The 72,089-nt window shown below is 37.0% G+C and overlaps 2 protein-coding genes and 1 long non-coding RNA gene across 7 annotated transcripts; all 3 read left to right on the plus strand.

Moving 5' to 3' along the window:
• Positions 1-445: 445 nt before the first annotated feature.
• Positions 446-20,642, plus strand: LOC149816901 (pyruvate kinase 1, cytosolic-like). The gene is made up of 16 exons (XM_089987587.1): positions 446-820; positions 1,204-1,300; positions 1,411-1,508; positions 2,050-2,205; positions 2,963-3,040; positions 3,118-3,249; positions 11,621-11,701; positions 11,891-11,962; positions 12,120-12,209; positions 15,591-15,735; positions 15,882-15,970; positions 16,507-16,602; positions 16,741-16,808; positions 16,964-17,063; positions 18,833-18,892; positions 20,322-20,642. Exons 1-16 carry the CDS (start codon positions 752-754, stop codon positions 20,472-20,474), a joined length of 1,584 nt encoding a protein of 527 aa, XP_089843713.1. The 5' UTR covers positions 446-751; the 3' UTR covers positions 20,475-20,642.
• A 5,090-nt stretch (positions 20,643-25,732) lies between these two features.
• On the plus strand, positions 25,733-26,470 carry LOC149816902 (uncharacterized). Its single transcript, XR_016427702.1, has 2 exons — positions 25,733-25,937; positions 26,098-26,470. It is a non-coding gene; the product is annotated as an uncharacterized LOC149816902 (long non-coding RNA).
• Positions 26,471-30,403: 3,933 nt separating this feature from the next.
• LOC149816903 (protein ROS1A-like) lies at positions 30,404-54,359 on the plus strand. 5 transcript variants are annotated; one of them, XM_089987541.1, is made up of 20 exons: positions 30,404-30,542; positions 30,885-31,771; positions 31,864-34,191; positions 34,650-34,740; positions 35,092-35,779; positions 36,777-37,322; positions 38,179-38,258; positions 38,336-38,420; positions 38,511-38,602; positions 38,706-38,774; positions 39,043-39,079; positions 39,158-39,240; positions 41,293-41,754; positions 41,841-41,877; positions 41,980-42,037; positions 42,132-42,271; positions 42,429-42,494; positions 43,616-43,730; positions 43,840-43,878; positions 53,879-54,359. In XM_089987541.1, exons 2-20 carry the CDS (start codon positions 31,177-31,179, stop codon positions 54,034-54,036), a joined length of 5,769 nt encoding a protein of 1,922 aa, XP_089843667.1. In that variant the 5' UTR covers positions 30,404-30,542; positions 30,885-31,176; the 3' UTR covers positions 54,037-54,359. The 5 variants fall into 5 exon arrangements, 4 of the variants coding, with proteins under 4 accessions (XP_089843667.1, XP_089843668.1, XP_089843669.1 ...); XR_016427664.1 differs by having other exon boundaries at positions 30,883-31,771; positions 43,616-43,878; positions 53,879-53,988; XM_089987542.1 differs by lacking the exon at positions 42,429-42,494 and having other exon boundaries at positions 30,883-31,771.
• Positions 54,360-72,089: the final 17,730 nt, after the last annotated feature.

Below are 72,089 nucleotides of genomic sequence, written 5' to 3' on the forward strand. Positions count from 1 at the left end.
TTTACATTTCTTGGCCACGTCTGTCCCTGCCTGAATGTTTTGCGTTAGAGGTAGTAGAGGTGCAAACCGTCGTCAAGAGAGGCGTTTGTATTAAAAAAACAAAAAAACGAAAAAAAAGTATTTTGTCTTGTCAATACCGGTTTCAAATGTGATTCAGAAAATCGGCAATTCAGACTCGAACTGGAATGGAGCTGAAACTGTCGAACTTTTACTTTCTTTTTAATTTAAAAGACAATCATTAAAATAAAGGCCGATTCAACCCCTGACTTAGTTTGAGTCCGACCGACTTCTGCCCCTTTATAGAATCGATTTAGGGCTGGTTCGATGCGAATCGGCCGATTTGCTTCGATACTAACAACATTCCATTCCGCACCTGGACTGGAACCCTTTTTTGTTTGACTGTAAATAGGTCCCATCTTTTTCCAAGAAGCAGCAGCAAAACTGTGGGTTGGTTGTGGGACGTCAGTCTCTCCCTGTCTCTCGGTCCTCAAACAGGGGTTGCGTAGTGGCGAGTGCGCGTCACATCGAAAGCCGAGCGTCAAAGTTTGCATCATTTATTTTTTATGCAAACTATAAGACGCGCGCCGGGTCTCTTGCCGTTTTATTCGTCTCCGTTGTTCGATCTTTCCCCTCGGGTCTTTTCCTTTTCAACACTGTTTTTAGATCCGAAGGGAGGAGAAGCCAGCCAGCTATCGGCGGTAAGGAGGAGGTAGGGCAGGAACAGAAACAGGAACAAGAACAAGAACAGAAGATGCAGGCCACACATCTGTTGCTGGAAGAACCTATCAGGATGGCTTCCATCCTCGAGCCATCCAGACCGGTAACCCTTTTTGCTGTGGATTCTCCATCTGTTCAAGTCTTCCGCTAGCTTGTTTTCTGCACGCACTGCACTTGCAGTCAATTAGTTATTTATTTATTTGCTTTGTTTTTTTTTCTAGTTCTCAAAATCACTTGGGAACCGCGCGATCTAACATTCTTTTGCTATGAGTTTACTTTATCAAAACTTCAATCTGTGATCAATTCCCTCTTCATTAGTTGTTGCGGGAATGTCTTTCGATCATGTTTGTGGAAAGCTTTGATCCTTGAGGGAGTGATTGAAGTTAGGAGCGCAATCCTGATGGGGCCATTTCATTTTCTATTTTTTTTTGTTTCCCGTCTTTGGATGCTAGAAGCAGTTGTGTCTGACGGATACTTGATGTGCAGAGTTTCTTCCCAGCCATGACGAAGATCGTTGGGACGCTCGGGCCCAAGTCGCGAACGGTCGAAGTGATCTCGGGTTGCCTCAAGGCTGGGATGTCGGGTATCTAATGGAATCCCTCTCTTCTCTCTCTCTCCTGTCCATGCAGTAGGTTTCGTTCTTTTGTCAATCATCAAGCAACCTCTCTCTCTCTCTCTCGTGTATGAATGCAGCTGCGCGTTTTGATTTCTCGTGGGGCGACGCCGACTATCACCAAGAAACTCTCGAGAACTTGAAGAAGGCAGTCAAATCCACTAAGAAGCTTTGCGCGGTAAGCACGCTCGGCACCGTCAAATTCATTCATACATGACTTGCCTGCTCATCCTCTCGCTCATTTCGTGCTCACCTGTAACAAATGCTTCTTCGGCCACCCACCCGGTGGGGATGGGATAAGTGCTAAAAATAGACGATTGCCTAGCAGAATCCTGCGCTGTGATTATTGCTTCCCACGGGGGCATTTGCTGCATACTTGCCTTTCTTTCCGTTCATCATTTTCAAGCTTTCACCTCGCACAACTTCATCTTAGTTAACAGCTCCTCTGGTTCAGAGATCTGCTTCTCTAGGATTTCCTCAAGTGACATGCATCTGGTGCTTTTGTACCATTGCCGTTGATGGGTCTCCCCGTAACGTGTTTACGTCCCTTTCACAAAAGAGAAAGCATCGTTTAAGAGGGTTGTCGCACACAGTTTTTGAAACGGCTGGGTCATTGCGCACCACTTGCGGTGTTTTGTTTCTAGTTGCCAATCTCGTGCGATCTGTCTTTGGTTTAGCTAACCTCCTCTTTTATTTTCGGGGTAATGTTTCATTTACAGGTTATGTTGGACACAGAGGGTCCGGAGCTTCAAGTGGTCAACAAAAGTGAGAAGGAGATCGTACTACAAGCGGGTGCTTCAGTTGTTCTAACACCAGAGCAGGACAAAGAAGCAACATCTGAACTATTGCCTATAAATTTTTCTGGCCTTTCAAAGGTGTGTCACGTTTTTCACCTTTTCACAACTTCGCTGTTACCCGTTTTCAGCTTTTATGAGTTGTGGAACTAGTAACTCTCGATTCTGTCTTCCTCGTCCTTTTCTCGTTCATTTTCGCACTATTTCTGCCACCTCTTAGTTTTCATTTTTCAATCCTCTTTGCTTGAAAATTTCACCCAATGCTATTGTTTTCCACTCCAACTGATGCCTTTTCAATTAGCTAAATCCTGCATGCTAATAGTTGTTTTTTTTTTCTATTGTTGTGTGTTTGTTTTTGTTCTTTCTAATCTGTTCGGAGTTTTTCCGACATCTACATTCTCATAAGCCGTGTTTGGAAGCAGGAAAAAACTCATAGGCAAAGAAAAGTTTTCATATGCGAGCTTCTCTTTGCGTTAGAAAAATGTTAGTGTTTCTATTAGGGTGAGGGCTGACCTCAAAACTATTTTTTTTTCTAGGAGAATTTCTCCATCTATGAAGCTGGAGTAGTTTTTGCCGTTAAAATCAGGGCAAAAGGGAATTTTTGTAGTGTTTGGAAAGAATAGAAAAGTTGCCACTCTTCATTTCCAACTTGCATGCTGATCCCTTTTTACTAGCTCAGCTTGTTTATTTTCTGTCTCACCGATGCTGATTGCTCTGTCAACTCATTAGTGTGCCTTTTTGGTTGGAACTTGTTAGTAGGTGTGTGTGTGTTTCAGCTGCATCAAAAGCACATAAATACCTCAGCTGCAGAGTGACTTTATTTTTCTGTGTCTTGCAGGCTGTAAAGAAAGGTGACGCAATATCTATTAGCCAGTACCTTTTCACAGGAAGTGAAACTACTACTGTTTCGCTGGAGGTAGGTCTAGCAGAAACATTGAACTGTATAATCTTATTGTAGATTTGATCCTTTTCCCTCCAAACCAACAATTGCAGGTGTCTGATTCAAAAGGGGAAGATGTGATGTGCGTGATAAAAAACAGTGCAACCCTGAATGGGTCTTTGTTTACACTACACGTTGCTCATATTCGTATCGATATGCCTACCCTGACTGATGCAGATAAGGAGGTAAGCTGCTGGTGATTGACTAATGTCTTTTCTTGTTTTTTGCTTGGATATGCTGCTCACTTTGTTTCGAAGTCACCTTTTTGATGCTCCAGTTGATGTGAGAGCACTACAAACTGTCATTTGATTTTTTTCCTATGGTTGTTTCTATGCTCAGCCTTTTAAGTACGAGATTGTGTGCTGATCTTTTTTTATACTTCGTGCAATAATTTCAAAGCTTTGATTCTTTTAGAGATTTTATTAGCATGATTGGACTTTCTAATTCTGTTTTGTGGACTTCTCTGCACATTGTTCAGAAAACCTGTGACTCTTGACTCGGTCGGGTCAATCCATTTCCATTAATGTTGTTTTGCTAACTTTTAGTTGTATATGAAGATAGTATGAATATTACATATAGGAAATGTTTTATGGAATGACCAGATTTTAACATGATATTAAAATGTTGACATTACAAGTAGCAGTTAGGTAACACATATAGTGTCATCACATATGAATTTTAGAAATGAAGTTAATTAATTTTGTTATTCAGCAAACTAGTATATCATACATAATAAATCAACTAATTGTTATCATGTATAAACTATCCAATTCAATAATTCCTATTGAAACCAAGAAATATCGGCCTGCCTGCCATCCACACCAAAATAGATAGAGTTTTCCGAAAAAAACTGCTAATGGAGGAATACCCCCTAGGGATAGGAGACATAGGGCTGAAGAGAGAGCCGAAAAAGGATCTTTCGTGTATAATCCTGCATAATCCCGAATGTTATCAGTTCCAATACGTAGACCAAATAATACAATGCAACCCAAAGTTCTTAGATTCATGGAGATATAGAACAACATATAAGTTATCATGCTTGCATATCCATCACTCTCATAAAGAGAGGTAAGTTGTGAAAGTGTGATTTTGATAGTAAGATTTCAATATAAAACAATGCAAAATTGAAAATAATAAATAATAATATAATATAAATGAGAATAGCAAGAATACTTCATTTTAATGAAAATTAATATGAAAATAGGCTGTGCAAATAAAACATAAACTCCATCTCTATCACCGTAAGTCATATAATCATGTGTATATAACTCCTAAAATATTAAAAATATGAAATCAGTTGCTTGCGGAAAGGTCCCAATATAAGGATTGACACCCGTCTCTAGGATAACCTTCCAGATTGTTAAGTTTTCAATTTTCTCTTTATATGTTGATGATATACTTCTATCTAACAATGATAATGATGGATAAAATCAGTTGTTTTGAAATCCAATGACTTGTGACTTGACAAAAGTTATGGGGAGCTTTTTAGATAGGTGGGAAGCTTGCTTGTCAGAAACTTGCTTCAGAAGTGCGCTACTTCTCGCTTTTGAAACTTGATGAGAACCTTGATTCCCCCACACTTCTCTTATGCTTTTCACACGCCTCATCTATTCTACTTATATGTTCTCTTACTCAACTTTTCATGTTTTTTATGTGTTTTCTCTCCTTTCTCACTCACTTTCATGTGTTTCTCTAAAATTGTTTGTCATCATTTTTAGATTTTGTTAAAAAATTAATTTATGCTAAAAAGTCATGAAATTTAATATTAGTCACTTTTATTTTAGTTTTTATTTGTGTTTCATTTTGATTCTCATTCAATTCCTATATATATATATATTTATTCCTTGCTTTTTGGTTCCTATAAATTTTAAAATGCTTCTGCTTTCCATATCGTTTCTCGCTTCCGCTTCCTTAGTCTGGCAACCTTGGACTTGACTCGTCCAGGGTTGATTCAGTGACTTGTCTTGGTCATGACAACATGAATTTTATATTTTACATGATATGTAAATATGTATAATATGGTTGTTACATGTTATCTTGTCAATATATGCATATAACTTTTATATATAATATGTGAAACATGAGTGGTTGTGTGTGTCTATATTGATGTAGTACTGTCACATGTTTTCCTAAGACACAATGCTCATAGTTACAACTTGCATAGCACTTGCTTGTAGGCTCTCTCCAAAGTAGTCGATCCTCAGTGACAAGTTATCATCAAATATACAACATAAGAATGGCTGAATCATACGACATGAACCATATAGATAAGAGAGGTATTTCTCCGATGGCTATCGGAGAGCCGGGCAGTCCAAAGGTCTCACGCACTTGTTAGTCGCCCATAATCTTCAACATTGTCCCTTACTATCCCAACAACTCATGCCACCAACAAATGTTTCATTATTTGCCCAACATTGGTGCTATGAATTAGGCCTTACACTATCATGAAGCAATTATTCGGAATGAGAGCTACAAGAATTTTACTCGACCGTGAACAACTCGTCCCTAGAGGAAGGAGGGTTGAACCAACCGGCTCAAATTGAAGCCATAAAACAAGTGGCCACATCTTGTATAATAGGAATCGAACCCCCTCCATTGCTGGGGGGCGGATAATTTCCTATTTCGTTTGATGCATACCCTGCTGGGTGTAATGAATAGAGAACCGGCTGTGTCTCAGGAACCTCTTCACTATGGTCCAAATTATTAGTTCCCGTTCATAGTTCTGCTATAGATGATACACAAGACGAAGCAAGATCCTTTATCTAAGGAAGGTTAGTCTCCTTCCAGACAGTGGAACAAATGATTTACTGGAGCTCCTGAACAAGACTTACATCCAGAGAGTGGAACGAATGATCTACTCAAGTTGACAACATCTTTCGCTTTGTCCACTCAAGAAAAAAGTAGAAAAAAGCATGAAAAGCACTAAGTGTTCTTTATAGTAGCAAGCACAAACAAGAGGCAAGGTTGTTTAAGTTTATAAAGACTTTCAGCTCCAACACATGTAATAAAAAAAGACTTTCTTTTCGGGGTCATAGATCAGATCAGAGAATTCCCTCTTTCAAGCTTCCTTATAGGCAGAGTGACAAAGGTAGATGGAGATAACCTGCCATCCATCCATCCTTCCGTCCGTCTAATTCTAGTTCAAAAGGTAGAGCTAGCAGTCCCATAGGTAAAAAAGTGTGGGTTAGCTCTAAAGGTAAGTTCAAGTTGGAACGAAAAGCGAGTCATTCAATTAGCGAGTTTCATTAAATTCTTCTTGGAGGAATGGATAAATTCCAGCCTGGATCTATCTACAAACCTACTATCCAAAGACCATAAATATCTTTCTATAGTTGATTGTAACTATCTAATATAATAATAGAAAGTTACTTTGCTTGTATAGCGAAAGGGGATGTTGGTTCATTCTTTCTTCAATATGCCATTGCTCCTCATCATTCCGATACCGGTTCTGGATGGGGCTCCATCTGCTATTTTTTCTATTTTCTATCCAATTCCCAGTCCCATCTATGTGAATGATTCCTGGTAATATCATCTTTCTTGCCGTTAGGTCCTAGGTTGCAAATCAGCTGCTCTCTCTCTTTCTTTGAATTCGTTGTCTTAAGCAACATGTAGCAAAGATCGATTTGAGATGCCATGTGGGAAGAGGATCTAGGGATGTCCAAATACCAGATTGGTTATAGTTCCTCCTGTAATACTCCAACCTGTATTATGTATTCAGACTAGGGATGGCAGTGGGGCGGGGCGGGGCGGGGCGGGGGACAAGGTTTCCACCCCCGCCCCGCCTCAAAATTTTATCCTCCACCCCCGCCCCGCCTCCGCGGCGGGGATGGATTTTATCCTCCACCCCCGCCTTCATCCCCGTTTCATGTCCTCCACCCCCGCCCCGTCCCCGTCCCTGTTTGTCAAATTGCATTCCTACTTAGAAATCATTCACGTTAATATTTCAGTTAATGATAAATGAATTCATCCACATGGAAAACAGGATCTCCCCGCCTTCATAGCTCAGACAAAAATTAGATTTTACTTGTGCCTAGTAAACTAATACATAACATCCATGGATCATGCTCTAGAAGATATTGAATGGACTCAGTTCCTCATCCTCCAATTTTTTCTGAACTGGAGAATATTATTTAATAATTAGAAAAATGAATATGCAAATAAGTTGATCTGAAATGTTAAAAAAAATCAAGCCAAATCAAACAACCACTATAAATGAAAAAATTAACCTATTGAAACCTGCTTTATAATCACAGAAAAATGTGTCCACTATATGAGAAGATTTGACAGCACAAGCAAAACCACAGAGTGCAACACAAATTTAAAACATGAAGGTCCAGAAAGAAAGCAGGATGGAAATATTGCCCTTATGCTTCTTCAGAATGTCAAGCAAAACCCTAGTCCAGTAGCCACGATAACTTAGATTACCAAGATCGGAGAGTGGTCTCTCAGGTGTCCCAACCTTACCTTCTTTTTTTGATAGTTCATACGCTGACAAACAAACAATGCATCAGCCATGTCAAAAGTTGTTTTTAAGATCTCAGAAGATGTCAAACAATGCATCAGCCATGGAAGGAGGGAGAGATCGTGTCGGCCAACGGTGGTCGGTGTCGGCAAACGGTGGTCGGCGTCGGCCAACGGTGGTCGGCGACGGCCCAGCTCCAATGATAATGCGGATGGGGAAGGGGAAGAGGCGACGGCCCGGCTCGGCGGCTCCAGGGTTAGGAAATTAGGGAAGGGAGTTAGGGTTAGTAAACATGTAGAAAAATATAAAGGGTTGGGGGCGGGGATGGGGCGGGGCCGGGACGGGGATGGGCCGGGGGCGGGGCGGGGATGGGCCGGGGTGGGGATGGGGCGGGGCGGGACGGGGCGGGACGGGGGAACGTGCCAGTCCATCCCCAGGGAAGATAGTGGAGTGGTTATAACTTCTTTTTCTTCATATAAAGTAAATTGCCCAATGTTTTCGAATTGGTCCACGTACTCTATAGCTAAAACTCATATTCATAAGTTTTATTTCCATCAATTTCACCCTATAAGTGCAGTTACTAGGGAGTTCCCTTTTAGTCAAGCAGTTTCGATGTAAAAACATGATTTTCTCAATTGTGAAATTTCTAAGCATTGTGCACTGTTGAATTTGCCTTTGAAAGATTTGCTTATATGATGTGCCTAGATGATTCAAAACATGTTTTTGGCTAAACAAAGATCCACAAAAATAAAATCAAGAGAATGTAAGATATAGCATGCTTAATAAGTGATGTGCACCTAATAACTAAGTTAGGTAGGCAAGACTTAGCCAAGAGCATAAGTTCAATAGCAGGGTAAAAGTAATTAGTCCCATATTGAGAGAAGGACCCCTCATGTTATTTAGAGACCTCCACTATTTACTTTTTGCATTGGAGTGGATGAGCGCAGGGGTTGCCATGAAGGCACCCCTTTTCAAAACCTTTTTTTTGTTTTAGTTTTTTTTTTTGGCCTTGGGAATACAGCTTGCTGCTGAAGAAAAGGTTGCCAGGTGGGCACCTTTTCTAAAGTCTTTTTGGGTTGAAGGGATTTGAATGAGGGCAAAGGTACGGAACTGCCTTTCATAATTTTTTCCCTGCATTTAATATTGCGAGATTTTAAAAAATACCAAGATTTTGAAAATCCTGAGAGAATATCAGGAAAAATATGTTTTTTTTATCGTGAAAATATTGCGAGATTTTCAAAATCTCAGCGATATTTGTGACTATGCTCCCAAATCCAGAATTTCAAGTAGCACTGGGGGTAAGTTGCTGCTACAATGAATCCTCATCTCCCCTCTCATCTCCCACTCCCAAACAAAGCCTTTGTTACATCCAATGTTTTAAAGCTCAGCAAGTTAACTCGTTGACTTATCCAACTCAGCCTACATCATCCATTTACTGGGTAGTCCAAGAATGGACTTCAAAACTATCAAAACCAGATTATATATATTATTATCCTCATGGATAACAAACCCCCTAGTTGGAACTCATAGGAGAGGTTGTGTTCAGCATGGTCAAAATAGTAGGTACCGTATATTGTAAGCCATTGATTTTTCAACCCCCGGAAAATTACCACATAGAAGTTGGCAAAACATGACATAGGGGCCTATTTCTACTAAAACAAAAGTGTAGATCACATATGGAGGGTTCGAATGTGCAAAAAAAAAATATTACAGTTTTTCACTATTCGATTCCTTACACATGAGGGTAGCAAACAATATATATATATATATATATATATATATATATATATATATAACTAAACCTAAAGTGTAGATCACATCTGGAGGGGTCAGATGTGCAAAAAAAATATATTACAGTTTTTCACTATGCGATTCCTTACACACGACGGTAGCAAACAATCTCTCTCTCTCTCTCTATATATATATATATTGATTAACCTCGAGTGTACCATTAAATTTACTTTACTTCCTCTAAAAAAACATAATATTTTCTTATTATTATTATATATGTATTTATAGTATATTATAATAAACTGAGATTTTCTTGAAAAATATAAATTTTTTAAAATCTCCTGCTATGTAGTCAAAAGCCTCGATTAGGCACCAACTAGTCACCTAGTCGGTCAGACCTAAGTAAAACACTTAGGCTTTCCAATTCCTAGGTGGGTACCTTAAAGGGTACTAATTTTGCTGACTAGCCACCGACTAAGGTGCCTAGGCAAAAGGGCAGTTTAGCCATTTATTATTCTTATATATATTGTTATTTTTTGTATATATAATTATATGTGCGTGCGTGCGTGCGTGCGTGCGTGTGTGTGTGTGTGTGTGTGTGTGTGTGTGTGTGTGTGTGATTTGTTCTGTGAAAACATGCTTAGTGCTACTTTGCTTTTGGGATTTTTTCTGTGAAACATTGAAAGCATGCACAGTTAATTTTAATTGATTATGTTTTTTATATGTGTGTTTGTTTCTGATGAATTTTTCTATAAAATCCTGAAAACATGTTTATTTTTATGAATTATGTAATATGTTATTTATATATGTATGTGTTATTCTGCATCTGTGAAAGGTTGAAAGCATATTTTGTTGAGTATACTGAGTATGTTATGAATAATTGAAATATATATATTTGTCTGTGTACAATTATATATATATATATATATATATGTATATTCTGGTTATGTACATTAATATATTTTGTGAAAGCATGTGTAATTTTGTACTTGTAATGAAAACATCTTATTAGTAAAAGAATTAAACATATTTTTATGTATATTTTGTTTATATTTTAATTGGGGTATCGACTAGTCCGACTAGTCTTTTTAGGGGTCTACCGACTAGGCACCGCTTAGCGCTTTTGACAACATAGATCTCCTGAGATGTTCACATGCTGAGAAATTTCCTAGAATGATATTTGTGACTATGTTTGGAAAACATGAGAGTGGAGATCGGAGTGGAGATGGCTTCCCATCTCCTAATTTCACCTACATTCTTATGGGATGTAGTTCACAACTCCAACCTCATCAGTTGTTTTAGTTTCCATTCCCATCACTCTCATGCTCTCCAACACCGGCTCCCAAACCGAGCCTAATCATAGTTGGATTTCGGTTTCAGATCAAAGATGTGGGAGACATCCAACAACTGTAGGAATAACATTACATGACCTGTGTGGTTAAATATCGTGTCTGTGTGGGTGGGATAAATACAAAATCTTTACTTATAATGTGTACAAAACCTATAATCCTTGTCTGATACAGTTGTACTATTTTTAGATTTCTCCTTTTGTATACTTTCTGCAGATTTTTTATTTTGGGTTTCTAGGTGATGCCTAGCATCTCACCTATTGCTTTTGCCTAATTGGGTTGGAAAACTAGTTGGTTACATTCTTTGAAAGAAGGCTCTTGAGGTTGCCCACAAGGGCTCCGCTCATCTGGTAGGTGGTAACTTGTGAATGTCACCAAGTTGACGGGACGACACAAGTTCGAAACCCACGGATGGTGTCCCTTGCCACAAGGTGTGCTCTCTCTGGTGGGCAGGGCAGACATCAAGGGTTTTACCAACCAGAGCCAAGCCAATGTGTGGTCGGTGACTGGGGTGGTAGTGTGGTTTCCTTTGGATTATCCAATAAAAAAAAGGGGTAAGACTTAGGTTTGTCTGCTGATCAATCTCTGTGAAATCAAGTTTGGGGAAAAATCTATAAAGAGTTCTCCAAATGTGCCTGCGCAGCTGGTCAATCTGTGGCTTGGGTTCCCGTCTCTCGCTTGAGAAAAAATAAGAAAATCCCTTCACCCATGGGCTTAAACTTTTGAAGATATGGGGAATTGAATGCAAGTATTTGACCTACATGTCAATACTTCTCCTGTAGGTTCTGTTATCAAACCTGACAAAGGCTTATCTCAAAGTGATATGGATGCTTATTTACAGCCAACTGATTATTTTAGCCTTGTCAATCTATTAAGCCTTCTTCGTTGAATCTAATATTTGGTTTAAATCGGGTAGATTTAGACTAGTTATTTTGTAGCCTAATACCGTACATGCTTGTTGATGGCATTGATGCCATATTGTAGATTCATTTAAAAGTTTTTTGGTTGTTTCAGGTCATAAGCACATGGGGTGTGCGAAACAATATTGACTTCCTCTCACTATCTTATACACGTCATGTAGAAGATATCCACCATGTAAGAAGCATTTATGACACATACTTTTCTGGGGCTTATTGTTTCTGTTTGAGGTTCTGTATTTTAATTTTTATTTCTATCTACTTAACTGGTGACTAAATCCACATGGAGGTGTTTTTCATAAGCCATTGCAATTTGGTTTTAACATTTGGTCCCCCCTATCTTGATCATTGAGTCTCTATTGTGCAGGCTCGTGATTTCCTTTCTAAGTTGGGTGATCTTCGTCAGACACAGATTTTTGCAAAGATTGAGAACATAGAGGTGACTGGACAGAGTTTCTACAAGATTTTTAATGTTGACAGTTCTTTTCTCTTTCCCCTTTTTCAAGCTCTCAAGGGTTTAGTTCTGGCATTTCTGGTTCTTCATGATTATTTCTATATAGTTTATGTGGTAATCTTTTCATTGTGAATTTATCCAGGGTTTAACCCATTTTGATGAGATTTTACAAGAAGCTGATGGTGTTATTGTTTCTCGGGGAAGTCTTGGTCTAGATCTTCCACCTGAGAAGGTGGGTTTCCATTCACATTTTTAGTGCAAGCTTGATGTATAAGTTACTCTTTCTTCACACTAGTTCCCATTGTAGATGTCCCTTTTTCCTTTCCATTTCCCTGAAAACATGTCTACTGTCATTAAGATTTTTTTCTTGCTGATGCAAAATCATAATGAACATTATATCCTGAACGTTATGACTTCGAGGTCTGATAAATCCTACTGTTTACTCTGAAGAATCTGAACATCAGAAAACAATTTTTCCCATTACCTGTGGTTCATAAACGGACAGAGTTTTATCATACTATTTCTCTGAAGAATCTGAACATCAAAAAACAATTGCCCCCCATAACCTGTGGCTTGTGAATGGTCAGAGTTACACACTTCTACATTGTATGCTTCAAGCTCGTCACACTTTTGTTGCCTGATAAAGTTACTTGTTTGTTTTTTCCTTTTGAATGGACTGAGTTACACACTTCTACATTGTATGCTTCAAGCTCGTCACACTTTTATTGCCTGATAAAGTTACTTGTTTGTTTTTTCTCCTCAATTAGTAAATATTCATCATGATCCAAAAATGTAAAAGAGATCTTCTATAAAATAGTTCATGCTACTGCGATACGGGTTGGGTTTGCTCATTATGATTCTGTCGCCCAATTCTTCTTTGTCCATCTTTTCCATAACCTTTGTTTCAGTTAGGAGATGCAATTTGAACGGCCTTTTTGGTCATAGGTGGTCTCATCCACCATTTTCTCATTACTTTAGTCAAAACTAAATGGAAATCATAGTAACTATAAGTGGAAATCAAAATGCTAAATGCAATTAAATAATTTTTGTATGCAAAGGATTAAGCAGAAATCTAGTTAAAGGATGGCCAGGAAAGAAACGTCTTACACATGTTGTTGAGACTTGTTCACTTTTTTTTTTTGAATCGTCTACTTGTTCGTTTCCTGCTGCCTTGGTCTGAACTTATTTAGCTTTTGGCAGACCATCCTTGTGTCTTTGTGTGGTCTGAGTAAATTAGAGAGTTGGAACAATGTTGATTGAAAACCTTCTACACAAGTAGTAACCAAATTGATTGAGAGACTGCTGAAAACATGTCTGTATTCCATAAGACCAGTTTCTTTTTAAGTCATCTCTCTTTCACTGCTGAAGAAGTTTGTGTAAATATATAAACATGGCACAACTGAGTCAGTTTTTCGGTCTGTGTTCGGCATCTGGGATATCCTTTTCTGACATATTGCACAGTGTTGTCTTATTGTCAAGCTGTGTTTCGATTTCTGAAGTCTGAATCTTATATTTGTTGTACAAATAACCTTGAAATATTGATTAACCATTGTACTTCATTTCTATAAGGTGATGCCGATACACACCAAAGAAGTATTGGGATTATGCCTTAACAGCATCCTACCTAATCAATAGGCTTGGAAAGGCAAAACTCTATTCCAACTGTTGTTTAACAAAGATCCGAATTACCAATTCTTAAAGGTGCTTGGCTATGCATGCTTTCCATGTCTTAGACCTTATTGGTCTAACAACTTAGACTTTCACAGTGAAATGTGTATTTTTCTGAGCTACAGCAGCAACCACAATGGTATATTTGTTTTATACCAAGTTCTGAGAAAATAATTTTATCTGGCCATGTTAGATTTGATGAAACGGGATTCCCATTCAAAGAGACCTCTTTACATAAGAGTTTATCTGCACCTACACCCAACCTACCTACTCCCCTACCACTACTCATTAGGGGTGGCAATCGGGTCGGGTCGGCGGGCTGGTGGGTCAGAATACCTCAACACGAACACGACCCATTTATTAAACGGGTCGGATGTGGCAAACATGAACACGACCCATTTATTAAACGGGTAACCCGACACGACACGGTTAACCCGTTTAATAAATGCATCGGGTCGACACGACACGATTACACGACATGGCGACCCGTTTATTAAACAGGTCGACCCAATAACATAGACACGATAACCGACCCGAGTAACCTGAATAACCTGTCTAACCCGAATAACACAATTAGAAACACAAAAAAAAATACATTGTATTTTTTTTCTACAAATCTTAATATGGAATTGTACTACCAACATTAACATAAAACTACCAACACTAACATAAAACATCAACATAAAACTTCAACATAAAGTCATAAACATAAAGACAACATCAACATAACACGAACCCGTTTAAACGGGTTGACCGGTTTGTGTAAACGGGTTGACCCGCCCGCCTAACCTGTTTATTAAACGGGTCAAACGGGTTGGCATACCCCTAACACGAACACGACCCGTTTAATAAACGGGTTAGGCTGGTCAACCCGTTTACGACACGAACCTGTTTAAGCCAAACCCTAACCTGGCTAAGAAGCGGGTTGGCGGGTTGGGTCAGATTTTGCCACCCTTACTACTCATTCCCAACATATCCTTAGCTTCTCCTCCTCAAACCATTACCTCCAGTGATTTATCACCTTCCCAATTCACATCAAACCCTCCATTACCATTGCCATCTCCAACACTGCTGCCTACCTCACCGGTTCCTATACCCCAACCTAACCCGATTCATGAAGGTGAACATGCTGCTGCCCTACTTAGGACATGTCCCATGGTAACAAGATCCCAAACCGGATCCCTAAAACGGAAAGTTGTTAGAGCCACTTGATACCCATTGCCCCTTGTTCCTAACAGAATACTTTACTGAAACTGAACCCATGTCCTTCACCCAAGCCAACAATGATGCTCGTTGGCGTCCAAAGAGTTTAATGCTGTCCTTCAAAATGGCACTTGGACTCTTGTTCCCCCTTGTCCATCTTAGAACTTGGCTGGCTGATAATGGATCTCTGGAGGATTGTTTTTTTTATACCTTGATATTTATTTGCTGCTATTTTTTGGATAGGTAAACATTAATCAGTAATATGATTGATCGTGTTAAAGCTAAAAAGATTTGGAGTTTTTGTATCTTGGTTTGATGCTAGGATTTACTTATTTGGTATTATTCTTCATTTTAATTTCCGAAACCAACTTGTTACAGATTGTGATGGAGAAGCATGCATTTGGATTTTTCCAAGCAATTGTTTTTTAGCTGCTGTCTTTTTTCTCCCTCATATAGGTAGAGAAAATCAAAAGGAAACTGCAGGTCCTGACGCTACTGGAGTGGTGGTTTCACAACAGTTGCTATTATGTAGATGATGTGATTTTTATAATTGTTTAGTTACGTATCACACACGTTGTGAATTGTGCAGTTGCTATCTCTCATAATGAGTTAATATATTTATCCTGTTTTTTCATTTATTATTATTTGATTCTTTTTCACATTTTTAGGGAAGCATTGCCAAATGTCTTATAAAGCCTTTAGAACTTCTCTTTCTTGGCTAAGGTCACTTTTTGTTATTCAGGTGTTTTTATTTCAAAAAGCAGCTGTTTACAAGTGTAACATGGCAGGAAAGCCTGCTATAGTTACTCGTGTTGTTGATAGTATGACAAATAACCTTAGACCAACACGTGCCGAAGCAACAGATGTGGCTAATGCAGTATTAGATGGTACTATCATTTTCCTCAATGTCTTATTTCCTTTTGGTTTCTGTATAAAACCCGAGTGGTGATACTAGCTAATTGCTTTGTGGGGCCTGTGTCAAGTAAATGCTTTCCAATAGAAATCATATCCTCATTGTCTTGTTTATGTGCAGGTGCCGATGCAATTCTTTTGGGTGCAGAAACTCTTCGAGGATTGTACCCTGTTGAGACTATTTCCATAGTTGGTAAAATTTGTTTCGAGGTAATGTTCTTGTCATTGAAAAGTTTCATTGGAAGAGCCTTTGTGCTCTTTTAGCCTAGGATTAAGTTGAATCACTTGGTATACCTGTAATACTGTCCACACTGAAGAGTGAAAAAAAAAACCATACCTAAGGAAATTGTCGCCTTGTGCTTAAAACAATGAATTGTGTTGCCAGCACAACTTTGACATTAGTCATCTTCTGGATAAAAGGTCAACTTTAGTGCTGCTGTTTCCTAGCCAAAACACATAAAGGGAAATCGTTATGCTATCATGCGTGTAACTGGCTTGAAGGATTTTTGCATACATGCATTTTCCAGTTTATCTCATTCAAATAATTCTGGCTTTGAATGTCTGTTGGCATCCTGTTTCCAACTTTCATTTTGAAAGTGAAGGAAGCAAATCTGTCATTATATGGTCATCATATATAGTTTTCATAGCCATCTATAATTTGGCTATATATCTAGCAATTATTGTTTTAATAATTTACATCTTGTTACCAATATTATAGTTCTTATATGAATTTGCTCTACCTGCAGGCGGAGAAGGTTTTCAATCAAGACCTTTATTTCAAGAAGACTGTAAAATATGTTGGAGAACCAATGACACACTTAGAGTCCATTGCTTCTTCGGCAGTATGTTCAATATTCTGGCTTTTATTCTTCCCTGTCTCCTGTTTTCTTTCTCTAGCAACCCTCTTGTTGAGTGTGTGAACTCTGATCTGGGTGTAAGAATGTCTTATGAGTTCATAATATTTCCAAACTCCCATCCAGGTACGTGCAGCTATCAAGGTGAAGGCTTCTGTTATTATTTGCTTTACATCATCAGGACGAGCTGCAAGGTACTTGCTGATGCTTTAGAATATTAATTGGCTATTATATGCATTGATTGGTTGGCCTTTTATCTGGTTTGTCAATATTATTCCTTTTTCGTTGACCCATTTGCGCCGCTCATTAATATATTGGAGCAATTGACACTTCTTTTATTTGGGTGTAGGTTGATTGCAAAATATAGACCAACTATGCCTGTACTATCTGTTGTCATACCGCGTCTTAAGACAAACCAGCTCCGGTGGAGTTTTACTGGTGCTTTTGAGGTATGTAATTATTCCTCCATTTATAGATCTTGCATCACCTTTTTCACTGTTTATGCTGGCATTTTTAAATACCTGATGTATACACTTGTATTTCTACCTTTAAAATAATATCCTGTTAATTTTCAACTCATTCTCTGTTTGCAAAAGTATCTGTTGAGTGAAACTAGTGAACTGGATGAAAACCGTTCTGTTTTGAAATATTCTTTTCCCATGCTTGATAAAGGTTTGTTGGCATTGTTGCTGACAAGATTCTTACATATGCCATCTATGTCACATGGGTGCGGGTGTGGCGATGCGGCACTTTAAAAAAACTTGGGTGTGGGGGTGCGGGAGGGTATATATATAAAATTATATCTATCTCTCTCTCTCTCTCTATATATATATATATATATGTTTTTATGAGCAAAAAAAACTGATACCTTCATAGCCAATAGCCATTGATTTTGAATCACCGAAAAAACCTGTATACGGGTCAGATTCCGGTGATCCAAAAGTCTGTTCTCATTAAACAAAACCTATATATCACATCTATGGTGTTGAATGTGAGAAAAAACACCAAAAAACTGTGATTTTGAGCTGAACCGAATGGGACAACAAGAAAGTGGGGCGTATTACTATATATATATACACACAGGCCAAAACATTTCCTTCACTTTTTTGGGAAAACCCAAATTTTTTAAATACCACAACTTTTCTGATATTTATCCAAGAAAACAGATTTTTGAAAACATCACAAGAAAATGAGATTTGTGATTATGGTTCTTAAACCTATAAACCGATCAAAGTCCTGGGTTATTGATTAAGGTTGGGCTTTTAGTCTTCTTAGTAGAGAGAGAGAGAGAGAGAGAGAGAGAGAGAGAGAGAGAGAGAGAGAGAGAGAGAGAGAGAGAGAGAGAGAGAGAGTACCTGGGATGGAGATGGAGAGGAGGTGTTGCCGGACGGTGGTAGCTTTTAATCATCGCTGGTGTCGGGTCACAGCGTTGGGGTCGGGAGAAGAGGCGATTTTTTTTTGCCCTAATCCTCCTCTCAGTTCATCAGGCTCTTTTTTTTTTAAGTCCAAAATTTGGACATTTATGACCCTGGGTGCGTTGACCACACCTAGGGTCGGGTTGATCTCACCAAGTGCTTCACCCGCACGCTCACCCACGTCACATCGCCTCGATGTGGGTGCGGCACCTGGTTGGCTGAATCCCTGTGACATAGTATGTACACATTTAAAAACCTACGGATAGTGTTAGTGGTGGGATCAACTGCGGATAAATTTTCTCCATGTAGGTGTATTGTAGTGCCTAGACATGGTTCAATGAAGGAAATATTGTGGTTCTAATACTTCTCTTTTCCACTTGCAAGAGCTTGAATGGTGGGTTCAGGTGGGGATTTGCTCTACCATCTGGAGTTCAGTAACCCATGATTATTTCTGCACGGAAAATCCTCCCCTAAAAAGGAGACAGTAAAGTTATGTCATAGTCACCCTTAGGTGGAAGTTTATTTTCTATTAGGGGAGCTACTCGCCATGTAGATAAGGATTGAAATTTCTTGCTCATTGGATGCACTTAACATCTTTTTTCCCCTTCCAAGCCAACAAGAAGAGTCAAATAGCTGACACTTATCTTCTGCATAAACTCTTATATATTGCTAAAGACAGCTGAATACTGTTTGTTGTCCACCTATTTTTATTTTCATAGCAATGTATAAAACATGATTCTGTTATTTGATTCAGTGTAAATAAATCTAATGGAAACACCCTTCTTTGGCAATAAATTGAGCAGGCTAGACAATCTCTTGTAGTCAGAGGACTTTTCCCTATGCTAGCGGATCCACGACATCCTGTAAGAGCTCTCTCTCTCTATCTCTCTCTCTCTCTCTCTCTATATATATATATATACATATATGGGGCTGCTGGTGTATCCTGTAATTCATCATTATTCATCCAATTCTTCACTGTGCCTTCCAGGAGGCAACAACCTAAATTATGTCAGTGCATGTTGAGAAGAATGACTTGATAATTGCATTGTAATCTTACTTAAATCTCAGAAAAATGTAGGCCGCAGGTATAATACCAAAACAAAGCATGCACATTATTTGTAACACGAGCCTGAGTCATGCAAAAACTTATTCCATTACTGCTCTTAAATTCTGTAAGAAATTTCATTTTCGTTTAGATCTTAGTGGCATACGATCTGTTTTAACTTTTCCATTGCTTTGTGAGATTTTTATGAAATGATTTTAAAATTCCATGGATCTATCATGCACTGGATATGTCTTGCCCGGCCAGCCTTAATGGGGCTTATGCCAATCCAATCAAAAACTGATGCATGGTGGCTGGCCTGTCACGACATGTGTCTCTTTAAGAGTGGGGTAAGCCGGTGGGTGGTCATCTTGCTGGGTCCAGATCGGTGTTTAAAAACTCGCCAGGTCGACTTGGCCATTCACTTGGTCAAGAAATTGAATGACCAGGCTTTCCACAAGAATCAGCTGTGTTTTCTTATGACTTGGCTATGACTCGATTGGGTTAACTTTTGTGATTCAGTCAATGCCTGCATGCGCACGCGCTATTCATTGGTTTAGTTAAATATTCTGAGTATAGAATATGTATATTTAACATAAGATATATGTATGTATAATTATATAACTGTATATCATATACATTTATATATGAAATTACCTATATATCTATTGATCATGAGTCAGGCAGTGCTGAATTGATTCCCGATTCACTGGGTTTTAAAACAGTGGTCCAGGTTTTGCCCTTTGCCCTGGCATGCACTGAGCTTAGGCATTCAAGGAACAGGGTTGGGCCCGCCTTGTTCCCCAGCCCTTTGTGGAGTTATTCCTTTTTGTATTTTTTTCGTCTTAATGTCGTCTTGTCAGCTTGGATATCCATACAAAATTTGCATTCTCTCATTTGTTTTCAAATGATATTAGTGTGTGCTTGATAGGATGTATCATGTACCCAAGAAAAGCCTGATACTAAATGCTAAGCATTATTCAAACTTTTAAGTACAAATATGTGGTTAGGCTAAAGCATACTAACTGATGACATGATATTTGATATCCTCATCTTCTTGTGAGCTTTTGTATCATGGGTTCATGTGTAGCTTGCTAAAAATGCATGGTGATTGAATTCAAAGGTGTGTATGTCTTATCGTTTCTTGCTTGTAAAGATCCAATGAGAAAGTTTGACTATCGCTAGGCCATACAACTAAAGATCATGTTGTGCGCTTTCAGTATTGACAAGTTGACCTGTGCATTTTACAGGCCGAGTCAACCAGTGCCACCAATGAGTCCGTTCTGAAGGTTGCCCTAGATCATGGGAAGGCCTCAGGAATTATCAAATCACATGATCGTGTTGTTGTTTGTCAGAAGGTGGGGGATGCATCCGTTGTAAAGATTATAGAGCTGGAGGATTGAGTTTTGGAATCCTTTACATTTTACTGTTTGGTCTACTGGTTTTATCCAAATCCTGCAATAGATGCTGTAGCAGTTCCTGGGCCTTTGTGCAACTTTTGCACGTATTTTGAGTGTTCGTGAAAGTTTGTATGACTTAAATTTTGAGGTTGAGCATCGTTTGTTTTTTTATTCGGTCCTTTGCCAAAAACAATTTCCTCTCGTTCCATGTTTTGGGTGGTGATATTCTTGTCTCGCATTCGTTTGAGGCTTTGTTTCGGATATGGGCATCGAGTAATTTTATGGTCGTGTTTGAAGTGTGGAAGTCCTGAATTCTTGGATGAGGTGGGCCGCCTGTGTGGATGTTGATGCTGTGCATGAGGTAAAAAAAAAGGGTTAACGCATCTAACAGTGCTTATTTTCTAGTTGGTATTTATGTGATCTTTTTGGACACGAACTCTTAGGGCATGTTTGGTGGCTTGCGGAAGATTGGATTTGGACGGAATGAATGGACAAATCAGATTGATTACACGTTTTGTCTGTAATAACTGTACTTCGTAACTTTTTGGTGGCTTGTGGGTTGTTCACTCAAACTGTGTTCTTTATGTTCCACGGATAACTTTGTTTTGGATTCCAATAGTGTTTTAACAGGATTTTAATTTTGGATATAAATATCTGATTTAAAAATTAAAAATTGTTTAAAATTTAGATAATTTGAGAAAAAAATAGATTTCATATTTTTTATATACAAATTGGTGTCATTGGATCTAATTATAAAAGTTTATCAAAATTTTTTATGGATTTTAGCCCCTGTATATCGATCTCAAGTTGTATCCAAGTATATAAAAAAATGTTTAAATTTTAGGTAATTTGAAAAAAAATAAGAATTCATATTTTTTTATATACAACTGCAAAATTTATAAAATAAAACTTTAAAATGAAAAAAAATCATAAATAAACCAAAAAAATCTTGAAAGACCATAAAATCAAAGGAATGATAAATAGATTATAAAATTAAATATAAAAATCTTTAATTCAAGCCCTAATAAAATTTAATATAGAAATTTGTTTTAAAACTTTAATAAAACATTTTAATAAAATTAAATATCTAAAATTTTAATTAAAGATTTTGATTCAATGACCTAATCATTAAAAATAAAAAAAGCTATAATGAAAATCCAAGAACAATTTTTAATCAATGAAAATAAAAAAACCCTAAGATGTAACCAATCAGTCAAAGAAAAAATTAAAGGGGAGAGAGCTTGCTGCCGGCCTCTCTGCTGACCATGCCACCGGCTGCTTTACAGGAGAGAGAGAGAGAGAGAGAAGCTGTAGATTGCTAATTTTTTTAAACTTTTTTAGTTGATCAGACATTATTTAGTAAAAACAAGTTTTGGATGATGTGATTATAACATATATGTATGTTTTTTAAGATCTTTAAGAATCAACTGCTTATCAAAATTTCATGACTTAAAAAATCTTTTATGTAAAAAAAACATGATTCAAAGTATGATTCTTATCCAATAAACTATGTTAGTACATTGAGATGATACAACCTACAACCATGATTTCTAGTACAAACTGTAGCATTATTCTCTCTCTCTCTCTCTCTCTCTCTCTATATATATATATATATATATATATATATATATATATATATATATATATATATATATATATAAAGTATTTTTTTCGTTCCTATTCTCGGTGTAATAGGAAGGGCATAACAGGAGGGTGAAACGGTGAAATACCGTTCTTAGCACGTCAACGTTTGGTGGCGATCCGCGTCGTCCCATTTCACGCTATGCGTGGCTATAGCTGTCGATCGTTTTTCTGTGATGCAAGTCGCCCGGCGTTGCATATAATGTTTATGAGGTTATAGGTCTGCAGTGTTGCTGTGCTTGTCCTTCCACTCGGTACCAGCGGCATTTCTGAATATATTTTGTTTTTTCTTTTAGGTGCCCAAACACCTTTAGGAAGTAAGGTTGACTGTGGGGGAACTCACGAGGAAGTAGTTTCGATAATGGAGGATGTAAAATGACGGAAAAGAGAAAATAGGAATGGATGCAACGTTGATATTTGACAGACAATTCCACAGCCTTCAGTGATGTAATTAGACTCAATTTGGATACGGGCATCTTTACTGAACGGGCGGGTCTAGTCGTGTATGCATCAAACACATTCAGTATCGGATTGGTTTTCCCAAACGTTAACCCCACCTTGAATGAGAAAATGAAAGACAGGCCCGTGTTTGAAGAATTCATTCCTCTTTCCTCCACTTTGACAGCTTTCCTGTTCTCGGATCAGATATCGAAGATATGTTAACAGATCTCCCTTATCCACCACATCCAACAGGTGTTGGATTGAATGTTGGAGAAACAAATAGAAAGTATTATGGTTGCTGGTCCGGTGATTCGAATAACCATCTCATATCCCCCACTCTACTATAAATGCTGGACTAGCTGAGCAAGTTTGCAAGTTCTGTGTCAAACAGAAAGTGACTTCAAGCAAGTTTAGCTTAAACACGTAGACAGCAAGACTTGAAACTGCGTAGTGTGTACTTGTCCATATCGTGTTTTTGCTTCATCGGTTGCCCGTCAGTCTTATGCACTCTCAATGTAATATCACGTACTTTTTCATGATTTTTAAATTCAAAAAATATGAAATTTTAATTAAATATTTAATTAAATTGATAAAAATTATGAAAATATATTAAAATATAGGTGATGTCAATTGGGTCTAGCCCAGAGTCCAAGACAGCCAAATTATTATTTGAATTTTTTTTGTTTTTAACCTTTAAATTTGAGCAAAATTTGAGCAAAATTCAAGTTAAATTCAAGCGAATTTCGAAAGCAAAAATCTGTTAGATGTGCCTCGTAATTCTGAGCACGTTGGTATCTTATTTTTCTGAAATCAGGTTACGGTTGGCCGAAAATTCATGTTTTTAAAAAATAACCCGTCTCTATTTTTACCTTTTTTCTGGATTGGATTGAATCATACTGGATCCACTCCATTTGATCCAAGTTAATATGGATCTAGACTCAGTCTGAAACATATTAACTAGGATCAAGTAGAATTCATAGGAATTTTGAATCTTGGATCCATATCTGGATCTAAAATCCATAATATGGCCAATGTAAAACTTTAAATTCAACTTTAAATTTAATTTAGATGAGTAGAACTCTACCGCATGAAGGTCTTCAAAAGAGGGACAACACCCTTTGAAATCTTCTATGAATTGTTAAATTAAATATTAATAAAATAAAAAAATTATTTTTTTAATTTATCGAATAGATAATGTAAAGTTCTCCATGAAGTAAAACTCTACCTAATTGAGTATTCTAGAGAGGACGTCACCCTCTATATAAGAATCTAATTAAAAAAGAAAATAAAAAAATTCTGAGGATAATGTAGAGTTTTACACAAACTAGAACTCTACTTATTAAAACACTCTAGAGGGGACATCATTCTCTAGATTTATCTAAATAAGAAAATAAAAATAAGATAATAAAACCTATAAACAGGGTCAGTTTCTCCCTCTCTCTAGAAATTGTGATTCAGAAGAAAGAGGGAGAGACTTAGAGAGAGAAAGGGCCCAAAATCGCAAGAGAAAGAAAGAAAGAAAAGAGAAAAAAGGAAAAAAATAGAGAAAAGAGAAAGAAAAAAAAGTAAAAAAATCCAGTTTTCTCACCACACATTCGTCGATTTTCTGATATTTTAAATATCAATTTTTCTTGATTTGATATAAGCATGTCATCGATTTTTTCCTGCTTAAGCATGCGTTTAACTTTTGGTGACTTTGGATATGCATATAGTGTGAGATACATGCTATATATATATATATATATATATATATATATATATATATATATATATATATATATAATGCCCTGGTCGACCTTGATATGTGATGATTCTTTTTATGTTCTGAATTTTTTTTTATTGGATCAGTTTTGATCTGATTAGCTTTGTTGGTTTCAGCATCTAAGCAAACCTGATCAGATCTGCCTTTATGTTGTGTTTGAGCAGCCTAATCAGATATGCCATTATATATTTATGAGCATTTTGATCAGACCTGCCAATTTGTTATGTGTGTACAGTCTGATCAGACTTGCTTACATACTGTGCGTGTGCAGTCTGGCCAGACTTGCCAAAAATGATATTTTGATGTTAGCAAATCTGTAAATATGTTATTTTTGATGATTATTACAGATCTGCCAAAATGATATTTTGATGATGTTTTTAGATCTGTCGATATGTTATTTTTTATGATTGTTACTGATTTGTCAAGGTATTGTGCACGAGAAATCTGATCAAATTTACCAATGTATTTTGTTATGCAATCTAATCAGACTGTCAATGCATTTTGTTGTGCAATTTGATCAGATTGTCAATGTATTTTGTTTTGCAATCTGATAAGATTGTCGATGTGCATGTACACATGCAATTTGATCAGACTGCCGATGTGTGTACATGAGCAATCTGATCAAACTGTCAATTTTTATATGCATGAGCAATCTGATCATATTTGCCAATTTATATTATGCAATCTGATAAGATTTGACAATGTATGTTGTTGTGCATTCTGATTACATTTATCAATGTTTTGTGCTTGTGCAATCTTATCAGATTTAGCCATGCGTGTGCATGTGCATTCTGATCAGATTTGCCAATGTTTTGTACTTATATAATCTGATCAGATTTGACCATGTGTGTGCATGTACATTCTGATCAGATTTGCCAATGTTTTGTACATGTGCAATCTGATCAGATTTGCCAATGTTTTGTTATTATACAATCTGATCAGACTGTCAATATATTGAGTATGAGCAATCCAATCAAATTAGCAGATGTGTTGTGTGCTTACAATCTGATCAGATTTTCTAATGTGTTGTGTATGTGAAATTTGAACAGTTTTGTTGTGTTTAGACTCATATTTATATTGGCAATAGGATTATGTACCCGATTAAATAATTTGATTGGTTATATATGCTTATGCATTAGAATACCATGTTGCAAATGTGCATATCATATGCATGAATATGAAGTTTATTTTGATGTTTGCATAAATATGATCATATGCATGTTTATGCATAGAGTTGATCATGACAATGTGTGTTGCAAGAATCTCTTCGCATGCGTATGCGTTTGACTTTATGTGCATTCATTTTATGTATTTGAATATGTATTGTGACTATGTTATGAAACAAGGTGTGTGTTGCATGTTCACTGAAATTTTGCAAAAGACGCATATATCACTTTTGAGATGCAATTGTAGGGTTCTTTTGGTCCCCAATCCTTACGGCGATCTTCTGACGACATTCAGGCTTTGCGAAAATTTCTCATCGACAATGCTTCACTGGTGATAGTACACCTTGAAAGCTAAGGCAACACTTTATTGATGGTGAGTTTTCAGGTAAAAGCATGGGCAACACTTCATCGACAGTGAGTTTTTTCGGTAAAAGCATGGAAGGCACTTCATCGAAGGTGAGTTTTTCTGGTAAAAGCATTATTGATGGGAAGATTAGCGACATTTCATTGACAGTGAGTTTTTTCAATAAAAGCATCAATAATGAAAAGATCATCGACACTTTATTGACGGTGAGTTTTTGGGTAAAAGTATCAACTCTGAGATCTTATGGTATAGGTGAGATAGGAAATCAAAAGTTCACGAGTTGTTCATGAGTGTTGCATTCTCATTATATAGAACATGAAGGATGATGATGTGGAAGACATCCAATCTAACAAACTGTGATAGCCGAAAAGATGTGTTGGACAATGATGATGTAGAGTCGACATATTTCACAATCAATGCTCGTTTGATCACATGGTATATGTAGAATAGGAAAAATCAAGAGAATAACACAGAATTTAGAATCAACGATGGTGTACTGTATTGTCTTCCTATTAAAGATGCGGTACAATTTGACATTGTTGAGGTCTAAGAGATGAAGGTACCTCTACACATACTTTGTTTTGTTTCCATCAAAGAGGTAATGAGAAGCAAGATTTTTGTCAAAGGATATAATCAATGCAATGTAAGCGACTTTATTTTGTAAAAAAATGAAATGAATGCAAAATGTTACAAGCAACTTCATTTTGTAAAAGAATTGAATGAATGCAATGTATGAGTGACTTTATTTTGTGAAAGAATGAAATGAATGCAATATATGAGCGACTTCATTTTGTGAAAGAATAAAATGAATGCAATGTATGAGCGAATTCATTTTGTAAAAGAATGGAGTGAATGTAAAATATATAAGTGACTTTATTTTATAAAAGAATGAAATGAATGCAATGTATTAGTGACTTTATTTTATGAAAGAATAGAATGAATGCAAAATGTACGAGCGACTTCATTTTATAAAAGAATGGAATGAATGTAATGTATGAGCAATTAATTTTGTAAAAGAATAAGTTATACTTATACATGCAGATTTTTTGTACAAATTCACATGTATACATGTGAATGAATGTAGTGTCACATGTATTTACTTTAAATTTCACTGTTACATAATAGATCTTCTTGTTTAACAATTTAACAACACATACAAACAAATCTGAAATTTACAAGTAAAATTCATTTACAAATATAACAACTGCAAACATATCATCCTTACATGCAAAATTACAATTAAGTTTTTAAATACAACCATGAATGAATTTTACATCCAAAGGACATTCAAGTTTTTATTCATTATGTCAAAATTGCATCCACATAAGGTATCCAAATGCAAATAAGGGGTTAGAACTATAAGAACTCTTGGGTTGTGAAAACAGGGCATTCAAATGCAAATAAGAGGTTGAGAAACGAAACATCATTTATATAAAATAAAATTTCATAAAAAAGAGAATTTTTTAATACCATGTGATGCTCATTTAAAATTTTGCAAGGTACGAACTTTCACAAGTTTTTAATAATTTTGCAATACCTCATGTGATACTCTTTTAGAATTTCGCAAGGTACAGGCTTTCGCAATACATAAAAGATTTTTGCAATGTGCCTTGCGCGATACATGCACGAGTTTCTCAAGTGTTATGAAATTTCACAATCTTTTTTGAAAAATCACTACTCATATGTGATTTTGTTGACAAGTTTCATAGGTCCATCCACTTTTAGCGTTGTGACTCATGAAAATCAGAAATTTGTAGCTGCGAGGGGTAAAAGTATATAAAAAACAAGAGAACCTACATAATTGTCCATGAGAGATTTAATAAATTATAAGGCATTTTTTAAAACACATCATTTTTTTGTACAATAGTCATTTTCCCTATTTTGAATGCTTGATTATGAAAGTTGTTATTATAATTTTGACTTATAATATAACTTGTATTGATAGATAAATAAAAAGAGAGGTCTTCATTTGATAGTTTTCAAGAAAATAGAGGCCCATATTAGTAAATTCAGACTTGAGAGGCTCATTTTAAAAGTTAGGGGCAAAAAGTTGGCCTTAAGCCCATAAGTTATAAATAAATAAAATTATTTTACAATATACCAAAATCCGAATGATTCTCAAAGTTTGAGCAAATTTGGGGTTTTCTATTAGAGTGATGGGTTAAGGTTTTTTTTTGAAGGAAAGTGATGGGTTCACGTCACCATGTGTTGGGATGTTGCAAGTTCAAAACCTGATGGTACGTTATATAACTGGTGGGGGTAGAGGTAGGGGTAGGCATCAGGCTGGTCTGGGCTCATTTAAAGCTCAACTCGTCGGGCTTTAAGTGCAGCCTTGGTTAGTTGGACTTTGGCCCATTTCTTAATAGGCTCGGGTTTGAAGAACAACTTATGATCCAGCCTATTGGCCCAATGGGCCAATGTAAAGCGGTCTGGGCCTAGCTCAACTCGGTCCAAATCTAATTAATTAGTGGAATTAATTAAATAAATAATAAATAATTAACAAATTTTCATGTACTCAACTAATTATATTTTTAGTTTTTATAAAATTAATGCAACTAATTAGGTAAATAATAATACCTACCAAGTTACTACATAATTAAAATTTTATATTATTAAAATTTAATAAATAAGTCAAGCTTGTTGAGTTGGCTCGATAACCCGCAGGCCGACCTGGACCCGGAATACAACAGGTCAAGTTTCGACCCGATAGATAATGAGGCAAAGCATAAAACCTTGACACAAACCCAGCCCATGGTGTGGGCTGGGTCAACTTAGCCCACCAAGGTCCTTGCCCACCGCTAGGGGTCTGTGCCTAACCCCAACTTGCCTATAAAAAAAAAGTGTTAACTCAATCTGTGCGAGATACACTTAGGGGTGGCAAAATCTGACACGACCTGCCAACCTGCTTCTTAGCCGGGTTCGGGTTTGGCTTAAACGGGTTTGTGTCGTAAATGGGTTGGCCTGCCTAACCCGTTTATTAAACGGGCCAGGTTCGTGTTAGGGGTATGCCAACCCACCAACCGGTCTGACCCGTTTAATAAACAAGTTAGGTGGGCGGGTCAACCCGTTTACCCAAACCCGACCCTCCAACCCGCCCGCCAACCCGAACATCTGCTCGAGAAAATCCTAAGTTTGGGGGATGCTTTGCGGTGAGAGATCGAGAAACAAAAGATCTGCGCGGAGTTGATTGCAGCGGACGTCGAGAGAAGGCGCTGGATCGAGGAGGAGGTTTGTAGGGAGATCACACTCGAGCGGGAGCTTGTGCTCCGACGGGAGAGCCGGATGCTCGATGCGGTGGCTTCTCTGGTCCCAAAAATTAGGGTGCGGAGAACTGCTTCTCGCTCGCTTTGCAGCCGTTGCCGGAATTGAGGGCGGTGATCGATCGGTTTCGGCTCGAGATAGGAGCTTTCCGGTCAAAGGCGGGGGATTTCGGCCGGTGGTTTCTGGAGTCGAGGGTTGTGGAAAGAATGCCGATGACCCCGCCTCCTATGAGTCTTGTTCAAGAAAGACTTTGTTTCTTTCATTTTTTTTCGTCAGCATTGCTTTCATAGGTTGCTTCTAGAGACATAGCTCGTTTAATCTTAGGGTTTTCTCGATCAGATGTAGCGACCCGCCTGTCAACCCGTTTATCCATTTACCCAACCTCGACCCACCAACCCGACCCATTTATTAAATGGGTTAACCGTGTTGTGTCGGGTTACCCGTTTAATAAATGGGTCGGGTTTGTGTTTGCCACAACCGACTCAGTTTAATAAACAGGTCGGGTTCATGGGTTTGTGTTTGCCACAGCCGACTCAGTTTAATAAACAGGTCGGGTTCATGTTGAGGTATGCTGACCTGTAGACCTGACCTGCCAACCCGACCAGATTGCCACCCCTAGATACACCTATGGTGGCCGCGCCCCCCCCCCCAAACCTAAAAACCAGAAGACAAAAAACAAAACTGGGGTGATTTTGTTACCCCTGCAGTCATGGAACTGGCTCGTACAATGAATCAATGATAAAAAGGACAAAACATAAAAGGAAGATGTCCAACTAATCACGGCTAATTTGCAGGTGACTGCAGTCATTCCAGCACACCTAGGCGATGTAGTCACAAATACCATCTAATTACTAAGACCCTCATTTATCTCCCTAATAATTCTGACATGAAGTAAATCATTAAAAAAACCTCTTTTATAATTCCACAAAATCGCTCACTAATCCCTGCATTTTATGCTACCAATGTCATCGAACCGACTCTGGCAGCAAACCTAGATTCAGGACATCTAACCATCGAACTGACTTGGATTCAAGAGAGAGAGAGAGAGTGAGTGAGTGTTGTAATAATAATGAGACGGATGGGGGGGGGGGAGTGTTTAGTATGCACGTGCCGTGTGTCAAGAGATATCTGAAATGGCTCAGTTTTCCGTTGGTTCACGTGTACGAGCTGGTCGGTGTGAAGAGCCCCTCAAAGGATGCATGCACAGTCCCTCTTTGTGAATACACACCGATCAACCGTATAATCCTAATTAAATATTTGTTGGTGAGTGAAAGACTACAGGTTCCACGTTGAAAGGATAGCTACTGTTCCTTCAATGCCTTTTGTTTTTTTTCTCTCTCCCTCTCCTGGAGAAAGACGACGACGCTGCTCGAGTCTTCACACCCCCACAAGCATGAAGTCATCTAAATTTTTTCCTCCTGCATTGACTCTAAGAGGTACGTACACTGCACAAGAATTCACTGTTTCCTCTCTCTCTCTCTCCCGATCTTTTGTGTGTGCGCTTTGTGGATTTTGTAGTTTACGCAGACCGCAGAGACTCGCCGACCAAGATTTTTTTCTTCCTCCTCTCTGTTATCTTGCACGTTTTTTTTCGGGTTTTCTCTGTTTGATCGGAACAAGCTTTCAGCAAATTTAGTTGCCTTTGCTATTCCCACCGTCTCCACAGCAGTTGAGCTCACTTTTGTTGAGTTGTGTTTGGGGGCAACTGGTTGGATTTTCTGCCTTCCTTTTCGGTTTTTAATTTGTGGGTATCTCTTATTCTTTTGTTTTTGGTAGAGATCCATTGGATAGACGGCGGGACGGGGAAGCCTTGGGTGTGATATCTCTTCCAACCTGGATATCTTGTTCACATTTGCCCCCCGGGAAAGGCGCCGAACAGGATAATTGAGGTTTTTGAGAAACCAAGCTGAAGACTTTCATGTTGGGATTGTGAAAGAAAGGGGGAGACAATTACGAGGATAGAAAATTATTGTGATTTTGAAGGAAATGATATAAGCTGAAGATCTTCCGGAAAGATTTGATGCTGAAAAATTACAAACTTGGGGATCAGACGAGTTCTTCAGTTTAGTGATGGACCTTGGAGGAGGGGGCTTACCCTGTTCAGGAGAGAATGGGGTCAGTGGAATCCCGGCTTTGAATTTCCAGGGCAGCTGGGTTCCGGCAACGCCCGTGAAGCCTGTTCCAGCGAGGCGGCAGACAGCAGAAGGGGACAGGGAATTGCTCTGGCTCAGTAGGCTGGGAATTTCTGCTATCCTCCACAACCCGGGGCTCTCTGTGCAGAATGCTGACCCCGCGGAGGCTTCTTACTCAGGATACGGGGTTCAAGTTCGCAGTCTCAATATTCCGGCAGACGATGATGCCTATCGGCAAGGGCAGCTCTATGGGTATGCTTCTGCTGCAGGGTTCCCGAGGAACACTCATGGAGGCAATGTCGCCTGTAGCTTCACAGATTCGGGTTCTGCTGTAGCACAAATCAGCAGCAATGCTGCGCAGTCATCGCTGCCAGCAGCACTTCATCCTCAGAACAATGGCGGGTGGCACCAGAGCGATGTCCGGCATCCGTTTCCTCTCGTGCCCCATCCTCTGAGCAATAGCGTGTGGCAGCAGAGCTGCTTTCTTGAGACAAACAACTGGAGCAACGGCTGCCCACCACAGATGAACCAATGTGAGCATTAAAACTATGAAGTCCCCATCTCTGTTTTTCTTGGTGTTTAGTTTGGTGTGATGATTTTTTTTCTTCGGTATTGCATTTTGCAGATGGATTTCCTGTTCCTTGCAACAAAGTGGGACGTGACATCCAATTTCCATCAGACAAAGCAGCTAACTCCAGCACAAGTGAAGCTTTCGATGCTCCTGTTGCCCCTGTAACGCCAGAGAAGACTATAAGGAAGGAGACAGTCGTAGATAGCAGTGCATCGTCTCCTGTCGATCTCTATACAGCCAGTGATCTCTGCACAAATGAGAGGGTTCACCAGGAAAAGCAGCAGAACAGTGGAATACTGTCAAAGGTCTCTTATGATGACAGCCAAAACGAACCAAGTGTTGACCAACAATGTCTTAGACATCTGGTTGATTCTCAACAGAGTGTCCCACATTCTCCAGTGAAGGAGAACATTGGCACTGAGAAGGCTCATGCTAATGGCATAGACCTCAACAAGACACCACCACAGAAACCCAAGAGAAAGAAAATAAGGCCTAAGGTGGTTAGGGAGGACAAGCCCAGGAGAACTCCGAAGAAAGAACAGGTAAAACAGACACCAGCAGGAACTCCAGTGGAAAGGAAGAGGCGCACATCCACAGGTAGAAGGAAAAGCAAAGTTTCAACTGCCAGCAATGCAGATGTACAAGAGTCTGATTGTTTGCCCAAGGCTACTGGCATTGCTTCATGCAAACGGTCACTCAATTTTGATTCTGATGCTCAAGCATGTAATAATCATGCTTGTGTGCAACCAGATTCTGATGAATTTGGTTCCGTGCATCAACTTGATGTTGAAAGAGGAACACCGGCTGTAGAAAACCCAACAGAACCTGTTGCATTTTATCTTAATCATTCCTTGAATCACGTATTGGATGCACACTTTCCTTTGTCCGAGAATTCTTCACCTTCTCCACTGAAGAGGAAAGCTTCATCAAGGTGGAACCCAAAGAACATGGCTCGGAAGAAAAACAGTATAGGGAATGGAAATATTAACGAAAAACATAAGGAAGATATTTCAACTGTGCTGTACAATCATGTCCCTGCAGGCATGATAGGATCCAGCTTCATATCTGCTTACAACACCAGCCAGAAGGATGAAACAATCATGTCATTTGCATCGGTGAGCACCCAAGCACCCACCACATGCTCTAGCAATACGCTGACCAATCCAAGAGCACCAACAGCTGATGTTGAACCTGCAAATAGTCCATTCCCCATGGATCTGATCCAGGCACATCTCTATGCAAAGCATGGATGGTCTCTTTTGGAGTTGCTTGAGAAGCATGAGGGGCAGAGACAAATAAACGTTAGCAGTTACAAACCTCATCTGTTCCAAGAAGGTTTCAGGAACCAGAAGACAGAAGTGAGCCCTGAAGAACTGCAATCATCTGTGTTTTCTACCACAATCGCCCAGGACAGTTGTGCTAGGGAAGCAGCCGAAATGATAGGACATAGGAGTGTTAATACAAATCATTTCACAATACAAATCTGCAACGAGGTTATGCTTTCACAATCTGGAAGCACAGAGGAAAAGCTAAAAGTAACAGAATCAAATAAATTCATACACAATGAAACCCCTTTGCTAGAGAGGGAGAAGCAGCATAATCACACAAAACAGAACTATCCTAGGGAAAAATACTTCAATCTTCAAAATATGCAAGAATGCAAGGATATGCTTGCCCCGATAAAGGGAAAGAGAAGAAGTCTAAGGAAACCACCTAATCACATTCATCATCCTAGCAATGTCTGTAGACCTCAAGCCTGCCAGGAAGCGCTGCTTGGAGACAGGGTTTCCCAAAAGACAACCAAGAAGCGTACGAGGAAAGGGATTTATCATGCTATGAAGTCAGCACCTTGCAGTACTCCAGATGGATGTGAAACTTGCATTTACCAGTGTGAAGAGTCCCATGCAGTATCGAGCAGTAATCTTGTAAATAAACCTGAGAGTCGAGCAATAACAGCCGCAGGTTCTATTCATGACTGCCAAAGTAGCAGCAATTTGCAAGAAAATTTGCTTGCAGAGTTCCCATCACAGGTAATCTCAATTATGAAACTTATAGATGAGATCGTTCAGAGGCTAAGATGCCTGAGCATTAGTAGAAAGGATGAGTGCACAGAAATAACAGTTCAAAATACAATAGTGCCTTATGTTGGGGAAGGAACAATTATCTCTTATGCTGGAAGCTTTGAACCATTGAAGAAGCGGCGGCCACGACCAAAAGTTTACCTGGATGAAGAAACAAACAGGGTATGGAAGCTTCTGATGGGAAATGAAAGTAAAGGAATAGATGGAACGGATGCTGATAAAGAGACATGGTGGGAGGAGGAGAGAAGAGTATTTCGAGGACGGACAAATTCATTTATAGCTAGAATGCACCTCATACAAGGTACTGAAAACACAAACATCTTTATTGCTAATTATCAGTAGATGATAATGCCTGGAATACACTTGCATGTTTTGCTGTTCCATGCTCTCTCTCTCTCTCATGTTGGGTAAATATCCTAGAGAGGACGCCCATAAAACATTGTTCAAACTAGGCAACAGATAGGGCGAGTCATAGTAGTGTGATCTTCTATTTCGTGAAACTGCAGCTCCTCAAAATGCAATATCCTGATGCTCCTTTAAACCTGTCTACTCGGACGCTCATGATTCCAGTAGTCTCCTCCCATTGCCAAACATATTTAGGAGCAGGCTGTTGTCGGGAAATCTTGAAGCAAACAGAAATATTGTATCTTATCATCCCATGACTGAGGATCAAGATTTTAGTATATATTCATGCAACAGATGCTATGTAACTTTTGAATATGTTTGATTATCGGTGGACGATGACATGCTTTCTTGCAGGTGACAGGCGCTTCTCCCAGTGGAAAGGATCTGTTGTGGACTCTGTTGTTGGTGTATTTCTTACGCAAAATGTTTCAGATCATCTCTCAAGGTGCATTGGCTACTTTAAGGCTCTGTTTGGGAACTGGTAGCTGGGATGGGAGTTTGTGCATTTGGCAAAAACTTGGTCAAACTTCCTTGGTGGTGGCTGTTTGGGAGAATGCCATTGAGTAGGTAGTTTATGCATTTGGGAAAGGTGAGACTGAAAACTGGATCTGGTAACTACCACCTCCTAGAGGTTATAGCTGCCAAATTCAGGAACTGGCAGCTATCCCTTTTCCAAATGCATAAACTCCATCGGACTGCAAGTTCCCAACCAGAGCCTAAGATCATCTCATGGAAGTCCTGAATAAACTAGAACTCTGAGAAATGCTAAACCTTGATATTTTCAATGTTGTTGCAGTTCTGCTTTTATGGCTCTTGCGGCACACTTTCCGCTGAAGGAAAAGGGAGAGTGTGCAACTCTTAGCAAGAATGAAAACATGAGGCAAGACCTTTCTGCTAGAGATTTAAATGACACAATCACCTACTTGAATAAATCACCCTTCAGAGAGAATCCTAATCCTGACTGCATTTCCATGAATATTCAAGATTCAGAACATAAAAAAGCAATGCTTCCAGAAACAATTAACAAAACTGCATCTTATGGAACTAATAAAACAGGTGAAAACGAAAATTACACTAAGATCATGGATTCTAATGAAGGCAAAGCAAGTCAAGACTCATCTGGTAGCACCAATTTCTTCCCATCCGTCGCTGAGAACGAGGGAAGATTAGCAGAATCTGAGGATGGGAAATTAATCTGCTTTTCTGTAATTTCCTCTCAGAACTCAACTGATTCTGCTACCCAGGCTGCTGATCAAATTAGATCAACAAGTCCAGAATGTAATATTCCAGCTGTGGAGCTCATCAACAGAGGTAAAGAAAACTGTTTCCAGCAGCGATCATTCTCAGAGCTTTTGCACATGGAAGGATCACCGGTGTTCAGAGATTTATTTGCAAACGTGAGCCACAGCTTGTCATATGGAGAGAAAGTTAGAGGAGCATCTGACCAACTGCTACATGGGAAGTGGCAAACCAACTTGGATAAGGTAAGCATGAAATGATCATGCTCAGTTCCGATTCCTTTCCACCATATAAAACATAAGCACAAGAAAAAGTCCTCTACAGAAGCTTCTATGAGCTGCAGGAAGTCGGCCCAACACTTGAATTAAGATAGAGTGTTTTGGGATATTGGTTACAAGAAGCTTCCACACATCCTTCGAAGCTTGCCTCAAAAGCTGGGAACTAAGCACTTCTGAAGCTTGTTTCCCATTTTATAAGTATGCTTCCAAGTATATAGGCTTTTTTACACACAAAAGCTGCAATTTCATTAAAAAACAAAATGTTCAACCGATAAGAAATGTAGTTGATCTATTTTAATTTTCATTTGAAATATTAAATTAAGGTAAAAATGTTTGAGATTTGCTTCTCATTTTAAGACATGTCCTCAAATATCTGTTATGCTAAATCTTTTTTTTTTGTTATTAACCATTTGGTAGTATAATGTTAGCAAGCAATGATTTTGTTTGAATCTAAAATGTTCATACCAATTTTTGTCTTTATGTTCAGTATGCATGCAATAAGCTAATTCTATAATGATGTAATAAAGTTCATTGAAAATTATATGAGTATGTTAAAAAAAACATATATAGTTAATCAATGATGTATGTAGTAGCGATTAGACAATTTTGAGCTTTTCTTTCTGAATTTTAAAAACTATCTAATTCACATCTTTAACATTTATTAGTCATTTCTTACTTGCTGCTTTACATGGATCTAGAAAGCCCTTGTTCCTCACTTCTGCTTCGAGTAGTACTTCTCAATTCCACTTCCCTCTTTGGCAGCTTTGGGGAAAACTAAGTCTTGCTTGTATCTGACTGCTTCTGAAGTCCCAGAGGCTGGTGTGCTTGATTGTGTAAGACAAGAAACTCTCCTGAAAAGGAGACCAAAAAAGAACCTACAGTTCCACTGGCTTCTTCAATTCAATCAGAAAATGAGAATGCTATGCATGCAGTCATAACTGAAAACTAACTAAACCCCTTGCAGAGTTCAGGAGCAGGGCCGTCACTTCAAATGGGCCATAACAGCATCACAAATGATATGATCAAGAGTTCTTCAGCAGAAGCAACATCCTTCATCACAATATTTCCACCAGAAGAGCACACACTCAGTTTTCCAGAGGAAGCAACAGCAATGGATTTACAATTTAAAAGTTATCAGGGAGGAAATTGCATGGTGGAACAAGCTAGTTTGCATTCACCCAGTAAGGCAAGAAAAGTGGATTCCTTGGAACATACAGGATCAGTGGACAACAAGTTGGAAGTGATTTCCAAAGACGAAGCTGTTAGGAATGGAAACAAAACAAGCAGAAAAGTCTTTAGGTCAAACAAGGGGAAGGGTGAAGCACTTAGTACAAAGGAGAAATGGGATCCCTTAAGAAGACAGGCATTGGAGAAATTTGGCATTAAAGAAAGGAATGCTGACAAAAAAGATTCACTCGATTGGGAAGCAGTGAGACATGCAGATGCTAATGAAGTAGCTCAAACGATCAAAGAAAGAGGAATGAACAACATGCTAGCTGCACGAATACAGGTACGCTTCTAAACAGCAGATTTACAGGGATTCAAGAGTTAGTGTTTCATTTTGTCCATCAAGCTTAATCTGTCAAATAACCCTTTATGGTTTTTGAGGTTGTAGTCAGATTTTAACACACACAGTGTGTGTGTACTTGAAAAGGAAAAAATATAACCATAATGTCCTCTGTATGAGATGTAGCTTTGAAATCAACCAAATGCTTATAGAATGCCAACATTCATTTAGACAAAGATTTGGAATACATGAAATTCCTAAATTGTTTTTCACATAGAAGGAACAGTTATATTGTCATCTAGCTAAAGGTAATTATTCTGTTGAAACACAGTGTATGCCCAAAAAGAATCTTGGCTACTCTAGGTGGTGACACAAGGGACCATCTAGACTCCACATGTCAAAGGAGTACAAGCATCCAAACAAGCACCGAGGCCATGACCTGTCAAAGTTTATACATCAGAATCATTATCATCAAGGCTCATAGGCTAGCATCTACACGGATCAACTTCATTTTCTTTGTATTCAAAAACGTTTTGCAATCAGCTCCCTACATTACGCATGTCCTCATCTTGCATCTAAGTTTGGAACTATCATAAGGGTCTTTCATGAGTCAATGAAAATCCATCAGTGCATATAAAATTTTATTGAGTCTGAGATGATAAGATGTTCCTTGGAAATGATGCTATAGCCAAATCTGGACTGGCTCCAAGGCATTAAAGAGCTCCAGTGACATAGTACACAGATTCTTATCTTGAAATGGTAAACAACCTTAGGGAAAAAATATGATTTTTACTGTGGCAATTTTTTTTTATTCATGCATTCACGTAATAGTGGCTGGCTATAATGGTCATCTCTACAGGAATTCCTTAACAGGCTGGTTAAAGATCATGGCAGCATAGACCTGGAGTGGCTAAGACATGTTTCCCCTGACAAAGCAAAGTAAGCTAGTATAATATAATTCATGACTAGCCTGGCAGGTATTGGAAATTAATTCTACTCCTTGTCCTTTCATGCAGGGATTTCTTGTTGAGCATAAATGGGCTGGGACTCAAGAGTGTTGAGTGTGTACGTTTACTGACGCTTCAACAGCTAGCATTTCCTGTGAGAAAACATCACATAACCTAATTAATTGTGACAGCATAACGAGTAAAACAGGTCCATCATATAATCTAATTTGCTGTTTATGACAAGGTTGACACAAATGTGGGTCGGATATGTGTGCGACTTGGCTGGGTACCGCTGCAGCCACTACCAGAATCACTTCAACTGCATCTTCTGGAACTGTAAGAAGTTACCGCTTGTCCTCACATCCAGACAATTGAATCTTCTTCAAGTAGACATTTTTCAACCTGATTAATCTTGTTATTTTACATTTTCATGTGCAAGGTACCCTGTGCTGGAATCCATTCAGAAATACCTTTGGCCAAGGCTGTGCAAACTTGATCAGCGCACATTGTAATTGCAGAACATTACTCTTCGTGCTACATGTTTTACAAGCCTAAAAAAGAGTAGCATCTAATTTCAATACAACAATTTTATCCATCATTTCCTAGAGGCTATGTCACATCCGCTTTTATGTAATTTTTCAATATGACTAGTACATAAGAGGATACAGTATGAGAGAGAAAATCGAGCATCCATGTGACAGCCTGGAAGAAAACTGCCACTTTGTTTCAACTTTCAACTATGCTAGATATGCTCTAATTTTAATATCCTGATGCAGGTATGAACTCCATTATCAGCTAATAACCTTTGGGAAGGTAGGTTTGTGTATCATCATCTGCCTTTTTATGCAAATAGATTCACTACTTGATAGCCTGATGGGACTTCTGGTGCAGGTCTTCTGTACAAAGAGCAGACCAAACTGTAATGCATGCCCTATGAGAGGAGAGTGCAAACATTTTTCAAGTGCATTTGCAAGGTTTGAATGTTCTCACACCCTGTGCAAAAGAAAATTATTGTATACTTACATGCATCTTTGATCTGTAGCCGATATCACTTGCATGGATCAAAGTACACAAAGTATGCAGAATAGCCTGTACCAAAATGTGTTCTTCAAGTGCAAAAAGGAACTCATAGTCACCATGAGAAATCCAACAACCTGTACCGAATGTTTTACATTTAACAAGGAAAATCTTGCTATCAAAATTGTTAAACTTGGTTGGTCCCAATTAGCTCAGAGGGTCTTTATTAAATTTTGGGAAAAGATTGTCATATTAAAAATGAAAAAAAAAACATAAAAACTTATGCAAGCGCATATGTCAAAATTATATTTCACCGTTGCCCTCAACCTGCTAACATCAGAAGGTCTGTGTGTACATACTGCAACTAGTTTATATTAGTAGAAACTCATGCAACACACACATATTTATCTCGTGGATTACATCCTTGGTCCAAGTTATCTGGAACAGCCAGAGGATTAGCAAATTCTTGCACAAACTCTGGCAAATAATACAACTTTTTATAAGTCTTGTACTAAAGTTTACAAGCACACCCAAAGGCTACACCTTTATTCCCATATCAACAGAACATGATGAGGCATTCACTGGACTAAAGGCCTTTATGACTTGCTGACAAAAACTATTATATTATATTCGCAGTACAAATGCATACTCTATATAATTGTTTTATTTTACATAAGTTATTCCAGAGTCTAGCTCGTTATAAAATCATATACCATCAATATCTTCTTGTCCAACACATGCAACCCGTCCCCCCCATCCCCACAAAAAAGACAAAAAAAAGGGCAGGGAATTACATATGCAAAGACGTGCTACGTGTTGCATCTTACCATCACAATGGTGTATTACTCATTTTTCCAGTGAGGCAATTATCTAGTATATCCAGTCTCAACTATACACAACAGTCCATTGGCAGATTGATATGTAAAACCTGTAGGCTATGTCACATAGGTGCGGGTGCAGCACTTTAAAAAACTTGGGTGCGAAGAGGGTATATATATATCTATATATATATATATATATATATACAGAGAGAGAGAGAGAGAGAGAGAGAGAGAGAGAGAGAGAGAGAGAGAGAGAGCTGAACATATTAAACCCCATTTCTCATTTTGCTCCATAGGTTTTAAGTGTTTTATGATGGATCCGAACCGTTAGATGTGTCTAGCATGCTAGATTTAGTGGGAATCGACTGTTGGATCATGTTTTTTCGATGAAAAAACATTTTTTCTAAGCCAGGAAAAACTGTACCTTCGAAGCCATTGATTTTGGATCACCTAAGGGTCAGATTCCTGCGATCCAAAAGCTTGTTCCCACTAAATAGAACCAGTAGATCACATCTGCAGTGTTAGTCGTGAGAAAAAATACTTAAAACTACGATTTTTGAAGGGGCCTAAGGAGACCTAACGAAAAGGGGGGCCTAAGGAACGCATTACTCTCTCTCTCTCTCTCTATATATATATATATATTAACAGTTTTAAGTTAGCACTACTGTGCATTTATGTATTTATATATATATATATAATATAAATAAAACTAGGTTAACTGAATCTACTTTTGGACAGAAATGAACCTCAGTGTGGTTGACTTCACCTCATACAAAGGAAGCCATGTCCATATGTCACATCCATATGGGTGCGGGTATGGTGCCCTGTTAGAAGAGTCCATGTTCCATAGCCTAAGGGGGTGTGTCTGCAGAGAGAGAGAGAGAGAGAGAGAGAGAGAGAGAGAGAGAGAGAGAGAGAGAGAGAGAGAGAGAGAGAGAGAGAGGTTCTTTAATGCAGATTAACATTTAAAAACCTGCTAGGGGCAAAAATAAGTAGATACCAGCAGCAACTTCGTGTTCTTCCTTTCCCAGAAAACGTTCAAGCCAGTAGAGCATTCACCTTTTCGTATTCCACTTCAGTACTTAATAGCCTAAGAGAAACTTATACTTGCACAAGTGGAATTTCTTGTCTTTTACCTTCTAGATACCACACGATAGATAGATTAGTAATGCTAATATTTTGTTCCAGTGCAAGGCTTGCCCTCCCAGGGTCAGAGGAGAAAAGTTTAGTAAGTTTGTCTGTTCCTATCATGGTTGAGCAAGAACCACAAAAGGTTCTCATCCATCCAATAACATTACCTCCACGAATGCAACTACCTTCTGCAGTTGAATGCCCAGTGGTCCAAAAAAATTCTAGCATCAGTAAGTGTGAACCAATCATTGAAGAACCAGCAACCCCAGAGCCAGAATATATCGAAATCTCTGAAAGTGCAATTGAAGACTTCAATTATGATGACTCTGATGAGATTCCCACAATTAAACTCAACCTTGAGGAGCTTACTTTGCATGTTAAAAGCTATATGCAAGACAAGAACATGGAGCTCCAAGATCCAGATACGTCAAAGGCCTTGGTTGCTTTGACACCTGAGGCTGCTTCAATTCCAATGCCCAAGCTGAAGAATGTGAGCAGGCTCCGAACAGAGCACCAAGTGTAAGATAGATTTATTAATGAAGTAGATCTGATGACATCTTTCTCCACATGATTTTTATTACAGTACTCGTTTTCTTCTCCTGCAGTTATGAACTTCCAGATAATCACCCTTTTCTGAAAGGGGTGAGCTAAACCACTCTGAAAATCACCTTCAGCTCTTCTTTCATGCATTTTTAATGTTTAAAGTTATGGCTTAATTCATCAAAGTGCTTTCAAAAAATGCAGTTGGACAAAAGAGAACCGGATGACCCATGCTCCTACCTTCTTGCTATATGGACTCCAGGTTATCAAATCTGTTACTATTGACATTTATCTATAATTAATGTGGTCATTTTTATCATCAGAAGCTAATATCTATCTGTTACCACGCTTATCAGGTGAGACCGCAGAATCCATCGAACCACCAAAAGCATGTTGTGATTTCCAAGCTTCAGGAAACCTGTGTGAGAGGCCGACATGCTTTTCATGCAATGCTATTCATGAGACAAATGCTCAAACAGTCAGAGGCACGCTACTGGTGGGTAACACTCAATACTAAAAATGATAAGCATAAACTTCTAGGCCCCACATGTGTAACAAGGTGTACTAACTGATATTGTGGACTAGTGATTAATGTTTGCTGTTGAAAAATCCTTAGCTGTTTAACATACTGGCAACAAATTTTTAATGTACAGATTCCTTGTAGAACAGCGATGAGAGGAAGTTTTCCACTCAATGGTACTTACTTCCAAGTAAATGAGGTAATATCCACTCCTGCAACCTCACAAAGGGGGTTAGATAGTATCCATGCAGCATCATAGCCAATTAGGTACTAGGTAGTAATCACATAGAATCATCAAAAGTCGCATCATTTCAGGGAAGTGAATGAGCTTCATGGATACAAAAAAAATGGATGAGAGCATAAATCATGCTAGAGCCTAGACTTGGGAGATTTCAAAGCAGTGGAGATTGTCTCAGCTCCTGAATAGCAGCTGTTAACTGAACCACCTGCACACAATACATGATTAATTTCTCATTTTTTTTCTGATTCCCTTTGACTGGTTGATAGTCAACAGCAGAAAGGACATGCTCGCACTGCAACATTTTGTACAGAAAACTGAAGCACGTCTGGATGTCTGTCTGCAACATAGCCGCAATTTCTGTTTTCAGGAAAATCTTGGCAAGAGAAAATCTTGCGATATTTTCAAATAACCTATGTCACCTAGGTACGGGTATGGGTATGGGTATGGGTACGGGTACGGAGGGTACAACATGGCAATTCCAAAAAATGTGGGTATGGGGACGCGGCTAAATATATACTAAAAAATACATATTATATAGCTAAAATATATACTGAAAATATATATTATATATCTAAAATATATATTATATATTGAAAATATATAATATAATATAATATAATATAATATAATATAGGACATGGCAAATGCTGTGTCCAGGTACCAGTACCCATGTCGACACGGGTTCGGCACCCTAAGTGTTGTGTCCCGGTTACATAGATGATTTTCTTGAAAACATCAGTATACAAAAACTATAGAATATATTTTAAAATAGTAAACATTACAAAAATTTGCAAAAAACTATGTTTAATGTGTTACTATTGCATTAAAATCATGTTAACAAGTGAAAAGGTAGTAAATTGTGTAATTATACTAAATACCTTGGTATTATCAGTAAAATAATGGTCTCACTGAAGATATCTTGTTTTTCAAATTATTGGTGATATTTGCTACTGTGGTCTGTATGTCTAAGGGTGGGTGGCATGTGCGTCTTTGAATGATTTGAATTATTTTAATTAGATTGTCCATTCATTTTTAACCACTTAACAAACCTGACAAAACAGTAATTCTCCCTCATGCAGGTATTTGCGGACCATGAGTCTAGCTTAAACCCCATTGCTGTACCTAGAGCACTGATATGGAATCTGCCAAGGAGGACTGTTTATTTTGGAACATCAGTAACAAGTATTTTTAAAGGTAAAAGGCATTGAAATAAATACTGGCACGTTGAATTCAAAAAGCTTATTTTTCTATCATTCTGTGTAATAAGAACCTAACACCTGTGAAACATGGATATCTTGATAAGGTCTGACAACTGAAGGAATTCAATATTGCTTCTGGAGAGGTACGATATTTTCCCCGCTTATCAGTGGCTGAAGCATAAGTGTTAATACATCTATGCATGTCATATTCACTTACCTGTCATGATGCCAAAATGGATGGTGACCTTAACAAAAAAAAACACTGATGCATCCAAAAGAGAAAAAAAAAATCGTCAAACTGATATTTCTGAGAACACAGACACATCATTAGATGTTAGATTTCAAGATGTCACAACTCACAACCATGAAGTTACAAGCACCATCCAGACAATAGGTGTAATAAGTTAAAACACATCCATCTTTTATGTACGTGCATGTGTTTCTCCATTTATTCTATGAAGAATTAGCATTCTACAAAGCCTCATATAATGTGAGTCAAGGATCATGATCTAGGTATAGGATCCAATGATTTGATCATGATAACATGTTGCTTCTTGGAAAATTGAAAGAAAACATCTTCATAGATTCAATTGGTTGTATGTCCCTTTCCAGTAGTCCAACGTTCTGATAACCTATTATTGTATTCAGCTAGAGTGTGATTACCAACCTTAACTTTTTTGGCTTCCTTCATTGCGGTTCTTTTTGTCCTCCCATGTTGGTGTGCATGTCCCATAGAAAGCAATAAGGGAGCACATTTAATCAGACATTAATTCATAAAGGAACAAGAAGATATTGAACCCATGATATCGTAAAGGAACAAGATGAGACTGAACCTATGATCTAATCTTAGGTCCATCACAATGTTGATTTTATAGTTAATCCGTTCAGAATGTTACATGGAAATGGAAAAAAGAAAAGACTAGTATAATGTGCAAGTGATATATTATTTGATCAATTAACTTTAGACTTTACCCTCACCCATACAACCTATAAATCCGATAATACAAAAGTATTAAACTAAATTATAATCAAGTGCTTTTTAGCACAACATTGACCAGATAAGCATTGAATTTTTTTTGGAGCCAAGCAACATAATATAATAATTGAAACTGCCCAACAACAAACTCAACAAAATCAAGAAATACATACAAACATACATATTTGGAAATTATACGATGCACCACCTACTTCCTGATCAAGTGCATTGCATCTCATCTAATCAAAGGGTTGTGATAATTTAGAAAAAAAAATGCATTGCATTTATTAAGACATGGAATTTAATATGAGTTAGTGAGGGGTTTCAAACTGCTGGAGAACTTCTGTCATTTTTATCTTTCATTTATCACTACTAATATATTAAATGCAATTCCTAATAATTGTAATGCATTTTTTCTGAATTATTACATCAGTTGAATTAAATCAGTTGAATGGAATTATTAGGGAGCAAGTGCACCACACACACACACACACATATATATATATGGTGGTTCTGTATTATGATCAGAGTTACCGGAAGCGCCTAGCTAAAAGGGGAAGCGCGCTTCCCCGAAGCGCGCTTCGGAAGCGCGAAACGTCGCGCTTCCGAAGCGTGGGGGGAAGCGTCCCCCTTTTTTGGGAAGCGCGCTTCCCTTTAATGGGGGACGCGTTTCCCTTTAATGGAGGACGCGCTTCCCTTTAATGGGAAGCGCGCTTCCCCCACGCTTCCCCAACGCTTCCCCCTCGCTTCCCCCACGCTTCCCCCACGCTTCCCCTGTTTTTTCAAATTTTTTGTATTTTTTATTTTTTATTTTTATTTTTTTCGCTTCCCCCTCGCTTCCGAGACGCTTCCTGGGTCGCTTCCGAGACGCTTCCTAGGTCGCTTCCGAGACGCTTCCCGAATCGCTCCTAAGTGGTCCCACGCTTCCCCGCTTCCTAAAATTTTGAAAGTGCCTCGCTTCCCGCTCCCGCTTCCCGTATCGCTTCCCGCTCCCGCTTCCTCAACTGGCAACCATGATTATGATACCTTACGGTGATACACACTCTTGTTTCCATAGATCTATGCTGCCAAATGGTAAATCTAACCATAAAGATGTGTTTAAAATGATTTATTTAGTATATTAGAAGGTTTTATCATGTTTAGTACACTATAAGATTCCAGTTTTGAGATAGTGAAAATCTACGGCTCACAATTAATGAAAATAAGGGTAGTTTAAAAATGGTATAAAACATCATATTCCAGTCAACTTTAACACATGAAAATAATAAATAGAATATGCTAAGCATGATCCAACGGTTAGATTTTGCTTTTGGAGCTTAGATCTACATAAATCAAGCATGTACCACTGTAAGCTAGAAGCATACACACACACACATCTCTCTCTCTCTCTCTCTCTCTCTCTCTCTCTATATATATATATATATATATATATATATATATATATATAGAGAGAGAGAGAGAGAGAGAGAGACCCGTATCATCAAACAGCAAAAAATCTGCCGCAAAATAGGACGATTTTTTTGTGCCACAAAATAGGACGATTTTTTTGTGCTTGCTGCAGTTCTTGACCACAGCTAAAGACCTGAGCAGAAGGTCTTTAGCAGCGGTCAAGAACCTCCGCTAAAAGTCATTTTTTTGACGCGCGGCGCGCAGCCGTGCAACCGAGTCTCATTTGACACTAGAGGCATTTGACGATATATATATATATATATATATATATATATATATATATATATATATATATATATATATATATATTGGTAATGATAAGGTGCTCCTGAAGTACCTACTCCCACTTAATAGAAGCTTTAGATTTTCAAATTTCTTAATACCTTTTTTGTTGATCAGACCTAATAGATATGATCTATAAGCATTATTTAGTAGAAAACAAGTTTTGAATCATGTGATTATAGCATACATGTATGTTTTTGCGACATTTCAAATTCAACAGCTCACAATGTATCAAAATTTCATGACTTAAAAAATCCTATTTTTATGTCCAAAAAACATGTTCCAAAGCATGATTCCTATCAAATAAACTATGTTGAGTGCATCCAAAAGGTTCAATTGAGAAGATACAACCTACAACCATGATTTCTAATGTGGGAGTAGGTACTCCCGGAGCACCATAGCATTACTCTCTCTCTCTCTCTCTATATATATATATATATGTTATTGAAGGCACAAAACTATTGAGCAAAATTCACCTTCTTTTCATATATTTTTATTTCTTTTTAGATCTAACCTTATGGATGTGATCCGCAAGGTTTGTTTGGTGGACAATGAGCTTTTAAGTGTCACATAGTGCGGTTGCGGCGATGCAACACTTTGAAAAAACTTGGGTGCAGAGGTGCGGGGAGGATATATATATATATATTAACAGTTTTAAGTTAACACTACGTGTATGTGTGTGTATTTATGTATTTATGTATATAATATAGATAAAACTGAAATTAGTTAGGGTTAATTGAATGTACTTTTGGACAAAAATGGACCTCAATGTGATTGACTTCACCTGACACAAAAGAAGCCATGTCCAAGTGTCGCACCCAGACTTCATCTGACACAAAAGAAGCCGTGTCCAAGTGTCACACCCGCATGGGTGCGGTGCCCTATTATAAGAGTCCGTGTTACATAGGTTTTGAATCATGTGATTGTAACATTTAAGCAACTTTTTTAAGTCTTCAAAAATCAACTGCCCACAATACACTAAAATTTTACGACTCAAAAAATCATATTTTAAGATCAAAATAACATGATCCAAGGTTTGATCCTTCGCAAGTAATTATGTTGAACACATCCCTGAAGTCAGATTGAGTCAATAAAGCTTGAACCTATGATTTTCAGCTCAATAGTTCCATGCCTTCAATAGCACCAAATATTAACCCATATATATATATATATATATATATATATATATATATATATATATATATATATATATATATATATATAGTAACTAGAATATGAGAACTGAAATATGAGAACTAGAATACAACGACTAAAAATATGGGCATTTCCAACACTTTTTTTGCAAATCCAACCATGTGGATGTGCTTAGCATGGTGAATTTGCTAGGAATCAACCATTGGATCATGTATTTTTGATGAAAAAATTGTGATTTTTGAATGCTTGAATATTTATGAAGATTATGAGCCATTGATTTTAAAACCTTAAAAAAATCACGTTTATGCATCAAAATAGGATGATTCAAGAGCGGGTTCTTATAAAACCAAGCATGTAGATCACATCAAGAGAAAAGAACAAAAAATCCATGAAAATAGCGGTTCACACATTAGTTCTCATATTTCCAGTTCTCATATTTTAGTAATTATATATATATATATATATATATATATATATATATATATATATATATATTGGTCTTGAGAATATCCATGCTATGAACTATGTGAGCTAGATGTACATAGTGCATTTCCTTGGATAGTGTTTTTCTGATCAATAAAAACAATTTTTTGATGCTTCCATATGTATGAAGATTTTAGGCCTTTGATTTTCAAACCCCATAAGACCTACCCAGTAATCGAAATTGAACTAGCCAAGAGCCAAGAGCCGATCAATACAAAACCAAGCATGTAAAATGCATCATACAGTAGGATTAAAAGAAAAAACCAGTGTTGTTAGAGGCGAATGCCTCAGTACCTGAAGCGTATGCCTCAGAGGCGAAGCACAAGCTCAAGGAACCGAGGTGCTGTAGGGAGGCATTTGCAGGCTCAAAGCGCACGCCTCGCGTCGAGGCGCGCTTTGCTTCTAAGGCGTACGCGCTCAAACCCCTGTCGCTCAAACTCTTGTCAATCAAAACCTTGTCGCCCAACGATCAAGAACTATCGAAACCTGTCGATCAAACCCCATCGCTCAAACCCCTGGCGGCCAAAACCTATGAAATCCTACGACCTGACGATCTTCCTTCAGGTATGGGAGTCGTCCTTCTCCGTGATTGAGGGTTTTGAGGAAGGTGGTAAAGATATCAGGTGGATATAGGGGAAGGTAAGAGGGATTTGAGAAAGATGGTTCGCAGGCAACTAGGTTTGATAAGGGTGACGATGGTCTGGTGATGGAGGAGCAATAGTGGGCAGAGAGGGTGCAACGAGGAACTTGAGAAAAAAGGGTTTCTCTCTCTCTCTCTCTCTGGCGGGTGTCTTCGGTAATGGTGGTCCGTGGAGGAAGTCTGGTGTGAGTCTCCGACAGTGGATCTCTCTCTCTGGCGAGGGACGATCTCTGGCGATGGTGGCTTTGGCCCGGAGAGAGAGAGAGAGAGAGAGAGAGAGAGAGAGAGAGAGAGAGAGAGAGAGAGAGAGAGAGAGAGCAACGGATAGCCCATTCTTTCATTTCCTTGCGCTCTTCCTCATTACCGTTAAGCTTTCCTTTGTACTGTTGGGCGACACCGCCTCGCCCGATCGCTTTCCCAAGTGGGATGTAAGTGGGTCGGATCCAAATCAGATATCAGATCCAACAAAAGCTACTTCCAGCAAATATAATACTTAAAATATGCACATTCTACAGGTGAGTCCATACTCGGATCCGAGTAGGAAGTGTCGATATCAGATTCAAATTCGGATCTGATATGATATTTCTTCAGAAAGACCATACTTGGATCCGATAAGGATTACATAAACCAAACCAGATAAAATAATATTTTTTTATATTGAAAATTGTGGATGGAACTCGGGATGGATCTGATTTTGGTATAAAATTTCATAAACCATATTGGACTTCATGGGTCTGACCCGAATAGTTAATCAGACTCCTTTCTTTGTTACCAAACCTTGACCCTATCAAATTCAGTACGGGTCCAAATCGGGTCATACCCAACCCATAGCATGGTCAAAATAGTAAGAATCAGCTAATTGACTATTGGATTATGATTTTTCAAAGTAAAATACGATTTTATAAAGGTTGAAACTTTGTTACATTATAAGATGTTGCTTTAACCCTTGTAAAAACTTACATACATGTTGGAATAACAAGATCCAAACACTGATTTCTATCATGGTCTAGTTTTGTACAATAGTTGAGGAATTAACTTATTTTCTATGTCACAGGGATTCGGCTAGCAAGGTGTCGCACCTGCGTCGACGCGACTCGACGCGGGTGCGGTCAACCCGATCCTGGGTGCGTTGACCGCACCCAGGATCATTTAGGTCCATTTTTTTTTTGGATTTTTTTTTTAAAAAAAAATTTGCCTTATGAAATGGGCTGCGGAATTTAAAAAAAAAAATCTGCTGACAGCTGCTGCTGCTCCTGCCTTTTCAATCCTGATCCTTCTTTTTCGTAAAGGATTTTCTCTCTCCATAATAAATGATAATGATGGTGGTAGCCTTGCTGGCTATTAGTATTCACTGTTCTCCTGACGAGATGGGTGCGCTATGCAGCTGTATATAAAATGAAATTTGAAAAAACCCGCGTCGGGGGAAGCCCGGACCCCCTTATATATATATATATATATCGCACCCCTGCACCCGGGTTTTTTGAAAGTGCCGAATCCCCGCACCTGCACCCGCACCCGCACCTGCACCCGCACCCGCACCCATGTGACATAGCTTATTTTATATTAATTGTGCATTTGAACTCTATTATTACAACAAAAATTGTGTATAGAAGGTATTTCTAGAACAGGTCGATTTGGAGATAGCCCCACATGTATTCAATATGATTTCATGATTGTAGATATAACTTGTTTTAATTGTGGTTTACATGTGCATGCATATAAGAAAATGAATAATACGAGTTAATTATAGGAAAGTAGTATTTATTTTATACTGTCGTTTATTAGTAGTTATTTAAATTTGTCATTATTTTATTAATATTATATATTTTATTATTTTGATCATGAAGCTTACGCTTCAACGCCTCGAGGCTTACGCCTCGCTTCATAATAGGCTCAACGCCTCGCTTCATAATAGGCTCAACGCCTCGCTTCGCCTTATCGCATTTAACAACCTTGGAAAAAACATTCAAACATCCTGGTTCATACTAGAGTTTGTAGGATTTCAATTAGGAGGATTGTACCTCTCTCTCTCTGTCTATATATATATATATATGTGTGTGTGTGTGTGTGTGTGTGTGTGTGTGTGTGTGATGGTAACACAAAATGAAATATGCAAAAGGGTAGGAGTTTTTGGGCACTTTTTTCGTACTTGTGACATGTAGTGTTCAATATGGCAGGAATTAATGCTTGGATCATGTTTTTTGATTGAAAAATGATTTTTTGAGCCTTGAAAATTTTATGAAGATTTGGGCCATAAATTTTTCAAAGCCATAAAAACCTATCCACATGGTCTTTATGAAATCAAGCACGTGCGTCAAAATAACTGAACATGCAAAATGAAATTTTGTGATTTTTTTAAAAAATTGACCATACAAATGTGATTTATGTGCTTGATTTCATGGGAATTGGCTCGTGGATCGTCAATTTCCTACATTGGGTTGGTTTTTAAAGGGTTCAAAAAATCCACAACCCAAAATCTGTGTAAATTTTCGAGGCTCAAGAAATCAATCTTTTTCATTGAAAAACATATCCATGCACTGATTTATAGCAAGTTGACCATGCAGAACACATGTATGGGTTTAAAATTACAAAAAAAGTGAGCCTATTTTGCATGTTTCATTTTGTGTTCCCATCTCTCTCTCTCTCTCTCTCTCTCTATATATATATATATATATATATATATAATGGGTTGCTGTTTGCTAACAGGTGGATAAGGAACCCCAAGTCAAAAACTAATATTTTTAATTTTTTTTTCTACATCTGACCCTCCATATGTGATCTACATGTTTGGGTTAGTCGAAATCACTTCTTGGATCATGCCATCCCAACAGGTATGTAAGATCTTGTAGCCGTTGAGAAATCAACGACCTACAATATACCAAGTTTTCAACCCTCATAAAATTGTATTTTTATGTAAAAAAAATACAATTCAAGAATCGTTTTCTACTATTTTGAAAATGCTGAAAGCATCCATGGGATTAGATTGGTCAAAACAACCTCCCACTATGGGTATGAGTTCCAACTAAGGAGTTTCTTAGCTACCTACCATTTCCTGGCCTACCGCGAGTGAACATATATTTTCAGGTTGTTTTTCGCAAATCTGACCTTGCAAATGTGTTCAGCATGGTTGTTTTGCAAGGGAATGACATTTGGATCATCTTGTTTTTGATAAAAAATATGATTTTTTAAGCCTTGAATATTTATGAAAATTTTAACCCGGCGATTTTTAAACCTTATAAAAATCTACCTGCGTGCCAAAATAGGACAATCCAAGAATCACTTCCTATAAGCTCAAGCATGAAGAACTGTCTATATGGTCAGATTTAAGTACATGGAAAAACCCTTCAAAAGTCCGGTAGGCCAGAAAAAGTGGTAGGCAGCTACCACCTACTATATATATAGAGAGAAATGAAAACCTACAAAATGGGCATGGTGCTAAGTTGAAACATGCTATTGGATTTTTGATGTTTTTTTCAAAATTCCTACTGTACAAATATGATCTATATAATTGTTTTTATAGGAATCACTTCTTGGAGAATTTGATTCTATGGATAGGTTTTTATAAGGTTTCAAAAAACAACGGTCAATAATTTTTATAAAATTTTTAGGCTCCAAATACCATTTTTTCAGGTTAAATACATCTATGGGATTAAAATTAAAAAAAAAACAGTGAAAATCCAATAACATGTTTCATTTAGCTCATTTTGTAGGTTTTCATTACATATATATAGAGAGGTGGTAGCTGCTAACAACTTTTTTATTGGAATTTTGAAAAAGCACTGAAAATCCAATAATATGTTTCATTTAGCACCATGCTCATTTTGTAGATTTTCATATATATATATATATATATATATATATATATATATATAGAGAGAGAGAGAGAGAGAGAGAGAGAGAGAGAGAGAGAGAGAGAGCTGCTGACCACTTTTCTGTCATGCTAACCGGGCTTTCGAAGGGTTTTCCCCATGTTTTACTTAAATCTGAGCGTACAAATGTGTTTGGCACAGTCGATTTACTAGAAAACAGCACTTGGATCATATTTCTTTGATGAAAAACATGATTTTTTAAGCCTTGAATATTTAGGAAAATCTTATGCCATCAATTTTTTAAACCTTATAAAAACCTACCTGTACATCGGAATTGGATGATCCAAGAGTTGATTCTTATAAAATCAAGCATGTAGAATGCATGAAAAACCCCTTGGAAAGCCCGGATAGCACGGCGGTTAGCTAGAAAAGTGGTTAGCAGATACGACCTTCTCTCTAATATATATATATATATATATATATATATATATATATATATATATATATATATATATATATATATATATATATATAGAGAGAGAGAGAGAGAGAGAGAGAGAGAGAGAGAGAGAGAGCCTAAAATAGGCAGTAAAAACGTTTGTTGAACATAGCAGCAATCTGCCACAATGAAAAAGTAAAGAGAGAGATTTGTACATGCACATATGCGTAAGGTCAACTTCATTCAAAGATCACAAACTGGTTTTCTTTTAACCAAGCTGGTCACCTCAGTCTTAAACTATTAAAAGATTTATGGGAAAACTGGTTGTCTCATAGAACTCAGGTAAATCTTGGAAAATCTTCTAGAATAATTATAAGGGAAAACATTAAAATTAAAGATAATCAATAATTAATTTTACAAAAATATTGTGATAATATCATGAAACTATTGCACTTTTTCACTGTAGCTATATTTTGATTTTCATGTTATTGTGGTTCTGCTTAAAGTTTCTTTTAAAACATGATATTTTCTAACATCATAGGTATCGATGGCTTTGCTTTATACATAGATCAGGAAACAAGTTTGGGCACCCACAAATTTTTTTAATGGTTGAATAGTACAACTACCACCATACTTTTACAGGTTCATTCGTCCTTCCCCAGAACTCATGGGAAAGACTTGAAATTTATAAACTTTTGAGATGATTGACACTAATCTATATATAAAATCTGGAGGAAATTTATTTTATTTTTAGACAAACAAGTCCATATTAAAAGTAGGTAAAGAAAACAGAAAGTGTCCCTGTAGGGCTTTTGAGTAAAACGTGAACCTAATATTGGCTAGCCAGAAGATGGACCGTCCTATGCATTCTTTGTGTTTTAAGTTTCACATGGCAAGTTGATTCCTGCAGGATTTGTGTGTGTGAGAGGATTCGACCTGAAAACTCGGGCACCACGTCCTCTGATGGACAGGCTACACTTCCCAGCAAGTAGGCAAACCAGGAACAAAAGGACAACAGCAAGAGACGTAGATGTAAAGCAGCAGCAGAGAATTCAAATGACATATTGAACAATCAACATGCTAGCCAGAGAGCAGGTATACTGATCAGCAAGGTTGTCCATTTACAATGCATTCTTATTAAACGGTTAAGCTCAATTCAACTTACCCACTCAAGTTTTGGGTGCCTTACAAGGGTCCCATGGAACATGGGGTTTGTATATTGTTCACATCATTTAACCGCATTCTCTGGAAAGAGCTATTCTAGTCCACAACAATGCAATGGGCTAGCCAATTTCTGTGGCGTTTACAAATGTTTGAGCAATGTGTCCAGTTGGTCACATTGTGAGAGCATCATTTGTACAAACAGAAATAAATCACGAGTCTCTTCATACTAATAGTTCTTATGTTGAGGCTAACATTGCACGTATAATTTCCTTTAAGAAGGGTATTGTTCTTGTAAAATAAATACGTAACGTAGCTGTGGCTGCCATTTCTTCATTGTTATTTCTGTTACAGCATCTCTGGTTACTGTTCTACGATAATAAAAAATGAGCACAATGCCCCAATTTCCAGAATAAAATTTTGCACTATGTTACGCATTCTATACCCACTTAACGTAGTACACACTCTCAAGCACAATGCCCCAATTTCCAAATGGTCCGTTGGGCCCATAACCTCCAGAGATACAAACTCGCTATCTGACACTGACAAAGAAATTCAGAAATGAGCTGATCTCAATAGTTTCTAATAATAGGTTCTCATCTCATACTTGTCTATTTCTTGTTTTCACAATATTTTGCCAAGAACAAAATACGGAACCCTCCCAAAAGAAACCTCACTAGTGTTATAACAAGATCAACAGCTATTAATGTAATCACACCCATAAATGAATGCCATGGCTGGATATTGTGACACACACACACACATGCGTGCATGCCAGGAGCAACCGGATTTTTATCTCAACATGCTAAGGGCCTGTTTGGATAGAAATCCGTACGTTGATTTTTGTAAGTTTTTAGCCTTTTGAGTTTTTAAAACTTCAATTTTTTTTAATTTTTTGAAAAATGCAGTGTTTGGGTGCACTCCAAAAATCTAGAAAAAAAATACCAGAATTTAATTTTACCCTTGTTTTAGAATATCTCCATTCTCCACCCAAGTTTTTTGCCATCACTTTTCGTATTTTTGAAAAGATCAATTGTTGATTCCAGTTAACCCTGCATGCCATACCACAGTGTCATGGTATTTCGTTCTATGATGTTGCTTCCTTCTAAGGAGAAAAGTTTCAGTTGCACAAACGATGGAAGAAGACTTGCGAACTATGATTCACACTTACATCCAACATACTTTGAAACAACTCTAGAGCCTCAACAATGCCACCATTTTGATAGAAGCCTGAAATTATAGTATTCCACAAACTTTGCTTCTAACAAGCATTTCATCAAACATTTGATACGCAGATCCTAAATCTTGTATAAATATCGACAATCGCATTCCAAATTATCGCACGGGAGCTCAAAATAACATTTGCACAAACCATCACCATACTAACCACTGCAATTTCATTAGGCACACCTGCCTCTTGAAACACATTTTGTGAATACCCACTGAAAAACGAGTTTCTCGGTATGATATCTCTCTAAGGTTGGGCATCTCACCAACACCAACTCATATAAGAACTATCACAGTATTGCCCACAAATGCATGAAACCACCATAGATACTCTTCTCAAAAGCACGAACATCTGCATGTACCTTGAGGAGGAAGGGAGACTCATGATCGTTGGGCTCGAGACTGGCCGCAAATCATTCAGTTATAGAATGCGAAATCAAGGGCGTGATCATAGAGTTGGCATGAGCTCAAACGAATAGTGTGTTAGAGGAAGATGTTGAAGAGAAGGAAAGACGATGATAGGTCTGGGGCAGAGAGAGTTTGCACTGGGAGGTGATGTGATGCACAATGAAGAAACATCGGGCAGAGAAAAGTGGGGGCAAGAGTGACTCCGCGTTTTGGGATAAAAACTATCCATAAAAGTTTCAAGTTTTCGTAATTCCAGCTACTAGTTGGAATTATTTTTTCATAGTTTTATAAGTTATCCTAATTTTATTTATCCCATTATAATAACCAAACACCAGAAAATAAGAGGTCTGAAATTTTAATTTTCTAATATCTTGTTTACCTAGATAATTTAGTCTACCCAAACAGGCCGATGAGTATGCAGTTTCTCATCTGAATGTTATCACCAAAACAAGCCGAACCGGCTACTTATCCAAGGAAATTAGTGTTAGTCCAACCTTGTGAAAAATGGATTTCAGAAAAGAGATCTCAAGCCTAGAGGCACGTTCTTAAGATCACTATCTTTAGAACTTCAATCGCCCCACTCCGGGAAGTCCGAAGAAGCGAAAAGGGGTTTGTTGCGACTGAGTTCCCAGGATACAACTAGGCTTGAACCTCAAGAGAGTCACTGCTTCGCAAGGACAGATGATCTCTACCACACTTGTACTCAGCAAGCCAAATCGAGAAGAAGGAAGAAGAAGATTGGAGAGTCAGAAAATTCTTGTGTTTTCAAAAGACGAAAATAGAAGATATTTATAGACTTTTAGAGAGGCCAAAACGTTTTGCAATAAATGAGATTAATGACCATAAATCTGACGGTTTGAAAATAGGACAAAAATGTACCTGAACGGTCACCCACCTTTGACTATCAATCAAAGGCCGTCAAAACCATCCAACAGTCACAATGCAACATTAACTCGATATACATGCAACTTAAAGCCTTTCAAACGGCCAAATAACTCAAAATCGAAAAGTCAAAACGAACATTTTCACCTCACACCGTTGCGAGTGTGCGAAGTGCGCCATCAAAACGCCACATTGCGCCTCAAGCACCCTTGCGTACACACGCACGCGTGCACGCGAACGGCGCGTCCGTTGCTGCACGATGCGCAGCAACGTTCGCAAGCCACCCAAAGACACAAGGCTTACCAAAGTAAAGAATAGAGAACAAAGCCTGTATTTAAACCACTAGAAAAACTCATTTCTCTTAGATATGAGACTAAACCTTTTAAAGCACTTTTGGTGGAACGAAATCACAAATTTTAAAACTTTCCTAACAATCCCCTATTAGTTTTAAAATATATTTGGCTTGCATAGAAACTTATGCATCAGTGAGAGTGTCTGCATGACTTGAACCCCCACTATTTGAAAGAAAACCTAAATTAACCAAGGTGCTAAGTGGACTTACCTTGAACTTAACTCCTTATATTGTTAATGAAGTTTTCAATCATACATAGGTTTCCAAAAGAGTTTGACTGTGTGGATTTCATGTTGGCACATTTAGAGCCTTGTGCTTTCTTGGATTCATGAGTGCTCTAGAGAATTGTCAATTCTCATAAGAAACGACTCACATTTCTACACTTATATAGTTGAGTTTGTCTAGGTGTACTGTAACACACACCCTAGCCTTAAGGCCTATAAACTCATTAAGAGCTATTAACTCAACCCTCATATTAGTTACAGCTCATGAGCACACATCAGTAACGGGCTTAAATAAATATGCTCAATATCTGTCATTCACCAATTCGTTTCCCATTGAACCTATGCATGTGGGATCTCCAGCGCTCTAGGTTGAGTATCCATAGGTGATGACTTAATTGGCTTAATTCCTATTCCCCTCGATGTTTTATTGATGACATCTCTCGAAAGGCCTTTCGTAAATGGGTCTGCCAAATTTTGACATGACTTCACATATTTCGATGATATAATATTGTCATCAATCATTTGTCTTATAAAACTGTGTCTTAGACTAATATGTCTAGACTTTCCGTTGTATTTCATATTACCTGCTTTACATATAGTTGATTGGCTATCACAAAACATTTATATAGCAGGTATAGGCTTCTCACCTAGTGGAATATCCACTAGCATATTCTTAAGCCATTCAGCTTCTCTACAAGCAGATGCCAAAGCAATAAACTCAGATTCCATTATAGAATGAGTTATACAGGTCTGTTTCTTAGACCCCCATGCAACTGCTCCTCCACCAAGGGTAAAAACCCAACCACTCGTAGACTTGGAATCTTCAAAGTCGGTATTCCAACTTGCATCACTATACCCTTTAATAATAGCAGAAAACTCGGTATAGTGAATTTCATAGTCTAAAGTATGCTTAAGATATCTAAGAATCTTGTTCACTGCATTCTAGTGTTGATGACCAGGATTATTAGTGTATCTACACACTTTACTCATTGCATAGGCAATATCAGGCCTTGTGCAGTTCATTGCATACATAAGACTACCTACAACACTGACATATTTTAATTGTTGAACACTTGCACCAACATTAGGAGTCAATTTCATATTTGGATCATATGGTGTGCATGCCGGTGAACTATTCATATATCCATACTTTGTAAGAATTTTCTCAATATAATGTGATTGACATAGTGCAATGCTATTATTATTTCTTATAATTCTGATTCCTAAAATAACATCTGCCACACCCAAATTTTTCATACAAAACACTAAAGATAAAAATCTTTTTGTTTGATTTATGCATTCACTATTGAAACCCAAAATAAGCATATCATTAACATATAAACAAATAATGATAATTGAGTTACAATCTACTTCACTGTAAACACATTTGTCAGCATCATAAATTTTAAAACCATTATGTACCAGAGCACTATCAAATTTTCCATGCCATTGCTTAGGGGCTTGCTTTAATCCATATAAGGATTTCTCAAGTTTGCAAACTTTGCGCTCTTGTCCTAGCACTACAAAACCTTCAGGTTGCTCCATATATATCTCTTCATCTAATTCTGTATTCAAAAAGGCTGTTTTCACATCCATTTGATGGATTTGAAGCTTATATATGGCAGCCATGACAATCAGAATTCTAATAGTAGATATTCTGGTTACAAGAGCAAAAGTATCAAAATAATCAATACCTTCTTTTTGTTTAAAACCTTTTGCAACCAAACGAGCTTTAAATTTATCAATTGTACCATCAACTTTTAATTTCTTTTTGAAAATCCATTTGCAGCCAATAGTTTTGCAACCAACAGATAAATCCATTAATTTTCAAACATTGTTAGACATAATTGATTCTATTTTATCATTAATAGCTTCTCTCCAAAAGGCAGCATCTTGAGAAAACATTGCCTCTTGAAAAGACACAAGATCATTCTCAATTAAAAATGTATAAAAGTCAGAACCAAAATTAGTTGGTTTTCTAATGCGTTTATTGTGTCTAACTTCAGTTTCTAGTTCATCAGTACAATCATTAGAATATTCAATCATGTCATTAACAGAATGTTCATCTACTGTAATGCGATTGCCATCAAGAAGACAATCAAATGCATTTTTATGTTCTATGAAAGATGCATCTCTAGATTCTATAATAACATCATTAACAATGTCCAGCAATCTATATGCTTTACTATGTTCAGCATACCCAACAAAAGCACATTTAAATGCTTTAGATCCAACCTTCTTCCTTTTATTTTTTGGAATTTTAACATATGCTAAACAACCCCAAACACGAAAATAACTAAGATTAGGTTTCTTACCAAAACACAATTCATAAGGTGATTTTTCAGATTTGGAATAAGGAACTCGGTTAAGAATATAACAAGCAGAAAGTATAGCCTCTCCCCATAAGTTGGAATGCAAACCCGTATTAAGAAGCATAACATTCATCATTTCTACAAGTGTTCTGTTTTTCCTTTCTGCTACTCCATTCTGTTCAGGAGTTCTAGGAGCTGACGTTTGATGGATAATACCATTATCTTCACAGAATTTATCAAATTCTCCACCTAAGTATTCACCTCCTCTATCTGTTCTTAAATGTACAATCTTTGTTTTAAACCTATTTTGTACTTCAGCTAGATAAAGAAAAAATTTGGAAAATGCTTCAGATTAATGTTTCAACAAATAAACATAACAAAATTTTGAGTAATCATCTATAAAGGTAATAAAGTAACTATTGCCACCACGACTCAAAACATTATCCATCATACACACATCAGAATGCACTAATTCAAGCAATTTATAATTCTTTTCTACACTAGGAAACAAGAGTCTAGTTAGCTTAATTTGAATGCATGTCTCACACTTATGTTTGTGTTCTATTCTAACATGACAAGAAAGAAGACGAAAGTTATTCATATTATGAATGCAACTAGAATTTATATGTCCTAATCATGAATGCCAAAGAAAATAAGAGTCAACCATATAAACAGAAGTAGTAGCTTCATTTATGCTCATCTTGAACATACCACCAGTGGCAAACCCTTTTCCTACAAAGATTTTTCCTTTGGTCACAGTTACAATCTCATACTTAATAACAATCTTAAAACCATTTTGTGACAGGAGATCTGCAGAGATTAAATTTTTCGAACTTCTGGAGCATAGTGGACATTCTCAAGTGTTAGGATTTTTCTGGAGGTGAACTTAATTTTCACCCTCCCTTTTCCCAACACTTTAGTTGATGAATAGTTTTCCATAAAGAGATTGCATCCCTCCCCCACTACTTCATACAACTTGAACAAGTTCCTGTCGTTTGCCACATGAACAATGCTTCCAGTATCCAGGTACCAGTCCTTATTTACAACCACCATAAAGGTTTCAGAGATTACAACAACAAGCCTCTCTTTTGACTCATTTGGCTTAGGACCAGTCCTCTTCCGTTCTCAGCATTCTCTAGCAAAATGGCCAAACTTGCCACAAACATAACAACTAATTTCCTTTTTATCAGTTGGCTTTTTCCCTTTCACGAAATTCTTTTTGATTTTCTGTGTTTTCATGATTTTGCCACCCTTGTTACTAACAAAATTCACTTTAGGATAACTTTCTTTAGGACTAAAATTCTTTTTGTCACGAAGACGAGTCTCCTCCTCAATTCGGATGTCCTTAAGAAGACCATCTAAAGTGATTTTCTCATTTTTATGTTTTAGGTGATTCCTATATTCTTTCCAGGAATCCGGTAGTTTCCCAATGATGACAGCAACTTGGAAGTCATTATCAAGATACATACCTTCTCCTTTGATCTTATAGGCCAGTATTTGCATCTCATGAATTTGAGCAAGTATAGGCTTATCATCAATAATAGAAAAATTAACATACTGATCTACGATAAACCTTTTGTTACCAGCATCTTCTGCATTGTACTTGATCTCGAGAGCATTCCACAACTCTCCAGCCAACTCCAATGGTTATTACAAGTCAAAGAGAGAATCAACTAAAGTGTTCAGGATATGCCCTTTGCATTGATAGTTGTCAGTATGCCACTTCTCTCGCTCTTTCTTCTGTTTCAACTTCTCCAACAGCGACAGTGAGACATGGCTTTTTGAGAACATAGTCGATATGCAGCTCGGACAACAAGAAAGAGACCTTTGATTGCCCACCGCTTAAAGTTTGACCCATCAAATCGATCGAGTTTTTCAAGGTCACGGCTAAGCAGATTGATGGAGTTGGATGTCGAACCAAAGGCCAAATGGATTTCAGAAAAGAGATCTCAAGCCTAGAGGTACGTTCTTAAGATCACTATCTTTAGAACTTCAATCGACCCACTCTGGAAGTCCAAAAAAGCGAAAAGGGGTTTGTTGCGACTGAGTTCCCAGGATACAACTAGGCTTGAACCTCAAGAGAGTCACTGTTTCGCAAGGACAGATGATCTCTACCACACTTGTACTCAGCAAGCCAAATCGAGAAGAAGAAAGAAGAAGATTGGAGAGTCAGAAAATTCTTGTGCTTTCAAAAGATGAAAATAGAAGATATTTATAGACTTTTAGAGAGGCCAAAACGTTTTGCGATAAATGAGATTAATAGCCATAAATCTGACGGTTTGAAAATAGGACGAAAAGGTACCTGAACGGTCACCCACCTTTGACTGTCAATCAAAGGCCTTCAAAACCACCCAACAGTCACAATGCAACATTAACTCGATATACATGCAACTTAAAGCCTTTCAAACGGCCAAATAACTCAAAACCGAAAAGTCAAAATGGACATTTGCACCTCGCACCGCTGTGAGCGTGTGAAGTGCGCTATCAAAACGCCACATTGCGCCTCAAGCGCCCTTGCGCGCACACACACACACACGCGTGCGCGCGAACGGCGCATCCGTTGCTGCACGATGCACAACAACGTCCGCAAGCCACCCAAAGACACAAGGCTTACCAAAGTAAAGAATAGAGAACAAAGCCTGTATTTAAACCACTAGAAAAACTGATTTCTCTTAGATATGAGACTAAACCTTTTAAAGCACTTTTGGTGGAAAGAAATCACCAATTTTAAAACTTTCCTAACAATTAGTTTACCAAGTCAATAGAGGTGACAATGTTGACCTAATAACTCTCTCTCACTACCATAAATCATTTACGCTGAGAACTGATTGTTGCAAGAAAGAAAAGAAAAAAGTGGAATCCATCACTTTGTTTAAAGTTGATAGAACAAACCCTTCTCGTAACTATGTAAACAATCTCAACCAACTTAGAAAAAGATCCCTAAGGGTAGCTGCAAATGAAAATGAAGTACCCGGTATATCCATCGTCGCAGCCAACAATCATGGATTATCGGCATCTGAGAAATGAGAGAGAGACAGAGAGCACTCACAACCATGTTTGCAAGATTGAATATTGGAAAGGATCCTTCGTTTTCCGTGTCGTTTGGATGAGGTGAAGGAAACACATGGAATGGAATGATGGCCTTTGTCGGCTCCTTTCCCCCTCGGCGGGGTCAAGTGAAAAGTGAAGGATTGAGAGAAAGAGAGAGAGAGTGGCTGCCTTTGCCTTCCGCCTTTTGAAACCAAATTTAAGTCACTTTGATGTCAAGCTCTTTGCATTTAATGCGCTGCCGTGTTGCACGAGCCACCCAATGTGTGTTGGGCGAGAGGGTGTTGTGTCTTCTCCCCGAAACACAAATTCGCATGCTCTGGTGTATACCAAGGAATATCTTGGGACCCACGACAATTCAAATGCCAATGTTGCTCACAATGACTTTATAATAAAACAACATATAAAAAAGGTAAACATGCTTTTGAAGGAAATGTCTTTCCGTAAGATAGATATGCGTTGGACAAAAATGTTCTCATGTTCCCCGTAAATAAATTTGCACGTTCTGCCTTTATTTTTAGCTTGTGTTACAACACATGGCCGCCTTCTCGTTCCTGCCTTGTGTTAGATAGAAAGCATTCTCCGGTTCGTTCCTACATCATGGAGATAACTATAAATCGAACAAATGGTTTGATCATTGGTGGGCGTCATAGGGGGATTTGTCGGCCATCTCTTTTTATACTCTTCTCTTCTTCTTCATTTTTGTTAGGCAGTATGGAAAAAAGCAATGATACACAAACATTCCAACAAGTGTCATTAAAGCGTCGTGAGTACCTTTCCATGTCATCATGCTATTGTTGAAGAACGTATGTCATCGTGAGTGTCATTAAGGCGTTGTTTTGTTATTGCAGGTAGATTTTATCGTTTCGACGATTGAAAACTTGAAGATATTTGTAAGGCGGTGGGATATGTTGACAAGAATGCTTGGTTACAGATGCTAACAAGGGCCTCTACCCCATTCAGTATCATTCATTCACTCAGTATATACAATGTAACACAAATCGCGGTTGTAGTAACATGTATATCGATTTGTGAGATATTGTTTTGTTTGCTAATATCGATTTGTAATATATTATGCTGAATTGTCGTATATTGATTTGTAAGATATTATATATTTTCTAGTGTCGATTTGTGAGATATTGTTTTGTTTGTTAATATCGATTTGTAATATATTATGCTGAATTACCGTATATCAATTTGTAAGATATTATGTGTTTTCTAGTGTCGATTTATGAGAAATTATTTTGTTTGTTAATATTAATTTGTAATATATTATACTAAATTGCCGTATATCGATTTGTAAGATATTATGTGTTTTCTAGTGTCGATTTATGAGATATTGTTTTGTTTGTTAATATCGATTTGTAAGATATTATGCTGAATTGTCGTATATTGATTTGTAAGATATTATGTGTTTTCTAGTGTTGATTTGTGAGATAGTGTTTTGGTTGTTAATATCGATTTGTAATATATGATGTTGAATTGCTATATATCGATTTGTAAGATATTATACTGAATTGCCGTATACCGATTTATAATATATTATGCTGAATTGTCGTATGTCGATTTGTGAGATATTATGTATTTTCTAGTGTCGATTTATGAGATATAGTTTTATTTGTTATTATCGATTTGTAAACTATTATGTTGTTGCTTTGATATTGTGATTCATTCAATCATTTCTTTGACTTGCTTAACTAATCAGTAGCCGTTGTTATATACATCTTGAATAAATCATAGTAAACGTATGCGTTAGCTAACACAAATTGATATTTTGCTCATGACAGTGTTGAGCTTATCAACTAGTTGCAGTAAAAATGATGTATCTCAATAATTGGAAAATCACGAAGCAACAACCATCCGTACTATCAACACACCTAAAGAAGTGAATATGCGCACTAATGATGCACATGATAAGAAGGGTGCAGACATTGGATTCACTCTTGACTTGAATATTTTAGCAGACAAAATGCAATTCGATAATGAGGTAGACGATCATGACAGTGCACTTGACAAAGGTGCAGGCACCTCAAGTCTACATGATAGTACGCTTGACTCTGTTCTCGTAGTGGGAATGCAATTTAATAATGAGGAAGCCACCTATAAATTTTACAATGATTATGCCTTAAAACTTGGCTTCAGTGTTAGAAGGTATTCTTGGGCAAAAAATACATAGGGTGTCGTAGTGAGAAAGGCATATGTTTGTTCTAAGCAAGGTTGAAAGAAGTCAAGTGGAAATCCAACAAGGAGCAAGCCAGATTCAAGATGTGATTGTCCAGCGAGAATGGTGTTAAGAAGACTTTTGAATGAAAAATATGCAATTTGTACTTTAATCAATGATCATAACCATGAATTAGCTGCTTCATTTATGACTCCTATGTTAAGGTCATATTGTAAAGTAACTGAAGCGCATGCTGCAATTGCTGAAATAGCTGATAGTGCCAGTATTGCACCAAGGAAGACATATAATTTATGCACGCACATAGATGGTGGTCGCGAGAATGTACCATTCACACCTATGGATCTAAGAAACCACTTGAGAAGAAAGAGGTCAGACAACATGAAGAATGGAGGAATATGTTCTTTGGTTGATTACCTATAAAAGAATTTAAGCAATGACCCTGGTTTCTTTAGTACAATACAACTGGATGAAGATGGGTATAATGTGAATATGTTTTGGGTAGATTCAAAGTCAAGAGTAGATTATGAATGCTTCAATGATGTGTTTGTTTTTTATACGATAATGAAGATTAATACAAAACAATGGCCATTTATGTAGTTTGTTGGAGTGAACCATCACTCACTGAGTTGCATATTAGGCGACACTTTTGTGTATGATCAGACCAAGGAAACCTTTAAGCGGTTGTTCAGAATATTTACACAGGCAATGAATGAGAAGCACCCTGGAGTTGTACTTACAGATGGTGATCATGCAATTGTGGCTGAGGTCACCTTTATGTCTGATTGAGAGCAAATGATTCAGATGTATGACCTTGAAGACTGTGTGTGGTTACAACATTTATATGCAGACAAAGAGAAGTGGGCATTGGCACATGAAAGACAATACTTTTGTGCAGGTATGATAAGCACACAAAGAGCTAAATCTATGCATGCCACACTAAAAAAAAATCTTTTATTTATGTTTAACAATGCTTCGCTTTATGGAACAACATGAATTATTTGTAGACGATCTTAGATAGAATGAGCTTAAACAAGATATGAAATGCTTCAACACCTGCCCTGTAACTTTGGGCATAAAAATATTGACGCGATCTGCAGATCTGTATACACTAACTGTATTTGAATAAACTAAGATGGAGGTTATACAAGTCATGAATTACAACATAGAAGAACATATGCAAACTGGGAATATGCACAAATACCATGTTGTATGGGAGGGCGAAGAGCATCAAAAAAGGAAAGAAACACATGTTACGTACAATGTTGACAACATAACAGTTGAATGTACATGCAAAATGTTTGAATTTAAAGGTATTTTATGTTGTCATGCATTAAAGACACTTAATCAAGATAAGATACAAGAAATACCCGAGTCATATTTAATGCGAAGATGGATGAGACAAACAAAGATTGGACTGATGGATACAAATAATGTCAGTCCATCTGGTGTTGATGAGAAGTGCTACATAGCCTCTCGTTACCAACAACTATGTAGGTCACTTATGCATGTTGCAGATTTGACATCGAAAAGCGAAGAAGCCTATGTATGTATGAGAAAAATGTCAAGGGAATTACTTAAAAAAGTGAAGTTAATTCACCATCAGTCCATTGCAGCTCATGAAGACCAATATAAGAAAATGAGATCGAACATCGTAAGTGAAAATCATGCTTTCCTTGACCCTTATAAGAAGTTGTGTCGAAGCGTAAACATCATCTTCAACAAGTCAGGAGTAAACGTTATAGATTATGATGAAAATATTCACCTAGCGAAGGGTATCAAAAGAAAACCTGCCTCTAATCGCAGTCATCGAAGGACAAAGGGTGCACTAGAATTGGTTGGCAAGAAAATGTTTAAGAAACAACCAACCCCTAAGCAATCAAACCCTTCGCATGAACAAGTATGTAATACAATATATTGCTTCCCATGTAAATTGTATTACGTGCAACTTATCAATATCTAACTTGTATAATTTCTAACATACAGTAATACCCTACAGACGTGCACTACAATGTTGGAATCTGCAATCCTCCCGACCTATTTGAGTGGAACAATAGCATGAGTTTTATAAGTTTTTTGGTATATAACAATTTTGGGAGGATGTTTGCATTTTTTGTTGAACTTAATGTAGTATCTGATATTGTTCTGTTTTATGACAGACTCAGTTCAATTCAAAAGAGAGCAACAAAACATAGGAATCACGTGTGGATTCTTCAGCTACAAAACAGTTATAGCATTTAACTTTCATTAGTGTAAATTGTTGTAATGTTTAGCATTCCATAATTCTTTGTTGTAATTCTATAATTCTTTGTTGTAAATCAATAATTCTTTGTTGTAATTCTATAATTCTTTGTTGTAAATCGCTAGTTCTTTGTTGTAATGTTATAATTCTTTGTTGTAATTCTATAATAGAAATTATACTATAAATATCATAAAAATTGACACTAGAAAATACATAATATCTTACAAATCGATATACAAAAATTGAGCATAATATATTACAAATCGATACGACAATTCAACATAATAGTTTACAAATTGATATTAACAAACAAAATAATATTTCATAAAAATTGGTAGAAAAAATTTGACCTATCGCGATTTCCACAATGACTGATAAAAGGCAAAAAAGTGAAAGAAACAACAAATCGACACGATGTTTATCGATAGCAATATCTTAAATATGTATAATATCCTATAAATCTGCAAATCGATAACTTATCTTACAAATCAATATGAAAATTCCTATTGATAGCTTAGAAATTGATATTAATAATCAATATTAAGAATCAAAGCAATATCTTAAATCAATATAATATCCTATAAATTTATAGTAGACATCGTGTTAGAAAGCAATATCTGCAAATTGATGATAAAATATCATAAAAATCGAGAGGAAAGATTCTATTAATAGCTTAGAAATCGATATTAAGAATAAGCATACAAATCAATATTAAGAATTAATTTGTAATATATTATGCAATATTATATCGATTTATAAGATGTTATGGGTTTACTAGTGTTGATTTATAAGATATTTGTATTATGCTTTTGAAACGTGTTCCTGCAGAATTTACATTATTGTGATTTGCGTGCTTGAGGTGGCGATTTGTGTATTCAACACACATATGCCAGGTGCATAATTTTGGTTTTTGGATCAACGTGAATTTTGTATACAGTCATACAAAATTTGTATACATAGTCTACAAAATCTGTTATAAATGTCTGTACACAAAAAATTTGTCATGTTCAGCAAATTGAATGTTGAACAAAAAATTGCTATCTCTCTCTCTCAGCAGTAGAACATAACCCTCTTTACGTTATCCTTGAGAATAGGTAGACATTTAAAATGACTTCCTCTTACTTCTGGGGGCCTCGCGTCCTTCATTGCTTTCTAGGTAATCTTGTAGTCTCGGTTTTTGTATCTTCTGCAATTAGAAAATTCATTAATTTTTTTCATAGTTCTGTGCGGAATCGAGGTATATCATCTTGCAAAAAAAAAAAACAAAAGTCCGATCAATAAAGAAATGTAGTCACCAATAATATAGGATAATAAAGCATGTTTAAGTGTACAACATACAACGATGAATTCTGGTTCTCGTCGATAGTATATTGCTTCAATATACTTCATTACAAAGATGACACAATCGATGCAATTATTTTATAAAGGAGCATCCTCTACGACGTGAAGCCTCCACATGCCAATGACAACACCCAACATGTCTCTGAAAAATCCAACCTATGGTTTATGCAAAAGCAAGTAAATTTTGGGCCACGGTACAAGATACAATAATCTTATAGATAAAAACTTACTAAATGCACAATGTCACAGTCTATACCACCGTTAAAGTTCAAGGAGTTGTAGAACCATATTTGTTATTTTCATACGTCTAACACATATAAGACCCAATGCTTTTTCGATTGCCACAATGTAGGAATCAATATTTGCAAATTGATTATAAAATATCTTACAAAATTGATATGAAAATATGTATTGATAGCATAAAAATCGATGTTAAGAATCAACACATAAATTGATATTAAAAATCAAAACAATATCTTAAATCGATATTAGAAATCAGCATAAAAATCGATATAAAGAATCAGAACAATATCTTAAATCGATATAGACATTTCTATTAATAGCTTAAAAACAAATATTAAGAATCGGCATAGAAATCAATACTAAGAATCAAAACAATATCTTAAATCGATATTAAGAATCAACATAGAAATCAATATTAAGATTCAGAACAATATCTTAAATCGATTTGAAAATTCGTATTGATATCTTAAAAATCAATATTTAGAATCAAAACAATATCTTAAATCAATATTAAGAATCAAAACATCTTAAATCGATATAAAAATTCCTATTGATATCTTAAAAATCGATATTTAGAATCAAAACAATATCTTAAATTGATATTAAGAATCAAAACAATCAACATAGAAATTGATATTAAGAATCAAAATAATATTTTAAATTGATATTAGGAATCAACATAGAAATCAATATTTAAAATCAAAACAATATCTTAAATTGATATGAAAATTCCTATTGATAGCTTAAAAATAGATATTAATAATCAACATAGAAATCGATATTAAGAATCAATACAATATCTTAAATCGATATTAAGAATCAACATAGAAATCAATATTAAGATTCAGAACAATATCTTAAATCGATTTGGAAATTTGTATCGATATCTTAAAAATTGATATTTAGAATCAAAACAATATCTTAAATCAATATTAAGAATAAAAACATCTTAAATTGATATGGAAATTCCTATTGATATCTTAAAAATCAATATTTAGAATCAAAACAATATTTTAAATCAATATTAAGAATAAAAAATATCTTTAATCAATATTAAGAATCGACATAGAAATCAATATTAAGAATCAAAACAATATCTTAAATCAATTTAGAAATTTCTATTGTTATCTTAAAAATCGATATTTAGAATCAGCATAGAAATCAATATTAAGAATTAAAACAATATCTTAAATCGATATGCAAATTCTTATTGATAGCTTAAAAATCAATATTAAGAATCAAAACAAGATCTTAAATAGATTTAATATCTTACAAATCGATATGGTCACAAACCTTTTTACTTGATCAAAAGTCTGCCATTTGGTCATCGTTACCCCAGTATTGTAGTCTATCTAGAAATCCAGTCGCGTATGACATTCGGCGGATGATACTCTATTGAACGAAACAATAATAATAGTAAGTTTAAAACACGAAGGCACATTAGTAAATCAAAAAAGAAAATAAACATATAAGATAACCGATATACCATAAAATAAGAGGTGACGACGCAGACTGGCATGATTATTCCCTTGCTTTAAATATACATGACGAAATCGTGTATAGTCTGTTTATAATAAATATACACTTGTTAATATACATACCCATGACACGTAAATGTATAACCGATAGTGGTTTCATACGCACAAAATTACTGATAGTGTTTCCTTCTGCAAATTCATCTCGCATCTGGTCGACGTTCTCTTCGAGCACTTTGCTGAGTTTTCTGGCACCTTATTTTGTGGATGTTGTACTAAAATTAGCTGAATATTTAGTAAATGAACTGTAGCATTATATTACAATTCCTTTCTACAGTAACAAAACAAATCGAATATATGACATAAAAAAGATGAAGCACGTTAAAGGAATCTAAGGTACCTTTTTTTTGTGGACGTTAGATTGAATTGCAGCATCGTTTTTCGATATCGATACAACTTTTGTGACGAAAGAGGTTAAAGGAAATGTCAGTTTTTTTATTCGTTGCTCATGAAGCAGGTTATAGGAAAGGCTTTGGTTCTTCTCTAAATGAAACGTCGCCTATTCCTTGCTCTTAAAGGAAACGTCTTGTGTTCCTTGGAAAACACACTACTGAAGTTATGCGATGCTTTATTCATTTATATGTCTTCACATCGTTTCACGTCTCGCCCATTTTTAAAAATCATGCTCAAAGAATATAATAAATAAATAAATTATATTACACATTAATTAAAAAATATCATTTCATTTGCTAGTATCATCAAAATGACATTAGTACATGTAAATGAATGACACATCGCATAACATCAGTAGTGTGTCAGATGATGTTTTCCTAAACTCTAGACCTTAAACTAATGTCATGCAACATTCCTTGCTCTTAAAGGAAACACTATAAATAATAAACCATAAACCAGTAATCGCTTAATGATTAAGCAAACCTAAGTACAAATCATTATAACTTCATAATCGCTATACCTAGTAATCGCTATACTGAGTAATCGCTATTACAGGAATCACTATACATAATAAACTCAAAACTAGTAATCGCTATACAATTTAGCAAATGTAAGTACAAATCGTGGTAACTTCATAATCGCTATACCTATTAATCGCTATACTAAGTAATCTCTATAACAGAAATCACTATAAATAATAAACCCTAAACTAGTAATCTCTATACGATTTAACAAACATAAGTACAAATTATGGTAACTTTATAATCGCTATACACAATAATCGCTATCATAGGAATCACGATACATAATAAACCCTAAGCCAATAATTGCTATATGATTTAACAAACGTAAGTAAAAATCATGGTAACTTCATAAATCATTGTTGCTTTAAACGTACAAATCACTGCTTTAAACTTTCAAATCGCTATAGAAATTGCACCCTACATAGTAAAGGAAACTTTTACGATTTTTCAAACTTAAGTTTATGTAGTCTTGTCAATTTTTTAGTGACACTTCTGTGTAACACTTATTAATGAAAGAATTATATAATTACAACAAAGATTGATATAATTACAATTCAGAATTATGAGAAATACACAAATCACATAATATGTTTATTCACTGACACTTGATGACTCAGATGGACATACATATCATTTTTTTCTTTGCCTTGGTGGAGTCTTTATTTGGTGGCTTCTTCATTCCCTTGATCTTATTGAACCCACTGGTAATCATTTCTACCAGTGTATCATATTGTGACCGCATTTGTCTTCCTAAATTTTGCACGTGCTTCTGTAACTCCTTATTCTCCCTCTCCAACATCGCTAACCTTTTGACAAACACTACCTTCTTATTTGTGAGTTGTGTTTGCTCTGTATCATGTACTATTGTAGAGGGAATCGTAGTATCCGCCAAAGGAAGATGATGGATATTACATCTATGCTGAAAGACGACATGCTTGGGGACAAGAGTGACCTTACTTTCAGGTTGCTTCTCCTCAATCTGTCGATTTCGATATATGGGTTGTCAATATTATTTGAAATAGTTGGGGTCATATTGTCATTCTTTATAAT

The sequence above is a fragment of the Nuphar pumila genome, chromosome 14, assembly GCF_984573655.1.
Source record: "Nuphar pumila chromosome 14, dmNupPumi1.hap1.1, whole genome shotgun sequence".
Taxonomy (NCBI): domain Eukaryota; kingdom Viridiplantae; phylum Streptophyta; class Magnoliopsida; order Nymphaeales; family Nymphaeaceae; genus Nuphar; species Nuphar pumila.

Bases quoted from the DNA above. Each gene is read 5' to 3' on its own strand.
- LOC149816901 (XM_089987587.1), top strand. From the start codon at position 752: ATGCAGGCCACACATCTGTTGCTGGAAGAACCTATCAGGATGGCTTCC. The intron at 3,250-11,620 runs GTAAGCTGCTGG...TGGTTGTTTCAG, and splicing joins TGACTGATGCAGATAAGGAG to GTCATAAGCACATGGGGTGT. The intron at 18,893-20,321 runs GTAAGAGCTCTC...TGCATTTTACAG, and splicing joins TAGCGGATCCACGACATCCT to GCCGAGTCAACCAGTGCCAC.
- LOC149816903 (XM_089987541.1), top strand. From the start codon at position 31,177: ATGGACCTTGGAGGAGGGGGCTTACCCTGTTCAGGAGAGAATGGGGTC. The intron at 39,080-39,157 runs GTAGGTTTGTGT...CTTCTGGTGCAG, and splicing joins AGCTAATAACCTTTGGGAAG to GTCTTCTGTACAAAGAGCAG. The intron at 42,038-42,131 runs GTTATCAAATCT...CACGCTTATCAG, and splicing joins TCTTGCTATATGGACTCCAG to GTGAGACCGCAGAATCCATC.